The sequence below is a fragment of the Musca vetustissima genome, unplaced genomic scaffold (genome assembly GCF_032173495.1).
Source record: "Musca vetustissima isolate MV318-11 ecotype Yass unplaced genomic scaffold, APGP_CSIRO_Mvet_v1 utg71614, whole genome shotgun sequence".
Lineage (NCBI taxonomy): Eukaryota > Metazoa > Arthropoda > Insecta > Diptera > Muscidae > Musca > Musca vetustissima.
This window is the reverse complement of record NW_026885428.1, coordinates 1-63,781: the sequence shown is the minus strand read 5'-3', so window position 1 is coordinate 63,781 and position 63,781 is coordinate 1. Positions and strand designations below refer to the sequence as shown.

Below are 63,781 nucleotides of genomic sequence, written 5' to 3'. Positions count from 1 at the left end.
ATTATTGTCTTAGCAGCAGATGTAAACCAAAGGGTTTTTGGAAATTTGAACTACAACTATCCAAATGTAGACCAAAATATACTAAATTTGGTACAATTTGTAGCATGAGACGGATAGAGCTAAAAACTCTAAATTTGGAATGCGAATTAGGGTTGGGGAAGAGGGTCGATATAAGGAGATGGTTTTGAAACCGTGTACTCATGTGTACGAAAAGTACTATATGGTACTGTGTTTGGTACAAATTTGATTTGGAGGTACAAATGGAGCAAGAATCCTGAAAATTGATATTAACATTACCATCGGAGTATAGGATTGGGGTATGTACGTAGTTTTGGAAATTTGTTACTTATGAGTACGAAAAGTACTAAATCGTACTATAATTGGTACAATTTGGATTTGGGTGAACCGATAGAGCGGGAACAATAAAATTTGGAGTCAGGATCACTGTAGGGATGTAGGATTAGGGTCAGGATTCAGTTTAAGAAAATAATAAATTTGGGTACAATTTGAATTTTAGGTGAACCAATAGAGCTAGAATCATGAAATTTGGAGTCAGGATCACTGTTGAGATTGAAATATGTAGGAAGTTTTAGAAATTTGTACTAAATGTGTACTAAATTTGGTACAATTTAAATTGTGGGTGAAGCGATAAAGTTTGAATGCTGAATTTTGATTCAGGATCACTGTGGAGGTGTAGGATTGGAGTATGCAGGTATATTTGGAAATTGGTAAACTATGTGTACTAAATTTGGTACAATTTGAATTGTGGGTGAACCGATAGAGTTGGAATCCTGAAATTTTGATTTAGGATCACCTTGGAGGTGTAGAATTCGTTTTGGAAATTGGTATATGTACTAAATTTAGTACAATTTGAAGTTTTGGTTTCAAATTGGTATGATACTATGTACTTGTGTAAAATTTAGTACAATTTGAATTGTGGGTGAACCGATAGAGGTGGGTCCTGAAACTTGGATTTAGTATCACTCTGGGGGTGTTGGTTTGGGTTAAGAGGGAGTTTTGGAAATTCGTACTACTGTGTACTAAATTTGGTACAATTTGAATTGTGGGTCAACCGATAAAGTTGGAATCCTGAAACTTGGATTTAGGAACACTGTGGGGGTGTTGGTTTGGGCTAAGAAGGAGGTTTTGGAAAATCGTACTACTGTGTACTAAATTTGGTACAATTTAAACTATGGGTGAAGCGTTAGAGTTGGAATCCTGAATCTTGGATTTAGTATCACTGTAGGAGTGTAGGTTTGGGGTAAGAAGAAGGTTTTGGAAATTCGATCTATTGTGTACTAAATTTGGTACAATTTGAATTGTGGGTGAACCTATAGAGTTGGAATCCTAAAACTTGTATTTACGATCACTGTAGGGATGTAGGATTGAGGTAGGTAGGAAGTTTTGGAAAGTGGTACTACTGTGTACTAACTTTGGTACAATTTGAATTGTAGGTCAACCGATAAAGTTGGAATCCTGAAACTTGGATTTAGGATGACTGTGGGGGTGTAAGAAGTTTTGGACATTGGTACAACTATGTACTAAATTTGGTACAATTTGAATTGTGGGTGAACCAATAAAGTTGGAATCCTGAAACTTGAATTTAGGATGACTTTGCGGGTGTAGGATTGAGGTATGTAGGAAGTTTTGGACATTGGTACAACTATGTACTAAATTTGGTACAATTTGAATTGTGGGTGAACCAATAGAGTTGGAATCCTGAAACTTGGATTTAGGATCACTGTGGGAGTGTAGGCTTGGGGTATGTAGTAAGTTTTGGAAATTGGTACTACTGTGTACTAAATTTGGTACAATTTGGATTATAATTAATTTTTGGTTGACTACAAATAAAAAATTACATGATTTCAATTTGGATTGCATGTGATGTAAGAGATATATTTTGAGTAATGAAAAATGGTTCTAAAATTTCAATGAAAAAAAAATCCACAATGGGTTAGGAAGTGTTTTGGAAATGTACAAAATTATATAGGAGCCGATAGAATGTAAATTTGGAAAAGAGATAAAATTATATGAAATTTGATTATAATAATTTATCAATTCAATAAAATTTGATTGTTAATAGTAAAATGGAACATTTCTGAACTTTTGTTTTTGGGCAGTAAGTATAACAAGATTTTTTTCCAAATTGAAAATTAACAAATTTATATCAGTATGTTCATATTGCGGTCGCAATTCTCTATATACAAAATACATTATATACTTGTATGTGGTATGCTGAGAACTTCACAAATATTTTTATTTTGCTAAAATATTTACTGTGAACTCAAATTTATAAAATTACAACTGAAAAATTTGGTGTAATTAAAAATTCATTATCATAATTGTTGTTGAATCATTTGTTTTTATTTGTGGTTAAAAAAAGTTCAATTAGCAAATTGTCAAATGTCCACTTTGTCTGCCAAAATCAGAAATTAGGTCATTTTGAAATTTGTAAAAAAAGTATGTTCTCAAATATATCTCTGTATCTCAACCCTACACACCCATTCCGACCGCAACAGAAATCTACCTCTATACTAAATTTGGTGTAATTTTTTACCATTTGTACTCTTGTTATACTTATTTTGAAAAAAAATCACCCAAATCCAAATTGAGTATCAGTTAGTCCACATTAATATAAATTTCCATAACTACCTACTTTAGCAATCATAAGTACGAATTTCCAACACTTCCCACATACCACAATCTTAATTCCAAATTTCAGGATTCTATCGGTTCACTTAAATCCAATTTGTATCACATTTAGTACCACTTAGAACACATAAGTAAAAATTTCCATTACTACCTACATCATGCAATCAAATTGAAATCATGAATTAGATAAAATTAATTATAATCCAAATAGTATCAAATTTAGTACACAGTAGTACGAATTTCCAAAACTTCCTACTTAACCCAAACATACACTCCCACAGTGATCCTAAATCCAAGTTTCAGGATTCCAACTCTATTGGTTCACCCACAATTCAAATTGTAGCAAATTTAGTACATAGTTGTACCAATGTCCAAAACTTCCTACATACCTCAATCCTACACCCGCACAGTCATCCTAAATTCAAGTTTCAGGATTCCAACTTTATTGGTTCACCCACAATTCAAATTGTACCAAATTTAGTACATAGTTGTACCAATGTCCAAAACTTCTTACACCCCCACAGTCATCCTAAATCCAAGTTTCAGGATTCCAACTTTATCAGTTGACCTACAATTCAAATTGTACCAAAGTTAGTACACAGTAGTACCACTTTCCAAAACTTCCTACCTACCTCAATCCTACATCCCTACAGTGATCGTAAATACAAGTTTTAGGATTCCAACTCTATAGGTTCACCCACAATTCAAATTGTACCAAATTTAGTACACAATAGATCGAATTTCCAAAACCTTCTTCTTACCCCAAACCTACACCCCTACAGTGATACTAAATCCAAGATTCAGGATTCCAACTCTAACGCTTCACCCATAGTTTAAATTGTACCAAATTTAGTACACAGTAGTACGATTTTCCAAAACCTCCTTCTTAGCCCAAACCAACACCCCCACAGTGTTCCTAAATCCAAGTTTCAGGATTCCAACTCTATCGGTTGACCCACAATTCAAATTGTACCAAATTTAGTACACAGTAGTACGAATTTCCAAAACTTCCTACTTAACCCAAACCTTCACCCCCAGAGTGATACTAAATCTATGTTTCAGGATTCCAACTCTATCTGTTCACCCACAATTTAAATTGTACAAAATTTAGTACACAGTTTCTAAAACATTCTACACACCCCAATCATACCCCCACACTGATCCTGAAACCAAGTTTCAGGATTCCACCTCTATCGATTCACCCACAATTCAAATTGTACTAAATTTAGTACATAGTAATACCAATTTCCAAAACTTCCTACATACCCTAATTCTACACCTCCAAGGTGATCCTAAATCAAAATTTCAGGATTCCAACTCTATCGGTTCACCCACAATTCAAATTGTACCAAATTTAGTACACATTAGTACCAATTTCCAAATCTACCTACATACTCCAATCCTACACCTCCACAGTGATCCTGAATCAAAATTCAGGATTCAAACTTTATCGCTTCACCCACAAAAACTTCTTACATATTTCAATCTTACACCTCAACAGTGATCCTGACTCCAAATTTCATGATTCTAGCTCTATTGGTTCACCTAAAATTCAAATTGTACCAAATTTAGTACCATTTAGTACCCATAAGTATTATTTTCTTAAACTGAATCCTGACCCTAATCCTACACCCCTACAGTGATCCTGACTCCAAATTTTATTGTTCCCGCTCTATCGGTTCACCCAAATCCAAATTGTACCAATTATAGTACGATTTAGTACTTTTCGTACTCATAAGTAACAAATTTCCAAAACTACGTACATACCCCAATCCTATACTCCGACGGTAATGTTAATATCAATTTTCAGGATTCTAGCTCCATTTGTACCTCCAAATCAAATTTGTACCAAATATAGTACCATATAGTACTTTTCGTACACATAAGTACATGGTTTCAAAACCATCTCCTTATATCGACCCAACCCTAATTCGCATTCCAAATTTCAAGTTTTTAGCTCTATCCGTTCTCATGCTACAGAATTGTACCAAATTTAGTACATTTTCGTACATTTCGGATAGTTGTAGTTCGAATTTCCAAAAACCCTTTGGTACATCTATCCTACACTCCATCAGTGACCCTCAATCCAAATTTCAGAGTTCTAGCTCTACTGGTTCGCCAAATACAAATGATATCATATTTAGTACTTTTTAGTACTTTTCGTACCCTTCTAGTACGAATTTCCAAAAACCCAGCCTTATCTGTCACATTTGGGCCAAGAGTGACCCTCACCCAAAATTTCAAGATTCTAGCTTCAGCCGTTTCGTCTGGACGTTGATGAATCGTTAAATCAGTCAGTCAGTCAGTCAATCAGTCAGTCAATCACTTTACTCTTTTATTAGTATAGATTTGCTCGTCCATTTTGATGTAAATGATTCAAATCGAATCGGATTTACATAAAGCTGTTGTACATAATTTTGTTCGATTTCATACAAATGGTAAAGCAACGACTTTTTTAAAGGATAGATGCAGATAAATTTTGGAAAAACGATAAAAAGGGACATACTCCACATTTTGTAGGCCTCTACTTTTAATTTACATGAAGCCGTTAAATGGGTGGCTTAGTCACAAATCGGGGAAAAATGCACAAATAACCTAGGTTTCCTTAACCTGTTTTTACCCATATTTTTACAATAATATTACACAGCTTCCACGAAAATAGACTTTCGATGTCAATATCTTGAAAAGTTTGCAACGACATATCAATAAATCCAAAACTAGTATTTTTTCTCATATACCTTTATAATTTTCGAGTTATAAAAGAGTGAACCTCGACTTCAGCTATATTGAAAAGTTGGCATAATGCCTATAAAGTCGAATTCTGTTAAACGAAAACGGATAATTTCAGAAAAAATTTTTGTCTTAAGCAGGGTTTTCAATTAAGAGAACTTCGGATAAGCGAAAGTTGTTGCGCTTAAACGAAGTTTTCAATCAATATCTGAAAAATCGTGAAATTTATAAATCATATTATAAAAGGAATTGAATAAGAACTTATTTTTTCGTAGAAATTAGCTTGGATGGTTGGGAAAATGTGCAATATAATTTTAGGGCTGCACATACAAATTTTAATGAATTTCGTCGCCCTTACAAAAATTATATTTTTCCCCTTAAACGGTGCTCGTTTCATATATATTTGTGTTTTTTCAACAAAAAAGTCTTTCTTTTATACAGATTTTCAATTAACCGGGTTTTCTTTTAAGCGGAACAAAGTGTTTGAAAATTCATCCGAAATATTAGTTTAAAAAGTTTAGTTTCAATTAACCGATTTTTTCGATAAACCAGCGTCCGCTTATCCGAATTCGGCTGTATATATTTTTGGTGTCTCCGACGAATCTTTTGTGATGCTGATGTGTGTGGTATGATTTAATATAAAAGAGATGGAGGGTATAACTAGTTAACAAAATATAATTTGATATTCCAGAAATTTCAAATTATATTTCTGAAATTTTAGGAACCATTTTTCTACTCAGTGCATAGTTTATAGAAAACCATATTATTGTATTTTTTATCTATGTATCTTAATGACCACAAAATTAAACACCATTACATCCACTTTCCTAATGGATGTAGACGAGCACATCCCATTTATCCATTTTATTTAACAACAAAATCTAAATCACTTTCTAGCAAATTTTTATGAAATATAAAATTTGTCTAAAGTTAAATTCAATGAAAGTCCGTAATGCAATTTTGATGTAAATTAGATTAGGTTTTCATTAACATTGACACCAGCCACACGATTAGACTCAGTTGAGTTCAGCCGTTTGTCGTCTTGGCAAAAAGCCTAAAACGCACGTTAATACTAGACTGCAGGAGAGTGAGAGGAGGAGGAGGCTGCATGTAGCAGACACATTAACAAGTCAGCCTGTTGCTTGCCATTTACGAATTTTACACTTGCACACACACACAGATACAACAGAACACAATATGCCCAAAAGCACCGGGAATAACAGAAGAGACAGACAAATCGATGTTGTCACAGTACCAACTTAACTGTGAATATTCTACGCTCTTAACACCCATTCTTCTTCCATCCATCCATTTTGTCATTCATTCCACCTACACAGGCACGGATACTGCTGATAGACACTCGTAAACGATGCGTAAAATATTCGTTGGACAAGTCCAAACAGTCAGATTTAATGGTGGACGGGAGAGAGTTGGGGGATGTGTTTCATATTTTAATAAATTTCGAAAATTGTTCCGTAAAAAATTCAATGTCCAGGTGACGCACGCAATATATTTTTGTATGCGTTTGCATGTTCACTGAACGTTACATGCCATTGTTAAGGACATTTTGGTTTTGTACATACATACACATGTATGTATATGTGCGTGCCTACGAATTGTTCATAGGTAGAGCAGGTCCAATTACTGACAATACTCGGCTGTGGGCAGGAAGTGTAAATAACAATTCAAGCATGTTATTGATATAATACTCAATTACATGAGAAGCAATTTACATTTGAAGTAAAGTAAAAAAGTAAAAAATAAATAAAAAATGTTTTAAATAAATAAAATACATCGATTATATATTGTGCCCACAAAATTACCAATACCACAAAATAACCAAAAGTTGTTCTATGTGGTCATAACCTTGTTATTATGTGATTTTTGTTAAACCCACAAAATTGTCACCTTTGGTATTCTGGCCTATCTTCTGACATTTGTGTAATTATCCTATAGCGTCCACTCTTATAATTTTATATATAATTTTTCTTTTATAAAAACAACTGTTTTTAGTGAGGAACGTATTGTATTGTCCACCAAGGGGTAAGGTAGTGAAGACTATAGTTTCGAATCTCGCCACTAATCCTCATCAGTCCCCTTAGTTATTCTTTTTTTTTTTGAATATTCTTCCCAGAAGCTATTAATGACTTCTTTACAAAAAACCTTATATACCCAAATGTCTTTTGTATTAAAGCAAAGTACTTAACTAACCAACGAAATAAAGTGCATGAGAATTTCGCTGGTGTCTCACTTCGACGTTAACTAGGCATTTGTAAACAAGACCATACTTTTCCCACTGCTATGTTTCGTCACATCGCAACGAATGCACACAACGATGCTGTTGGTGTTGCTACTATACAGCAACAAACCAAACTGTTTGACCGTGCCTGCGTCTACAATTTCAGTAGTGTTTGGCGGGAAATTTGTTGTTGCAAAATAGTCCGGCGTAATCCCAATTTGTTGTTTTCGTGTTTTTTTATAATTTTAAATGTATTTCGTACCAAAATTTACAGATTCTATGCATCACCAATTTATATTTTGGTACTATATATAGAACCCAACAAGGTAAAATGTCATTAAGTTCGATTGTCGAACTTTTAATCGATCGGGATTTTAATATGGAAGCCTTGCCACTGCCAAAAGGAAACGAAATACCAAACTACATACACACGGGATGGGAAAATCGGGCTAGACCTTGTGTATACTGAAAATTACAGAAATTAACCCTTGTATAGTTGTTATGTAAAAACATGGACTTGTTTAGACGAGGTCTCGTATAGCCAAATTACAGTCACTTTATAATTGAAAACTAGTGAACCGAGCAGTATGTAGTAGATGTTCGGCTTTCAATTGTGGCCCATAGATCGACTCGAAAAAACACAAAAAATTAAGTTTTCGGTCCACTTCATCTCAATATTATAATCTGATCATCACCGAAAATTATAGGCGTTGTCCTTTACAATACTTGGATCCTCATGGAAATTTTCGCCCTCTAGGGTGGTAACGGGCTACTAACTAATATATGAATACGTAAACACCTGTAAATATTTAAGTGTAACTCCCACAAACGAGTAAATACGACAATATTGGTATTAATTTAAAGGTCAGCAACTCCTCTTGGATATACTAACAACGTTTAAAGTGTTATAAAACTATCCATTTTGATACGATTTGATAAACGAAACCCGGATATAGGGTGCATGATGTTGTTTTGGCGATTCCATATAGTAAATATTCAAATAAATAGCCGCAAATGGGTATTTACCCGATATTTACGGGTTATTTACAAGGGAATACATTGCAAATTTAGTCAAATTTTTAATATTTTTCAAAAAATGTATGTAACTACTAGCCTTCGCATAAAAACTTTCAAAATTTTTTTTCATAAAACACAGTAAATTAATGTCCGTTCACATTTTTGGGCACAACTGTATGTATTTTGAAAATATGCCTAATAATTTATTCAAAACCCTAAACTACTTATAATATATACATGCATATGTATGTATTTCTACATACATAGGTGCTTGCGCCAAACGTGACCCATAAACATTATTCCTCTGCTTAATTATATTTTAATTTTATTCTGAGATTCTCTGTCTTTTAATTATAATTTCATCAAATTATCAAAATTTGTTTTTTTTTCATTTTTTAATACGACAACGCCTTAAAAATTCTGGCCCCGAGCCAAAGGTCAAATTCGGTGCACAGAGTATAAGAGAGCCGGAGAACGTGAACGTTTCGAGTATTAGCAACTAAATTTAGTTATTGCATCATTGTGCGATGTGGTCGGTTCTCGCTGACTTCTTTCTTGTTTGCAGCAATTAAAGTTTTCTGCTTCCAGCAGTTAAGTCGTTAAAAAATTGGTGGTACCCCACTAACGTCATCATCAGCGTAACTCCACATTTTGAATCTGTGAAAAAGACTACAACAAAAGAAACACGCGTAAATATTTTGCATGTTTTCCAACTTATCCGCATTGTTTTAGTTGCCTTGTTGTTGGTGTTCTTGTTCTTCTCAGTCAGTGGCCGGCCATAGCCATCATTCATCTCCAATGACCAACAACGACAGCAACAATGAAATACTATCTGTTTTTTTTTTTTTTTTTTAATATGACATAGTCATCATTGCCATGGGTGTAGTATCGCCAACGCCAACAATGATTTTCTGTCGTTGATGTAGCGGTGACGGTGGTGATGATGGCGGCGGTGGCATCACTGTAACGAATATTATGGACATTCAAGGACATCATTGCTGCTTGTGGAACGCAGTGATTTCATTTTAAGATTGTGAGAGATTGAAATGTAACATCGTTACAGGCAGCCAGCCAGTCAGTCATAAGCTAGCCAGCCAGGCAGTCAGTACAATGCCAACAATAACAATCAAATCGAAAAGTAATAATATATGCGGCATCCATCCATCCATTTATATGATTTATTCTTCTTAGCATTCATCCATGTGTACAACTACCCATCCATCCATACATCCATCAGTCTGTCTGTCTGTGTATCCACTTCGTACACCTATCATTTCCATTGATTTTCCACAATTGTTTCATTTTCATGAGTATGTTTTTCTTTTATATACATTTTTCTAGATTTGTGTTCTGGCCAGATCTCTTCCTCTGTTCATCTTTTACTTTACCATTCCACCAATGCATCTCAATTTCATCATTGGCCTTGAAAGGTCCTTTCATATAGAAAATAATAATAAAAACACTGTATAAAAGGACGCAAACACTGTGGATGATGAAAATCCTTTTAATTTAGAAAATATCCTTTCTAAGCAGAAAACTTTTTTTCTTGGTTTTTAATGAAAACGTCTGACAAACAAAATTTGGGAACGAAATAAAGTAGAGCGGCTAAATGAGGCTTATCGGTGGCGAAAGCTGATTAAGATTTTAAATGATGGCGGCTCAAGTAGGATATAACAGGAATTTCATCGTTTAGCATGAATGGTCAAATGGAGAGGACGCAAGAGGCTTTTTGATTTAGATTATGATTGTTTAAAATTATATTTTTGCTTCAAATAAAAAAAAATATAGAAAACCAGGATGACGTCTAGAAGAGCAGAAGGATATATCTCCAGAATACCAGATCTGATTATTTAAAGACATACCCTAAGAAATAGCTTAATGTTTTCTTTATACTCAATCCGAAGAAAGTCTATATAGAAAACCGGAACATAGTATTTATAGACGTCTCCAGATATAGAATAGAGCCTCGAGATGATCTTAAATTAAATTTTATTGCTGTCCAGAAAAGAAACTTTAAGGTTATGTAAGTTATTCCTTCAGGACATCTGGAAGGGATTCTTTAGATCATCATAAATAAGAATCTTTAGTCGACAAGAAAAGAGTCGTTATAGAGAATCGAGTTTTTTTTAGCAATTGAAATACATGAAAGAAAATTCATTATGTGTTGTCCGTTTCTGACTCCTCTGTGTCCAATTTCCAATTGTTGCCCAACAATTGGAAATTGGACACAGAGGAGTCAGAAACGGACAACACATAATGAATTTTCTTTCATGTATTTCAATACAAGTAAGGTATTGTGCCGTCAATTTGTGTCCAGTAGAAATTAATGCGTTGGCACCATCCTGGTCTTAGCTGTGCTAATACTACTCGTGTCTGTGTCTAAGCAGCTGCTTCCCCTCTGTTGCTATGGATGGTGGATGACCTCCAATATATCGTTCATGCGATATTGTTCTGATTTCCGGATTGTACCTTGGACCTCCCTCTCTCTATAGAGATCAGGCATATCTCTACTGACGTGCCTGGGAGGGTGAAGCCTGTCAATAAGGATATGGCAGAGGTGTTCCCGATGATAACACCCAAACAGGTACTACATCCACAACCTTTGATTGTGCCGATGAACGCGTATAATATTCGGCTCCACATTAAAATGGTTCACTGGTGACCAACTGAGTTGTCGAACGTTACACCCAAAATCTTGGAGTAGTTGGTGGTCGGAATGTGCTCTTCATCGACCACTATGTCCATGGGGATATTTATTTCAGCCGTCCAAGTGGTGAAGATTGTAGCTGTGGAGTTAATGGCGGATATTTTCACATTCGTCAGATGGAAGAAACTCCCAAGAGTAACTATCTAGGTGGTGCCCGGTGGTTGTGGAGAATCAGAAAGGTAAAGGTTGAACAGTTCCGGAGTGATTACCATACTTTGCGGAACTCCCTTCACTCTATGGATCTTTGACTTCCCGAAAATGCATAGCAGCCCTTCATATATCGAAGACCTTCGATGACCATGACTTTTCGGTTGCACGGGCTGGTAGTAGGGGAGAGGTAGTTTTTAAAAATTATGACATGCAGAGTGTCTGTATAGATGACCAGATGGAGCTTCTTATATACAACCTAAGAACATTTTTATAGAGGATATTAATGTTTTCTTTACAATCGACTGGAATCCAGTCTGCAGAATATCATATAGACTTAATTAGAAAACGAAGGAGGTTATTGGTAGACTTTTAAAATTATCAGAATATGGATTAAAAAAATATCAGATAACAAAGAGATGAAGAATGTCTCTTCAGACTATAGGAAGGGAACCTGAAAGGAACTGGTTTTCCTTTTCTTTGCAACTTTGATCTTGTAGCTCATCTCGAAAGAGAAATAAACAGAAACATTTACACAAATGATTTTTCTGGGATTTGCCATATGTTTTGATATAAATTTCCATTGAAATGTTGGTAGCACTGCTGATTTTTACCTAAAATATGGCAAGTCAATTTAGAGCATGTAAGAAAATTTGAGTATGACGCTGAGCAAAAATAAATAAAATCTATTCTAGCGTCAAGTCGCTAGACTCGAACTCAGTCGTCGGGATTTCCCGTCGTCAATAAGAAACACACGGTAAACGACGGTCGCTGACTCTGACTCTCTGGTTGTGTTTAGAGTCTAAGATTGCACACATGATGCAATAATAACGGTATGTATCAAAACAAAAACATTTGTTTTTGTCTCGACCATCTGTCAAAATTTTCCATATAATATTTCACATGGTTGGCAACATTCCACATTGAATTCAAGTAGAAATTACGCACTTTGACAGTTAATCAAGTCATCAGATGCGCTAAATGGACTACCTATTTATTGTGCCATGGTTGCACAGTATGTTGTTGTATACCATGTAGGTTGTATGAAAAAAAAAGTCCCGTACATTCTGGCGTAATGACAAATGTTCGAACTTTGAGATGTTTGAATTAAATTCGTAGATACAATTTCGCAATAATTTGCCTGATGAATCACATAACCCACGGCGAAACGCGTCGCATATTGGTGGGGATGTAGCACCTCTCTGGCTTTCCTTTTCATTGCATCTTCGATCATGTAGCTTATCTCGAAAGAGAATTAAATAAAAATAATTATTTTTATACACCAAGAGTATTTTTGACAACGAGACATGAATCTTTTTTTCGCCTCTAAAGAACAGAGGGTAATATATATGGAAGGAGTCTTTATTGACGACCCGAGTGTGTCCTTATTATAAGCCTTACGGTAATATTCATAGTTGACTAGGCTCGATTTTTCCGATGATCCGAAATGGAGTAGTTATTTTGGGTATTCTTTATATTCGGCCAACATGCCATGAAGTGAAATATTTGTGAGTTAATTTAAGTAAACTCCTCCTTTGGAGTTTTAAATTCTAGTTTCATAATATATAAAAAATAGTTTATCTGGTTATGTAATTAATTTTTATGTTTTACTCTTTAATTTTAGAAATGGAAATCATTCCTGAAGGCAGACACTTCCGTTTGGTGCAAGAATCAGAGCTTCCCGAAATATTGAAGTATTTAGAACGCTTTCTGCCGGAATCACTAAAGGTAAATTGTTTTGCTTTCACTTTTTTCTTTTTTTGTTTATTTCTGATGCTATGGGTAAAGTTTTTCCAAAAGTTGGTAACTATTTTGATTTGTTGCCACGCACAGACTAGATTAATATTGCACTGTGTATAATCGTGGCTATAATACACTAATTAACATTAGGGGGCTTCACCTATTAAAAGTTGTATTAAAGTTTCAATAGTCTACTAGGACATGTAATTCTATACCAGTTTAATTTAATATATTTCCTGAATTTAAAATAAAAATGTAAAAATTTCTCACATGTTTTGCTTCTTCAATTTTTAAAACGTGAATACCCCTAATATAAACATCCATCATATACGATTATACATACACTTTATATACTTGTTGAAGTCTTCGATGGTAAATTCATTTCAACGATAAAGTGAACACACAATGTGTGCCAGAATATGATTAATTCGAATACTTTTTTTGGCTTTTGATATTTGCAGCAAAAAGAAAAACAGAAAAAAGTTCTATGATTATACTTTTATATTATTTTTGTTTTCGTATTTGACTTTGTGCGTTGATATTTGTAACAACAACAAAAATAAAATGAAGGTGGAAGAAAGTTAAGCTCGAAATAGAATTCAAATAAAATGTGGAAAAAATTAATGATGACAGAGAACAAATGGCCCCATGATATTTAGCTACATTATGCTGACAAAAATCAATATTACATGTGATGAACATTGAACTTGAGAATATAATATGATTTTTGATTGGAAAATAATTTTATAGTATTAAAGCAGGTTAGTTGGCTCAAAACTAATTTGAGGTAGAATATCAGATTTATTCAGAAGCTGATATGATGCAGATCTAAAAACAAATTAAAAGCGAGAGAATAAATTTACTCAGTTTAAACACTCCGTTATAGCACGAATGGTCCTAATGTGATCTGGTAGGCGAAGAAAAATTTAAGTTCTGGTTCTTGAATAAAAAGTCTTAATCCCATCCTCCTTGCTATCAGAGAGCTATCTGCGTAAGAACAGTTACCAAAGGGCATTTGTGCTAGTGTTCCGCCAGCTCAATCTGATATCAGATTATCACATGATGTAATTATTTCTATTTAAGGTATTTGGCCTGACCTAAAAGCGCCTGTTTAAAATCCAATTATAGTCGGTACTATATTCTTGAGTCGTATATTGTGTCCGGCATATAACTAGGCAGCATGTTCTCTGGAATTTCTGTACATTATAGAACATTTTTTATTGCGACGCGTATGAAACCGCGGGCTTACGGGTCTTAAGTTTCCTGTAAAAAATTGTTAGCTTTTCATACTGTTATATTTTTTGTCTTTCTGGTGAAAAGACATGCATATAATCTACCAGTCCAGAATTACATTAAGGCCCCTTTATAGGCGATGTTTGTCTGTTTATGATTGGAATTTCGGTTTTTGCACTTTAGAAGTATTATATCGTCGTAGATAGACTGGATGTCAAACCCAGATGTCTCTTGCCCTACTTTGTCCCCGATAGTTAACACTAGATATACGGATGTTTAGTATATATCTACTTTTGCGGAAGTGAACCAATTTGACTAATACCAGAAAATTTAAGATTTTTGTGGAGAAACCCCCTGCAGACAATAGTAATACGTAACCCGATGGAGAATCATAGGGAGAAAACAAGAGAAGAGAAACGTATATTCAGAAAAAATAGAAAGAAGAAGAAAAACGTGAGCGTGAGCAAATCGAGATGTACAGGAGTCAGAATGAAGTCCGGAAATTTTACCAACGAGTAAAACACCAAATCGAAGGCCTTGGTGCAGGCACATAGATATGAAGATTGAAACCTGGTGACAGATACAGATAGCGTATTGAGGATCTGGAAGGAGCATTTGAAAAGATTCTGGTATCAGATAGTAGCGGTGAAGAGGATACCCCATAACCAATAATAGATGACGGTATAGAGTGTATACCACCTAGCCAAGATGAAGTCAGAATAGCAATCAATCGGCTGAAAAATAATAAAGCAGCAGGTGCCGGTGGGTTACCAGCCGAACTATTCAAGACGGGTAGTCAGGTGCTGGTAAGGGGCATGCACCAGCTGAGTGGTATGCCCAATGATTGGAACCTCAGCATCCTGTGTCCCGTGCACAAAAAAGGAGACAGGACGATATGTGCCAACTATAGAGGAATAAGGTTCCTTCCCATCGCATATAAAGTGCTATCCAGGGTGCTGTGTGAACGACTGAAGCCAATGGACCATACCAATGCGGCTTTAGACCTGCAAATCCACCATTGACCAGATTTTCACTCTGCGCAAGATCCTGGAAAAGACCCATGATTCAGCGACTATAAAGCCGCATTCGATAGCCCTATCCGTTCAGAGTTATTTAAAGCCATGTTTGCGTTCGACATTCATGCAAAAATATTACGGCTATGCAAGGTAACTTTGAGTGGCACAAGGTCAGCGGTTAAAGTCGGAAAGCACTTCTCGGAGCCCTTTAATACCGAACAAGGATTCAGACAAGGTATCATCCTGCTGGAAATGGCCATACGAGGTGCAAATGTGAACAGTACACCAAAAAGCTTATGTTACTCGCCTACTCCGACGACATAGACGTAATGGGTCGAACATGGCGAGTGGTAACAGCCACCTTTGAACGAATTGAGAAGAAGTCTGCCAAAGTGGGATTCGTAGAAAAATGGCGAGAAGACCAAGCTGATGGTATCAACGCTCAAGACGTGTAGTAGACTTGGATCAACTGTGGAACTTGAAAACTACAGCTTCGATGTAGTGAACGATTTTATATACCTCGGTACCAGGGATGGTCCGTGTGACGAATTTTTAGGTTTTCGACTGTCAAAAAGGTGTAAACGTCAAAAACTTGTATAAAATGTAATAAATGTAGTAAAGGTCATTTATTTCAATATTATCAGCATATAAAGGTATTTTCAAGAATATATATTATTTTTACATATAACTGACTATTCGTTGGTAGAACTGATAAAAATTTCTAAATTTCTTTGAGAAGAAATTTTTCAATTTTTTTTTATGGATTTGAGTAAAGCATGCGTAATTTTCAAATTGATTAATGGAAATAGCTATTTTGTCAAAAACCTAATGGATTTGGCTAGGTTTCCGACGTTTCTGACGTATGTATTATACGTCGGAAATGTATGTCATTTACGTCACTGTTTCTGACAGGCCATCTCTGCTCGGTACCGCCATAAAGAAAACTAATAACATGAGCTTTGAAATCCGGATGAGAATAGTGTCGACCAACAGATGGTACTACAGTCTGAGTAAGCAAGGCCAGACCAAACTCGACGCTGATATTATCCGTGCTGTTATATGGATCTGAAGCATGGGTACTTGCGGAAGGTGAATATCATCGTCGAACGAACCATGAGGAAGGCCACGAATCCGATGTAAAGATCAAGTACAAGACAACATCTCGGAACATTGTCTTTCAAATTGGATTAAATGCGCACAAGACCGACGCGCTTGGAAATCTTTTTTAAGCTCAGCTTATGGAACAATCGTTCTGTCACAAGCCAGTTAAGTAAGTACTCTTAGGGCTGAAAAAGGCATGTAAAGGCCTTTGGAGATTGTTGGTTCGAAAGGAGTTGCCTATTTAACCCAAACTTTGGATATCGTCATATTTTATTCAACCCTAAATCAATTTCGAAGTTCGAGAATATCACCCAGTCCTTCTAATACTTCCTATACAAATCGTCAAATTTATGATGAATATAAATGTATAATATCCTGGGACAGGAAAATTCGTTGCATGATTTTTAAAATTAATTTTATTTTTAAAATTAATTTTAAAAGTTTTAAATATATAGTTATCAAATTTGAAATGAATCAAATTCAGTCTGAAAATCCAGTTTTAATTTAGTTTTTACTCGATCAAGCACCATTCTCAAAAAAAACACGTTTCACACTTTACGAAAATTAGCGTTAAATCATTACCACCACCATCGCTGTCACAACTACCGTTTATTATGACAGATGGGCCTCTCTCTCTAATTCAGGTTTAACATTATCATGTTTATAAAACGACAAACAGACAACCAGTCATAACGTGGCGTTATTAAATTTTCATTACGTCTATTTGGTCATTGTTTTGTGGATTATGATTCGTGAAAAATGTCCTTCAAACAAAACGATTTTTGAACTTGTACGAGAGTGTGAATGAGTGAGCGAGTGTGTGTGTCAGAGTATTCCCCTTGACAAAATGAAAATGTCGCAGGTCAATTTGTTGCATTGTAAGTGGCATGTTTAACATGACATCGAACAAAATTGGCATACATACCAGAAAGTGAAAGTTGCCAACAATCCATTGCGGACAAGTCATACTGATTATTAGGCATTGGAGTCGTGACCCATGCGTTATCAACAAATTAAAAAGATCGAGTATATTTTGAAGAATATTTGTTTACCGTTCTTCCTATGAGAGGGATATTAAATTAATGTAAAAAAATGTCTGGTTTAATTATTTTATAATTTTATTCATGTTAGGGCGAATATCATTGTATGATTTTATTTAGTTTTTCTATTTCGAATAGAGTTATCGTTTTTGGTTTGTTTCGTTTCGTTTTCCCATTGGACCCACTTTTGTGTTGTCATGTGTAGTGTTTTAGAATTCAATTCCCCCGAACCTAATTCCCCTATTTTAATTAACTACGCCTCTGCCGCCGTGATTGCTGTTTAATTTCACGACTAACACAAGTGTCCAAGAAAAAAAGGAAAAAATAAACGCTGACAACAATCTGCACATTTTAATTATTCCGTTATTTTTTCTATTTTTTTGGGTGAGGTATATTTTTATTATTAATTGCTCAAACGTGACAATAACACGTTTCAGACAACTATTTACCAATGAGATTGAACGGAAAGGACAAGTGGTTATGCGCCGCATCACATCACAGCATTGCCACATGTCCACGCCATAGAAATCGTTCGATGTTCAACAATTAAGGACTGTTTCGAACGCCGAGAAAATACATTATTTGGCATACTAATAATATAGTTTCCCTTAGCAACAAGAATTATAAAAAATATGAAATGCATTTTATGTGCAAAAAATTGGAGGTCAGTAGTAATCGAATAATAAATTGTTCTTAGAGTATAAGAAACCGGAAGCCCCGATAGAGCATTTGGGCCAATTTGGGAACCAATTTTTCTTCATCTATGCTGAGCTATAAGCGTAGATATAGAAAAATTAGTTCTTCCGTGGACTATGTATCATTTCTATTTTTCAGAAAAAAAACAATCCTCTTAAAAACGCCCTTTATATTTTTTGACGCCATAGATATCTGTGGCATATTAATTTCCCATACAGTCCTTACTGTCAACTATGTGTACTACTACTAACCACGTATATTATACAAACTTGTACTTGAATTGAATCAGGAAATATTAACACAACACCAATATATTTCATTTTATGAATATACACTACACATAAGGCATTGTATTTCTATAGAACGATATATTAGGGGGGTTATAACAAATTTGTTTCAATTCGAAAAGTCAACGAAACTAAAAATTGTAAATGAACTTCAAATTGTTCAGAATTTTCCTTTTTATGAAAAAACATGTATGGATGGACATGTATTTGGTTAGACGGCTCCAAATATCAATCCTTGTTTATTAATTATATTTGTATACCCTACACAATTATGTTGGTCATATCCCGACTAGCTGAGTCGATCTATACATTTGTGTCCGTTCGGCCATGTTTACAAATTATAATGGACAGACGCACCCATTATAATTTGTAAACACGATACTGGCCACAGGAAGGGAATCTGACCTAAGAATAAACATGACTGATTTTATGAAGATCGGTCAATACCTAGACTTTTGTGTGAAAAATTACAAAATTTGTATTCTGTGGTGTATATATTTAATCCTGAATGACATATACCCCAGAATTCGATAATATATAAATTAATACCAATTATATATTTGTATGTACTCGGATGTGGGAGTTATACATAAATATTTAAATGTGCCTATGTGTTATAGTGTTGTTTAGTCGTCTCGTTGATTGCTTTGAAATATTAAATGAAGTTCCGGTTATGGTCAAGGACGAAGCCTATAATTTTCGGAGATTTTCAAATTATATTTAGGGGGTGTAACGAACCGAAACTTTATTTTTGTCAGATTTTCTAGTAGCTCTTTAGGCCATTATTATATGCAGGACATCACATATTTTCCAAGGTGAAGGGGATCCAAATACTTAGGATGACTTTTTAAATGATAATCGGTCAATATTCCGAGAGTCAGATCAACCAAAACCTAAAGTGACTAAATTTTTATTTTATGGCGTAAATATTCACCTCGGTAATATCGGGTGCATATATCGCGAAATATTGCCCAGGCTCAGAATATAAAACCGTAGAAAGTTAGATTTTCGTGGTAGTGGTGTAGGGTATCATGTGGTAGGCCACCTTCGACTATACAGCTCCCCTACTGGTTTGAACATATACTGGTCTATTTCATTTAGTCAGCTGTCAAACGTTAGATGTTAATAACAGTAGATTTAAATAAATATCATCCCTGAAATTGATCGTGTACCTCAGGAACCCAGAAGGACAAATTCGCTTTTGAGTCCGTATTTTCTTCAACTTAAATTACCACAAATATTCTACTAAAATGTCGTTCATTACATTTTAGATAGTGTTCTCAAAGATATGAAATCGATATTCGTATCTTTTCCTTGTTCCTTTACACTTCTGCCTAATCCTTGGTCAGAAGAACTGATATCTGCGAAACACAAATTAATTCCGTATAAGTAATGGGTTAGTTAAGCTTAAAGACGAAAGTAGTGAATGGCATCCATAAGACCATTGTGCCGCAATAAATTAGATATTGGCTCTATAAAATTGATGTTCCATTTAAGACAAGTACAATGTAGCCTGATTAATATACTGAACTTGTTTTAAGGGGACACCCCCTGATTTAATTCCAATCTACTCTAATTCTAGAATGCCCCTAAAAATTTCCAAATCTCAAGACCTCTTGATGATATAGCCGATTTATAGTGTCAGCATCAAGTGACGGCAAGAGTGATTCTCAAACTTAAAATTTCGGATTCCGATGGTCCAGTGAGGAGTTATCATGCCCGCCATCAAAAAATAAGGACTTTTCTTTGATCACAAAAACAACAACAACAAAATTTTTGTAAATTATTTTTCTTCCTTTTTATATTTTTAAATATATATGTGCAAAGTTAGAAACCCTAACAAGCATTGGTATTCATTTACCAGCCCATTTAAAATCTTAAAAATTAAAAATCGAGCCAGGGGGGGGGTTCCCTTAAATGAAATATTGAAGTTTGTTCATAAGAAATACACGTTACAGGAGGTGAATTATGGATCTATTCAGTATCGACCAAAACCTAATTATTTATATTTTTATTTATATTTCTATTATTTAAAAATACAAACATAAACAATTCAGAATTAAAAGCAAGATTTTTAAAATGCAATTTAAAGTACAGAAAAAACTAATAAAATCAATATTTCGTTTCATATCCTTTATTCTGGAGGGCACTTGCATACCCTCAGGGATATAGAACAAACAAATATTAATTATTTCAGGCGATATTGCTTCTCAGGCTATCAACCGGTTTCAAATAAATTTTTTGGGTTCACAATTTTCTCACTAACGACTTAAAAGTTTTCTGAATTTTAAATGAATTCAGATTTTTTTTATTATTTTCATATCATAAAGTAATCTTACACTTACACCAGGTTTTTTTCAATCTTCGAAAATCTTCTGAAACGCTCTTTTTGGTATAGACAACAGCTTCTATTTTCATAGTAGAATGATTTTCTTGGCGTGGTTTTTCGGTCATCTTTTCGTCCTTATTTAAGCCAGTTATACCACAAAACGTCATTTCAAATATCCCTGTGCATTTAATTTCCTTTTTATTTATTTTCGAGTAGTTAAAAAATTTTTGAAATATAAATTTATAGCTTTAGCACACATTTTCCCAAAGAAACATTTCTTTGTTTTCTAAACTGAAAATTATTTTTTTTATCGTACCACCTTAATGTACATACCAATATTATTCATTGATTTACCTGCTGTATCACATCTGTCAAAAACATACGATTGGTGTTATTGTTGAACAAATATTTGCAATGGCTTGCCTAGGGGAGCGAACAAGGGCGGTCATAAATCGTATAAGAATAATAAAACATATGGGTGTTCAATATAAACCAAAAAACAAGAACAACAACGACAACAAAACGAAATAATAATTATTAACAGATGATGTTGACATTCTTCATTTTTATTAAAAGGGCTAAAAATGTAATGAAAACGACGACGATGATGGCGATGTTGATGAGTTTGAGTTCGAAACCACCTATCAATTGACATAAATGCAATTGTGGTTGTGACTGTTTGTGCAGTTTAATTAGTGTAGGAGTGTGCAGACACACTTACATACTATTACAAACGTAATAGACTGAGTACTATTCTGTTTGTAATGGCATAAGAATTTATTGACCACATATGTCAAAAAAATGTAAATCAAATAAGGTACTACACCAAATTATTACTTGGTGGCGTATAAGTTATAAAAAGGTTTTTGTGCGTAAATTATACGTCCCCAGGTACAAATCGTCATTAATTGATTCTAAAATTTTTTAATATGTTGAAAGTAGACTCACAACAAAAAAAATAATTATAAGGATGAAGGAATTTTTGAAAATACACAACTTTAAGGTAAAATCATTATGATTTTTGAGAAATATTTTAGGAGCCTTCACCATTCTTGGTTTTAAATTTCAAAGCACAATAACCCCCATACATTATACTGCCGTACTGCTAATCCCAATGAACCACTATGTAGTGGAGACAGAGGCAGCTTCGGCACTTTTTGTTTAGAGCTGTAGATCTCTGTACTTATTGAACAGATATACAACATCTATGGCTGCTTATTGTCCTCTGATACATAATTATAAAAACTAGTACCAAAAACATAAATTAATATTGGTTAAATTTTTTTACAGTTTTGTCAAAAATTCAAATTCGCCGAAGGTGACCCTACCCGGGTTAGTTTTGGCATTTTAATGGGGCACATTCGACACCGATAGGCATAGCCTGGTAATTATCATTGAAAAAGTTAATAGTAGGTTGTACTTTCCATTATAAGGGTGGTTTGAATTTTTGCAACCATATGGCAACACCTCGAAATGATCGGAATAATATTCTATGTCGGTTTAGCTATGCTCATCTCTCCGTCTGTTGAAGTCACGATAGAGCTCACAATATTTAAGACAGGGCTTTATTATTTTTTATATTTTTTTCCTAGAATATTTGGCATTGAATGTGGGATATAGCGGGCCTCCTTTTGATATACCTACATATATTTTCGGTATTTTGGGCAAATTTTTCAACCGAAGTGATAATTTTCTTCCCAAACACTTTGGACATGTTTATATCCTCCGCCTTATGGCTAATGAGGGTACGACCAAAATGTGCCTCACCGATATATTGGTTTTAGACCCTATGTTTCTTTAGACCAAATCCGTTTCAATCTGGTGTCGATTTACAAATGTTCATCGTCCGTCCGTCTGTCTGACCGGCTGGTGCGCACGATAACTCTCATCCTTCCAAACATAGTTCAAATTCGCTCCACTCCACTCAGTGACTTGACTTGAACCTTTATATAGAGTATATTCATGGTTCTATATTAGGTAAAACTGTGTTCTATATTATTTTATGCCGAGGCTTTTATCACCCTCCAAGAACCCAAAATGACACATTATAGGCCCTTTGGTTAGGAAATGCGACTAATATACCGTCAACTGTTCGGTACGGCATTATGTGGGTATAGTAATAATATATGTGCGAAAATTAAAAGCTCTAGCATAAATATTGAGATCTTTATCGTGTTTGATCATATAGTCTGTCGTACGTACACGCAGACAGACGTACATGAGTAAATCGACAGTTTCAACCAAATCTCCAATCGCTCTATTTAAGGTATATCTATTTATGAAATTGTTAAATATTTATTTATGCACAAGAATAAGGTACCCGAAAATGTGGACAATCTTTGGACTTGGTATAGATTTCATTTTCCAACTTATTTAACAGTTTCCAAAACTTATACGAAGTGTAAAGATTGGATTTAATATTACTTGGTCTTCAAAATGTTGACCGATTTGTAGGAGAGCTACCAAAAAGCTCTAGCATAAATATTGAGATCTTTATCGTGTTTGATCATATAGTCTGTCGTACGTACACGCAGACAGACGTACATGAGTAAATCGACAGTTTCAACCAAATCTCCAATCGCTCTATTTGAGGTATATCTATTTATGAAATTGTTAAATACATATTTATGCATAAGAATAAGGTACCCGAAAATGTGGACAATCTTTGGACTTGATATAGATTTCATTTTCCAAATTATTTAACAGTTTTACAAAAATTATACGAAATGTAATGTTTGGATTTAATATTACTTGGTCTTCAAAATGTTGACCATTCTGTAGGAGAGCTACCAAAGACTGTTTATCCAAAGTACACAAACACTTACTCCATCTATGTTTGGAAGGTATTTTGGAACATTTTTCATTCTGTCCGAATCGAGTTTGGTCCAAAAAGGCTCAAACAAATATTTCTATGAGAAATATATTTATAGTATCAAATTGTATGTGTTCGTACCCTCATTAACCTTGATATAACAATACATACTAATAAATAATGTAAAATATATGATCTATTTACACAACACAACAATTGTTGCAAAAGTCAAATGCAGTTGAAGGCTTAATTATAAATTCAATTACAATTTGATTTTTTTCTTTTTCTTAAATTCATTGCCGTCCAAATGTTTATACGCTTCAACAAATAACTGATATTTAAATATCCACGTCTTCGTCTTGGTCGTATGTAAATAAATGCAGTTAAGTTTATGCAAATGAAAGAGAAATTAGAAAATGTATGCAAATACTATTTTATATAAATAATTCCGCTTAGTCATTCATGGCACAAGCAACACATATCGTCGCCGATTACCCCCGCGACCGCACACATTCCGTGGCATACCTTGTCACATTGCCAACGCTATGGAAATGGCCAAAGCCCAAAAGCAACAATCGACTCTTCTTGTGCAATGGTGTGCCGTGTGCCTTTTTTATCCTTTAAACCTCTATTGATTTCTTTGTGGATTACGAAATGGTTCCGGCATTTCAAAATTGACACAAACAAAAGTGGCTCAGACACACACACACATGCTATGCACAACTCACAAGTCCATGTGATTGATTTATGTTTGTGTGGGATAAATGGATACATACACATACACTCATTCATATATTCCGGGGAGTATCAGCAAACACGTTGAGTTGTTACTGTTACTTTTCAAAAAAAAATTTCCTATTTGAAAAGTTTGTATGAAAAAAATTACATTTATTCCATTTTTGAATTATTAGATGGAAGGACTTCTTGACGCTGAAAATCTGTTGATTCTCGGAATTAAGGCATATATGATATTTTTATTTCAGGATCATTGTTACCACAGAGAGTAACTATCACAATAGATTAACAGAATGGATTATCAATATTTCTGGTTTATTGAAAGTTCATCGTCATCGTCGTTGGTCTACAACACACTGCGGTACTGGTTATTACGAACGAATACAATGTACAACAGGATATAGAGGTGTGGAAAATAACCAAAAATCACGTTATGACTTGAATGTTTTTAATGCTGGTGACTCTAATGTGCATGAAGAAGAATTCTACATATATTTATTTGCGGCTATTGTATCTTATTTTTGAGATCATTCAAATCGAATGTGGAATATTTCTGTAAGCTATCTGCAGGCCTTTTCTAGAAACGTAATTTAAATACCATAAGACGGAATTTTTTACTTCGAAAACTCTATAAAAATGTCACTCATAGAAATCCATATTCGCACGTTTTAATCTTCTTTGATTTAAACCCGATCTTTACTCAGAAAATACGGTTTTTTATCGGTTCTTGGGAAATGATACTATCCTCGAACTAACCAAACTAAGGGGTGTGAATGAAAAAGTCTGGAAGTCCAAAGTATAAGAAGTCCAATATTGTTGCTTTTAGAATTGGGTAGTTCTGTAACGAACTGGTTCATTGGAACTATAACGATATAGGAACGATATGATCTAGATCCAGTTCTTTAGTTCCTGAGCTCTTGATGCTTTTCTTCCAGCTCTCTTTCCTTTCTAGATCGCACAACAGGTCTTTCACTGACTTAAGGGGACCCCCCCCATTCTCGGGTCAAATTTGTTTGAAATAATTCGAAACTACACTAATTCAAGAATGTCCCTACAAAATTTCAAGTGAAAATCTCAAGAACTCTTGAAGATATAGCCGATTTATTGTGTCAGCATTAAGTGACGGCTAAAGGGCTTCTCAAACTTTAAACGCGTTTTTCTCTTTTGTGAATGGCGGACACGATAACTCAAAAAGTAATAACCCAATCGATTCCAAATTTTTACACGTTTCTCTGTGAGAGTATAGCTATCGTATGAACTAGGTTAAAGCCAATCGGTGAAGATCTTCCTTATTTTTTTAACTTGGTTTCTTTTCAACCTAATATAGGAGACCATCTAAGTTATTTTGGCAACATTGGTACGAAGAAAAGTTAATCTTGGACTCGGGAAGGTAGATCGATAAAACCCTTGTGACATTCAACGACGTAACAGTGAAATATCCCCTGAAATGCCTGTGTTATTCCAAACGACCTCGTAGAGCAAGAAGATGAGTCTGTGAGAACCCTCCCGGCATTGGATATATCACACCGCACGTAATGGCTCGAGTAACGTTTACGTAACTGGATTAAACTGAGCATTCGAAGCCAATACCCAAAATTTCTTTAGCCATCTCCACCGAAATATTCGTCGGAGATCCCATAAAGCAGCTCAGGCAGAAAGCCGTGATGGTTTGTCTGATGCTTTCATAATTTCAAATTTCCTACCGGAATAAAATTCCATGTCTATTTAGCCATGTTCATCTCTATCACGAAACGTATATCCCTTAGGTGGATGGTATAGCAAATTGCATATATAAGACCATGCTCGGTATAGGTACAACGATATCGTTCCATTTTCTAAATTTTAAAGGTTTTAACAGCATTTTGCCACCAAAATTTCTATAATTTCCGGGTTCCTTGTGGTTGAAGAGTATCTTCACAGAAAAATTTCGACATCGGACAATTGCCAATAAAAGGTACCCCTTTCGTAATCTTTTTCAGATCTTTTTCCCTCGAAATTTATTTATTTATTTTTTTACATATTTGGCATAATTATATATCTTTTAGGAATTAATTCGGACGAATCCGACAGTTCTACATAATAAGGAATGTAGGGGAGACTGGGGCACCTTCGGCAATCGCGTTTTCGATATAAAGCTCTCACCGTACATCACTAGTTTCGATACATAGGTATCGAATATCGAAATAAATAACTGTCACAAAGTTTGAAATTTCTAGCTAATAGATTTTTAAATGCACGATTTTTTGTAAGCATTTTGTGTAAAAAACTTTTCAAATTTTAAGACAATATTATTAACAAGTGGTTAATTACGATGTGTATTATTATAGAAATATTTAAATACATGAAAAAAACTATAAAAAGTACATTCGGGGTATATTCGGCATTTTAAAGTGGGGCACATTCGGCCATATACAGATAGTGCAATATTAATTCCTTAAAATGTTTTTGAGTTTGTCTTTAAAAATAATCCTTTAATATGGTTCGAAATTACATATATAAGACTAAACGTGCTTATATTGACGAAAATGCGATAGAAAAAAAACCAATTTCTGATGGTGTGTGCGATCTTGAGATTTCAACGTCCGCCGTTAGAAAATATAGCCCTAAAATTCAAACATTGTGTCGCGTATTAAAACCAAATAGAGCCTTTAGAGGATCTGAATTTCAACCAGACAGATAGCGATGATAATTACCGGGTTATGACTATGGTGCCGAATGTGTCCCATTAAAAATGCAGAAGCTACCCCGGGTTGGGGTACATTCGGCAAATTTGACTTTTTTTTTAAAAACTGTAAAAATTTTAAACTAATACTAATTTTTTATATCTTTTTGGTACTAGTTTTTATAATTAAGTGTCAGAGGACAGTAACCATAAAGTTTTTATATATGTTGAATAAGTACCTGTCTCCCCTACACTGAATTGAAATACATGCATATAGGGTTTTAGTGAAAAAAACGGGTAAAGTTGAGAATTGACCATTTAAATGTTAAAAATTCGGTTTCTTGTATTTCATGAACCCACTCCAAATTTTATTAGCTACATTTTTCTAGAATATTGTGAGGATGAAACATAATATTATCTAAAAAAGAAATATTACCTAAAAAACGACCACTCCCATATTTTTGCTTCTAATATATAGTGTGATTAGAAAAACAGACAAATATTAAGCTACCATAACTATTATCCGATCATCATCGTTGTACTTTATTTTAAACTTGCAACATTTCTTTGCATGGTCCATTTTACCAGTTAAATATTGACCTATCATCAACAAAACATACATAACTATTCCTGGGACCTTCCCCATGATGAAATTCGTGACCTTCCCCATGATGAAATTCGTGGGTACATAACTGTGATCTCCACTCGTTTAAAAATTATAATGGACAGACGGACACATGTCTGGATGCGATTCTGCTAGCAAAGATATAATAAAATGTGAGTCAAGAACCAATATTTCTTGGCTTTACAATCTTTTCGGGCCACATAAAATTAAAATACCTTTACAACATAGTTATGTAGGCGATAAAAATGCTACTACGACAATAGATGTTCGAATTATTGAAATCAATATAAATTTTGTAAAAGATTCTAAATTGCAAAATGTCCTATTCTATAAAATATTTGAATTCATTGAAGATTTATTTATTTCGCGTTTAGTATCTCAGCAAATATAAACACGCTCTTCGTTATTACCATACATAAATAAACATTTAAACTGAAATCCCTAAAATCTATAACAAGCCATAGCTATGGCTTCCTATGCATAGGAACGAACATCCGTTCCTATTTAACGAAGAGTTTGTTGTTGCCCTTTTGACGATGTTTTTTTTCATAAGGAAAACATTTGAAAGATTTATTTGGATTGGGCGCTTGAAAGGTGTGTTTTCATATGAGAAATTGCATAGATTTGTTTGAGGCCACAAGCAGAGGCATTCACGCACACATACACACAAATGATAGAGAATAGCACCAACAAAACGTAAATAGTCAAACATAGCAATTTGATGGTGCATTGGATGTGAGTTCCCTCGCTCCCTTGGGTGTTGTGGATTCCTAAAGTGAAAAACAATCATTACCGAAGTAGGAGACAACCAAAATGCTAACCAAGAATTGAAGAAAAAACAAATCCTCTATATACCTGTAATTACGATTCAAAAATGATTGTTTTCAAGTACCATGTTGGTTTTTTTTGGTAACGACAAGGTCGAATGTTTTTGATTCCTTTTTTCTTTACTTCGAAACAAGATATGTGTACATGTGTGTTTTGTCCTAACATGTTCGTGAAGTAGTCCTTTTAGCATACATTATGCGTCATTTTTTTTGTACGTGCAGATGACATATAGTACACAGCTATAGCTATATGTTATAAGGCTTCTTAGGAAAATGTATTGCAAATTGGTAGTGAATGTCAAATTCTGTTGTTACTGCAGTAATGGCCGTTGTTATTGTTGTTGTGTGTGTGTTTTTCTTCTATTTCATGGACACAATAAAGTTTTGAACAAAGCCATTATTTGTGTTTTTTTTAAAGGTCTTCTTTTTCGAACAATTCGTATACATACATTATAGACAAATTCATTTAATGTTAGATTTCCTTGAACTTTGTTATATAATAAATTTTATTTGTTTGATATTGTCTGAAGTAGTGGTTATTTGCTTTCTTGCCATAATGGCGCTGAAGGGCAGGTATGTAGTTATTGAAAGTAATTGGAACTTGACAAAAAAGCAGTGGAGTTGGATATTCTTAATAAGAAGGTAACAAATACAAAAGCTAGATGTTTGAAATGCAGAAAATTACTGAATGGCTTACGATAGCTTTGTCTACTACTGATTAAGAAACCATCGTAAAAGTTTTGGGAGACGATAGTCTTTGAACTGAACTTCGTCTTATGTTTGTTGTATTGAGTAACATCATGAAACGATCCCTGAAATCACAATTCGCCTTGTCCATATAGCGGTAATTTTTGTTTTGAAATGGGGGGTTCGATTTTTGGTTTCGGGATTGTCGTAGTACTACTTTTTACTACGACAACAAACGTTCTTTATTATATCGAAAAAATGTTAAAATCTAGTGGAAAATCTAATTCAATATTGATAAATTAAAGATTCTAGTAGATTCTGGAACAGAGCATAATTAAATGTATAGGGAATTTTTTGGGGATTATAAATTATGTATGGGGATTTTTGGGGATAACATATCTTCATTTGGGGATTTAATTTAGAAAAAAACTGGCAACGCTGCATTCACCAAACGAATGTTCGCACGCACATAACAAACGAGTGAGAGTACACAACAACGATCGTTCTTTTCGTCTGGTGGTTGAAATTCTTTCTGACATTCGCTCACGAATAACAACAAACATTCACGAATGCTCGCGAATTCTTGCGAATGCTCAATACAACAACGATAATAACAACAAACGTTTGTCAACTCAATAGTTGTTGGGCATGTGTGTTGTTATTCCACACGTGCTCAACACTTTATGCTACACACACATTCATTCGCTGTGCGTGTTACTTTTTTTATGATATTTTTGTTTGTTGTTGTTTTTATCAGCGCTCGATAGCATTCGCGAAAATTTGTTTTTTGAGTTTTTCAAATGAATGTTCTTCAGCAAACAATGCTCGTTCGTGAATTTTTCGTACAATGCGAACATTCGCGAGAGATGACCAATGCTTGTTCATTCATTGTAACTTTATCATTCGCGATAAGTTGAAAACATTCGAATTATCGCCGTGAGAAAAATAGTAGTTTAATCATTCTCCGAATCCTGGTCCAGAACTTTATTTTTCCCTCAACCGAACACAATTATGATTTGAAATATTACACTAGAAAGAGGATTAGGACATACCTGTTTATAAACAGTTCACAAAATGTTTAGCAGTTGAAATGGATGAAAACCATGAATATAAAACAAGTTACGATTCACATTGGAATAATAGGAAACGTGATAGCAAATATACTCACCAGAAATGCAACCGACCACCTATAATAGATGTAAATAACGCCTTTTAATGCAACGCGTGCAAAACTGAGGTCATGGGTAACGGAAACCCACAAAACTCTTTGGAATAGCGTGGGGACTGAGAAAACACAAAAATTTTATGGATAGACCCAAATGAGGATATGATAAAACAAATCTTAAAGCTAAACAAAACGGAAATCAGTAGACTGACCGGTATTCTCACAGATGATTGAATGCGAGGGAAGCAACTGGTGTAGAGCGTGTGGATAAGAGAAATTACACCTTTCGTGAAATAACCAATAAAAAACTGAAGGATTTCACAAAAAAAACAGAATTCCTAGAAGTTTAGGACAATCAAATCCAAAGATGACTTCTAAATTTATTCCTTCTCTAATATTCTAATTTGTACATGTGGTAGTGTAAAACACAAAACAAAACAACAGGTGGTGTGCATTCCAAAGTTCTTAAATCGATCGGGGCCCTGATATGTAGATTATTTTATTGCATTATGTGGTAGTAGGTTGTTCATGCTCTGAAAAAAACAATGTTTCAAGTTACAGACACTCAGGTTGAAAAACTGAAGAAGGAACTTCAACATACCGGATATTATAGAGGGCATTTGTTTGAGAGCTTTTTAAGAGTTTGGTAGGGAGATTTTCTACTCATTGAGAATTTAAAATACAAAATTACAGCCTATTTAATTTAATTTTTATAATATTATAGCTTCATTTAGATCTTGTAGATCGTTCATACCCTGACTTCCTGTAAGAGATATCCGGTATGGCTTCAGTTGGATATTAATCCTACAATATGTTGCGTACATTCTGTGTGTATATCGAATGGGATATATTGGTCTACGTTTTGATATGTGGGCATTGCGCCCACACAATGGTCCGCCACATTAATGATATTTTTTGATAGTCCTTGCCACATTCAATTTTTACACCCTTTACTATATTGTGAGGGTATTATATGTTTGTGTAGCTGTAACGCCGCAAAATATTGGTCATATCTCGACTCGCTGAGTCGACTTCGATAGATGGCCGCTGAAAATCCTGATTTTTTGTTAAATTTATTCATAGGATTAGAATTCTATTCTTTAACATTTCCAGCAAAGTTTTACAATTTCTTTCTCTTTTTCTTTTTTCTCTTTTTCAGTTTCATCAAACAATACGAACGTACCTGAATGATCGTGTTTGGGATTTTAAATTTTATGTATCGAAAGATTGGCCAGAGAAACCCATTATCTTACATTTTCCAGGATGCACGCTAACGGTAATATATTCGCATTTCATACCATCCCTTTTTCCAATTTAACATTTTGCCGCATTTTTCTGTTCCTCCCACACACAGCCCGAAAACAATATTTATCGCAGCTTTGGCATATTCTGCCCCTCAGAACAGATCGAACATGTCGATCTAATGGAAACCGAAGACATTCTAATCGATTGGTCACTACCACTGTACCTGAATTTTACGCACATTGCTATTATGAATCGCCTGGATGATTTCTATAAGAAAAAGGGAATCATGGAGCGGCTGGAAGGTGACATTTATGTGTGCAATAAACTCAATACGGACTTGCAATTGGAAGAGCTGCCCGACGATGCTGAAATGCGTCCACTGAAAGTGGAGGATGTCGAGCACATACACGATCTCTATCCGGCCAATGAAATTGAATGTGTCGATGTTTTTAATATTTTGGTACGAGTACTGCCCGGTTTGGGTGTCTTTCGTAAGGATACGAATGAATTGGCCGCATGGATGGTACATTCATATTATGGTGCTATGTTTTCCATGCAAACACGTCCAAACTATAGAAGATTGGGGTAAGTTGTGAAGAAAAAACTGAAGACCCTATACCAATATTAGGAACCAAAGAAGATGGTCAATGGATTACAAGAAGTGGATTAAAAAAGAGATTTAAAAATATTTCAAAACATAATTGATAATTGAGATAAAAGCAAATGTTTTCCAAAAAAAAAATCCTTTGTAACGAAAAAGTTTTTAACTAAGTGTCGTGTAAACGGCGATATCAAAAAGTACAAAAAAATATCCTGCCTTTTATTTGATATCACTTATCCCAACCAATTTTGTTGGTCCCTTGACCATCGTTATAAACGTAGCATACTTTTAGGCTGACGATTTTTCTAAAAATTTAAATTTTTCTTTAGTATTTAGTTTTCATTTATTTTATCATAGAACCTGTTTTAAATATTTTACTTGTTTTCCACCCTTACAGTTATGGCATTCGTTTGGCTACAGCTTTAACCAAAAAAGTTATTGAACGAGGCTATAAACCATTCGTTGTGATACGTCCACAAAACGATGCTTCTCGTAATCTGTATACTAAGTTAGGTTTTGAAAAAGTTTATGAAACGTGCCGAGTCAAAATGACACCGAATCCTATACATACAAACGGTGGTCCTGAGCCCTCGGCTCCCGAACTAGAAGCCGAGTCGGAGAATAAACCAATAGATGAAGGCATTGAAGATATGCTGGCTGAAAAGTGTGATATTAAAGCTGCTGATGAAGCTTCGGGCGATGATAAAAAGCCTACAGCAGCCGATGAGGGTATCGGTGAAGATAAGTAAATCTATAGTTAGGTATTATATAACAAAAGAAACAAAATGCAAAACAAACAAAAAAATCACCAAAACACACACACTGACAAACACATAGGCCAGTTACACGCTACAAACACACACAAATAACAACAATTTTTTGAATACTTTAACTAAAAGAAAAAAACAAACAAACACACATATACACTCACACACAAACAGGAAGTAATTTTTAAAATAAGGCCGTACATTTCTAATGCAGAAATATACCGGGAAAATAAGCATGTAGTGATGAATAGAAAAACCAAAACAAAAAACAGAAATAAATTATTATTATGATATAATTATATATATGAAATGAAAAGAAATGATGAAAACAGAGGCAACAGGAAAACTATATACAAAAATTAAAAAAAAAAATAATAATAAGAAAACAACAAAAATAATAATAAAATGCAAAAAATGCTCTATTAAGTTTATTATTAAAAAAATGAAGTATTTAACAAACAAATCTTTCCCCCTATATACAAAACAACAAAAAAAAAAGAAGAAGAAAAAAATCAGAAAACATGCATAAAACAAAACAAAACAAAAAAAAAAAAACTTTATTATTAATTACAAAATAATATTGAAATTAAGTAAAAAAAGAAAATGAAGAAAAAAACGAAACCACTTACACCCTCAAATTATCTCCCACAAATTTAAAGCGAAGTAAAAACCAAGAAACTAAAACTTAACGAGGAAACCTCAACAATATATCTTTTATGAATATTTTTCGCTTTGAAAACTTTACTCCTACAAAGTAAAAAACACAAAACAATGAACAAAAAAAACCAAGAAAAATATGAAATTGTTTTATTTTGTTTCTAATTCCATTTAATGATAAGTTTTCTATGAAAATTTAGCAAGCAAAAATAAAATTGATCTAAATCCTAACAATGTTTAATTACGAATTCGAATACTGTGTCAAAAACAGCATGTATGTAAATTACAATGTCCAAAAAATCGTGATAAAGTTGTAAATAGCGCATATGTAAACGTACTTTATTCTATAAACTAAGTTTGTCATCATAATATCAAACCAAATAATGGGTTTGATATTATGATGAAATAAAACTGCTAAAAATATTATTTACTTATAGACGTAATTATAGGTATTATAAAACTCTATAAGTTTTAAACTTGTGCCGAAGTAGTAATCTTCTTATCTTCTTACATACAAAAGGGAACACTGTTAGCCTAGCCCATCAGCCTTATAAATATCACCCTTATTGCTATTGTGGCTGTTCGAAATCAAATGTCATAAAATAAGAAATCCATAATCAATTTTTGACTATAAATTGAATTTGAATTAATGCACATGTCATCATCATGCTTCCATCCTCCCCACCCACTGTTGAACCAATATTAGCTCTTCTGTGTAAAAATCAATTTACATTATTAAAAACTTTTCTACATCTTGGCAACACTCTTTCTAGTCTGAGTTGCGCCTCAAATGTCTTAGCTACTGGCGACAGATATTTGATCGGCCTGTACACTTCACCATTCTTCAGTAGTGGGAATATCCTGTCTACTTTCCAGGCTTCAGGAAATATACAAATTGAGGGCTGATATTAAGTACTCGACTCCATGTTATTCTAGTTGCTTAAGTATTACCATGGAAATTTAATGACATCCCTCTTCCACCAAGACCGCACGACATGTTGCACTTATTCAAGTACCGAACTGAGCATACTCACCCATCTCTGAATTTCCTATGGACGCATCCTAAAAGGTTGTAACCTTCCTAAATTTGGGCACATAGTAGCCCTTCTGGTATTTCAGCTGCTACAACAACAACACTTTCACAATACCTTTAGATTTTTACATTACACGTAGCCTCTGCTCAGATCATCAAAATATCGATGTCAATCGTTAGATCGTAATATAGACCATCCTTTAATGCTAAATTCACTGTGCGCAACTTCTTAACACATGTGCACTTTTTCACATGACAGTGATCAATTGATTACTAGAGGTCACCTTTGACCCGTTGGAAAAACCAATCCTTTACATTTGCCTTACTCTCGACTTCCTGAGAGGCTTTGTCATTTAGCTAGCTTATTCCGGCTACAATATCCTCCCCAACAAGTGTTCGTTCTTTGGTAGATACACTCTGTTTAAAATTCCCAGAACTTCAAATTCGAATCACTATTTACAAATTTAAAGAGTTGTCAAATGCCGTAGTTGTAAAATGTACAATTTCTTAGTTTTGGGGAATCAACTTTACAACATCGTCATCAGTCAACGTGCCTGAGATGTCGGTTAGAGTTAATTGACTCAGAGTTTTTAATTTGGATAAAGATACCCAATCAAACATCCTATATAAGGTTCAATTTACCCGTACTATTCGCTTCGAAATCGTAGTTGGTTATTACTACCGAATAGTGATGATAGTCAGCACTTTTTTGGCAACCCGTGGCCACCCCCACGTTTACCACCTGTGCTTAGATCAATCGATTATTACGCTTCCAATTTCGAATTGATTTTCGTTCTACTTAAATAATCACGCCCATTTCGAAAAACAGAAAATAATTAAACATTGTTATATATGCGTTTTTTCACATATTCGAATTCGTCAGCAACAATTTGAGTTAACAAACTTTAAAAGTAAATTTATGATTAAATAATAAAAAATATATATTGGAAACTAAACAAGACCACAATTCTCTCTACTATATGCAAATGTATTGGTTTAGCGAAAATACCTATTTTTATATTAGTCACATTTCCAAAACAAACCAAAAAAAAAAAAACATGTATACTTATTTCAATATTTTTTCAATGAAAAAGAAAAAAAAACACCTCCTTAACAAAAAAAAAAATTGAATACACTTAACTATAGTTTTCCTTAAGATACCAAAAAGAAAAAGTCGTGCAAAACAAAAGAAAAAACAAGCCAACGACACTAAAAAAATTTCAAATTTATTTATTTATTATTATATAATCCTTTTTAACTACATTTATACAACAACAACAAAAAACAAGACATTTTAAATGTCTTAGGGTTCAAATATATATGTTTTTTTAATTTTTATGTTTTTTATTTATTTCCAATTTTTTTATATAAAAATTTGAAGCTTTTTGCCCAAATATTTACTATTTATTATGACAATTTACGTACATCTATATACTATATTTAAATATAAAAAACAACAACAACACACAACTATTAAAAACAAATATTTTTTTAAAAATTAAAAATGTCTTCTTCTGCTTTAAGTTAAAAGCGATAAACAATTTAAACATTTTTATTAAAACAAAAATAACAACAATAATTCCAATAAATCAGAAAAGCAACAACTGAAAAGATGTTTTATGAAATTATAAAAAAAATAAATAAATAAAAAGGTCACTTAAAAAAAATAAATAATGCAACGCAAGACGTATAAAAAATCAAAATACAACTCCAAAGCTGAATACAATTAATTTAAATAATGAAATGAAATAATAGACCAGCAAATGAAAGTAAACCAAACACAAAAAAGAAGAAAACTATGTACTCTCGATTGAGAAACACACAAAAGTGAAATGAAAAACCTTAAAGAGAAATGGTAATAAACAGAACATTGGTAAAACAAAACATCAATTGTGTTTTATTTTCGTAATTTTCATATTAGTCAAGATTGACAAATGGAAAAGGTAGATTCAAAATTTTTTTTACATATTGTAATGAAAATTAAACAATTTTCTGGGATTCAACTTTATTTTTCAGAACAATAGTAATATAGTAACACATATATTTACTATTTTTATTTAATTTACATGCAAACATATTTTTTTTTTTAAATAAGGTTGAATCCAAATACATTTCCAAAATCTGGCCTAGATATCCACAATTTGTAAAGATATAAGAAAATTGTGGAGGAATTTTGGCAAGTAGTCGATCAATCCCTATTCAAACCTTGATTTGTTTTAAAATGTGCACAGTTGTATCATATACAATACTCAATTGTTATAAAAGTTGACCCATTTTTTGGTAAGATATCAGGAAGAGTCGCTCGATAGACGGCAATTTTCGGAGTTGATTTGTAGTTGTTGAAAATATTAAAAATTGCGATTTGGTCCATCGTATGTCTCTGACCAACAGTGTTGCCAATTTAGCAATTTTAGTGCTAGATTTAGCACTTTTTAACTCGTTTAGCACCAAAAAAAATTGATCTAGCAAATATCATCTTTTTTAGCATTTTTTTCTGGATATTTTCAAAATTGTCCGCCTATTTGGTTTTATGCTAAAAAATTTTCCGTTTTTCGATTCCACATAGACCTATTGATTTTTTTTATGTTTCACGCTATGACCTTTATTTTTAATACTAAAGAAGTGTCAGTATATCTTTTAACAAGTAAAAACCCGACCCGGTCGAACTTGTTATAAACACCATGTTTAACACCACCCTGCACCACGTGGTGTTTATTAAAATTTTCTTAAAACATCTTATGGCTAATGAGTGTATATACACCTTGATACGGTGAAAATGTGCCTCATCAAAATATTGGTTCTAGACCCAATGTTTCTTTGCACCAAATCCGTTTCAGAAAATTTTAAGTCGATTTACAAATGTCCGTCTGTCTGGCTGGTGTGCACAATAACTCTCGAAGGGAATAATCGAATTCATCCAAACCTAATATTTCTTCCAAACTTAGTTTAAGTTCGCAGATGGTGAATATCGAAGTCTAGTTTAAGTCCGAAGATGGGACCATTCTGGTACCTCCTCAGGTGAATTATTATTGCATTGGTATATTATCTATACCAACCCTATATCAATTCCTAAGGTTGCACCCAGTAATTTACAAATATATTATATATTTCTTATATTTAATGAAATCTGTGTGTACTTCCGAAGACCTCCGCAAACCATAGGCTGGGGTATATATCTGTCAGCAACACGGACTGACCCTTTTTTACTTGTTTCCAAATTCAAATTATAGCTAATTCGGTTGGGGCTTCCCCAAAAAGGCAAATTTTAAGAAATATAGATTTCATTATTAGCTATAAGTGCACTTTTTAATTTTTTTAGCACTTTCTAGCATTTTTTAAAATAAAATCTAGCATTTTTTATGGACAAAGTTTTGGCAACACTGATGACCAATTTGTATGTCTATGACCATAAGGTCAGTTTGAAGTGTTCTGCAATTGAGGACATCATTAGATTTGATCAGTTTATTAATAGGTTCTAACGTCTTCTTTATCACAACGATTTCTACTATAAATATTGTTGATTTTTTTAAAGAATCAGTTTAAATTATTTACAATAGCTGGGCATTTTTCCATTTTGTATCCATTAGGCAGACCTATAATAGGATGATTTCAACGAGATTTATATTCCAACCGCCAGTGGTGAGAAACGATGCTATTCGCTGCAAATTGAAATTACTGATATAATTTTGGATTTAGCACATTCAACCGTCCAAAGGTCTACACAACAACTTTATATATTTAGTGTATGGTTGCTTCACTAAAAATTGTGCATTGTATTTACCAAGAACTCACCAACAGCTTAGTAAATGCAAATTGTTTAATAAAATGATAACAATTGTTTGTGATATGTGAGCATAAGATAACATCATTTTGCAATAATTTCTTATCGTATATCTTTCTAAAACATTTCTAACAAACTTTTGATATTTTATTTACATATAAGGAAAATATCATAAATTACCAAACAATATGTTCAAGATTTGACAGATTAAGAAATGAATAACCCTGTGTAATACAATTCAATGTTATACCCTACCTATCTCCACATCTGGAATTTGTTTTCTAGATAACACTATTTTTGTTGACATTTTAGTATTCACGTTCACAGCATACGCAACTATATCGTTGCAGATAACAAATCCCTCTGTTTATAGAACATACATACCTGACTAGACAACAGCTACTGTTAAAATATTCATAAATAACAACAAAAACAGTATTTATTATGTAAATAGTGATTTCCTTTTTTATTAAAAATAGACAATGAAATTAAAACACAAACATTAAAAAAACATCTGACTTTTATGCAATCCTGGAAAGTGAATAATGTTGGTGGCAACCTAAACCTAGAGTTAACTTCTTTTTGCAGTCCCATGAAACGTGCTGTTTTTGGCACTTTTCGATGCTAGACATTTACAATTGTTTCGAATCGAGTTTAGATTTCAACTGATCCGCAACATATTGCCAGTATTTGCGACGTATTATATCGTGTTTCTTGGACATATCATCGCACAGTGTATATACTTTACGGGCCAATGTTTCGCGTTCACCACCATCAGACAATTCTAAACACTGTTCACTGTAGACATCAATCAGGAATGCTATTAGGTACGGTGATCTAGAGTTATTATTGTACAGCTCTTCACAAAATGCTATGACATGGGGAAATTGAGAAAGTGAACCATTTTCACTTTGTCGCAGAATACCTTTAAGGTAATTCCAGGAACTTTCGTTGTTCTTAATAATGCGTATACGATCCATGGTATATTGCAGTTCACGTTGTATTGTTTCTGGTGTGAAACCGAAATGTTTAAGTACAAAGAAACGTTGATTCCAAGCGGAATTGTTACGCATATCCTCGGATATTAAACGATCTGTAAAAGCCAATTCGTTATCGTAGAGACTGAAAAATAAAAACATCAATATTGTATAGTCCTTTTATAGAATTAATTATGTTGTAAGGAATGTTTTAAGTACACTAATTCTACTGTGGATGAGGTCTCAAACAGTATTAAGGATCACGACATTAAAAAAAAACTATTAAATCCTGAATGTAAAGAAGGAAACGTAAATTTTAATTGCTTACTTAAAAACTCATTCAAAATGCTCATACAGCAAAAATTAAAAAAAAAAATATAACATTCGATAACTGTGACAACATGGGTATTATTTTGAAGCGATTGAGATCCTGATTACGAAGAAGTAGAAGTAAATAGATTTCCAAAGTTCGGTAGACTTGAATTTAAATGGAAATTCTGGATTGTAGCTATTCCCTAGTAGAAAGACTTTAATCCCAGATCGAAGGTCGTCCACCCAAGACTACCATTTTATTTAAATGCTCAGGTTTGGAAAAACATTTTATAATCATGACATCAATTTGTTGAAAATGATTTAAATAAGCCCCGTAGAGCCACATGTGCTAACAACATTGGAGGCGCATATTTCCGGAAATACCGATTTCCGCAAGAAAAGAAGTATACCATTGTAATCAGGGCCAAAAGGACTACATGTGGCAAAAATTTCAAAAAGCTCCGCGAGGGGGCCTAAACTAGACTTTTTCCTCTTTGCTGCGTGAATAACTGCATCACATTCAATGCAAGACTTACTTGTATGTTCTAATGGCCCATTGTCTATGTTGCCAGGCATGGTAATTTTTCGCATCAGTTCGTAAAGCCATTTCCGTCAACTCCAACTCCTTGGATGGATCATTCAACATTTCCACAATGACACGGCGATGGTGCCAGACCTGATAGTTTTTAGCATTCTCGGTAATAACTTCCTCGATGTAGTTCAACTCCACGTTCAGGTCGCTACCCAATTCACGCAAAATATCACGTCTATACTGCCACACCGTGTAATTAGCCGGATTAAGGCGCAAAGCATCTGTTGTCAACTCCAAGGCTCTAGCCGATTTCTCTTTGCGAGCTAATATAGCGCGGAAATAATCAAAGATTTCGCGAACTACAAAGTCAAGATAAACATAAATTATATACTCCATAACATATCACCATCAATAGCTTACATTTTGCACTGTAGGCAATTGCGACAACTGGATTCTCGCCATCATCCTGTGGCAATGGTGTTACATCTTTCCATTCGTTACGTTGACTGTATGGTAAAAAGGACTCGCTCCACTCTTCATCTGAACTATCGCTCATTTTGATTTGTTAAAATGCCAAACAACTATATACACAAAAATATATCCAACTACTTCAGGGTCCGTCTCCTTAACCAATGACTAAGACGAATTGTTCGAAATGCGAAGAAGTTTCAGTTTCCAGAATTCAAAGCTAACGCGTTAGAAATGACGGCGTAGAAAAAATAGAAAGAAAGAAATAAGAGGTATAACGAAATGATGGATAAATATCCGGAATCAAAACAAAATTAATGACCGACAAAACCAGGGTTCTACAGATCAATCACACACTTGTAAAAGGGTTATATAAGTCGACAATGGCAACAAAAACAACAGTCGCATTCCCACGGCGGCCGGTTCTATGCACCGGATTGACTCGGAGGAATTCTTCGACCAAGGGCTGCCACCTCAACTACTACATGTTTGTGCCGTATTTTTTCATCATGGGAGAGGCGTTATATCCCGGGATGCCTGCTCCGAACTCTTCTGGTCCGCGCCGGGATAGAAAGAAACCCCGGACCTTGGTTCTGTTCCGTTTGTCGGAACCGCATCCACCACAGATCAACGTCGGTGAGATGCAATAGATGTATGGAATGGGTGCATTTCCGCGGCTGTTCGGGTCTTAGTCGTCTCCAGGACTACTGTGACAGGAGTTATTTTGCTGCATGCTGCGTCAGCGTATCTCCCAGCGTGTCCTCATCATCTTCGCCGTCTTCGTCTTCGACGACATCGTCGCCAACGCCTGCGTCGCCAACGTTATCGTCGTCAACGTCTTCGTCGTCGTCGGATTATGAGACACCCCCACAGTCTCCTCTGCAGCAAACGCAGAGTCTAACACCACATGTTGCTGTAGTACGCCCCGGAAATGCATCGTTTTTGCAGTTTAACTGCGATGGACTGCGAAATAAAATCAGCGAAATCGTAGACTTTATGAATCGGAATAACATCATGGTCGCCGCGATCCAGGAAACCAAGCTGTCTGATACCTGTAGCTTGCACCGTTGCGATGGTTACAACGTGTTACGAAAGGATCGCACTAGAAGCGGAGGTGGGGGACTTGCTTTCTTGTTACACCACTCTGTACAATACAGACCTATCTCGCTTGAGCTAGACTCTAGTGACCCATATATGGAGTGTATGGGGGTAGCAGTCAAGTGTGGTACTGCCGAGATAGAGGTGCTTAACGTGTACATCCCGCCGTTAAATAGCTGTACCCCGCGTTATTTACCCGACATTAGTATACTTTTGGAGGGTAATAACCGTCTGGTACTAGGGGATTTCAATGCCCATCATGAACTCTGGCATTCCGTCCTAGGTAATGACCAGAGGGGTACAGCGCTGGCAGAGCAAATTGACAGCTCCACGTTTTGCACGGTGAATGAGGATGCCCCCACGAGAATTAGAGGAGATTGCCACAGCTCGCCGGACATCACCATTGTGGCACCAGGTCTGATTAATGACGTAATCTGGCAACCCGTCATTTCTCTTGGTTCAGACCACCTCCCCATCATCGTCTCCGTAAATAGACCACCCGATTTCATAACCTCTGAACGCCGAACTTTCCTGAACCATGGTAAAGCTAATTGGCAAGGTTTCAGAGATTTAACCAATCGCCGCTTCAGAGAGCTGCCCATTCCCTCAGATCCTCGGGTAGCTGAGAAGAAATTCCGAGACATCATCACTGCTGCAGCCGCCCGCCATATACCTGCTGGTCGAATACCCGAAGTGAGACCAAACTTCCCAGCAGAAGCGACGGTGCTTGCGAATGAGCGTGATGAGCTTCGCCGTACAACACCTGAAGACCCAAGAGTGAAGGAACTCACCCTTGAAGTCAACAGGTTAGTATGCGAACACAAGCGGAAAAAGTGGCTAGACCACCTGAAGCTCTGCAACATTGGAGCCGCAACAAGTAAATTGTGGGCAACGGTTAAGTCACTCTCGAATCCTGGAAGGAAGGATGATAGAACGGCTGTCACGTTTAACGACGTAACGTTGACTGATCCGAAGAGGTGCGCGAGTTTTTTTAACCGGCAGTTTATTGAGCACCCCGAGAGTGACATGGCGAAAAGGAGTGTGCTTCGTCGCATTAGAGCCCTCCGAGCCGAGGAGGTACCACCACAATTTTCGAAGGATGATGTTGCAGATGCCATTCGAAACGCTAAATCATCCAAAGCGTTGGGCCCGGATGGAATCTCAATGATAATGCTGAAGCAACTGGATGAACCTGGAGTGGAGTATTTAACTGCTGTTCTCAACCTGTCGGTAGCCACCCACATTGTTCCTGAAGCCTGGAAAATAGGCAGGGTGGTCCCGCTACTGAAGCCAGGCAAGGATGCCAGCAGAGGTGAATCGTACAGGCCGATTTCCCTTCTGTCTCCAGTAGCAAAGACGCTTGAGTCACTACTCCTCCCTCTGATGAGAAGTAGGTTTCCAGTCCCTCAACATCAACATGGATTCCGAAGAATGCATAGTACGACCACAGCATTACACGCCATAACCACACATGTAAGTAGAGGACTTAACCAGAACAGGCCGTGTGACAGAACAGTCTTGGTGGCTCTTGACTTATCGAAAGCCTTCGATACTGTCAATCACGCCAAGCTGTTCGAGGACATAGAGAAGACCAACCTCCGGCCTAGTTTGAAACGTTGGATAATCAATTACATGTGTGGTCGCCAGTCATATGTGGAATTCAGAAACAAGAAGTCTAAACCCCGTAGAGTGAAACAGGGAGTTCCCCAAGGTGGGGTCATATCTCCGGAACTGTTTAACCTCTACCTTTCTGAAATTCCACAACCACCGGACGGCATTGAGATCGTAATGTACGCGGATGATTGTACGATCATGGCGTCGGGGCCTATTATCGATGACATTTGTGAAAGGTTAAATGTCTACATAGCTGATTTAGTACAGTTCTTCCATCTGAGGAATATGAAGATATCCGCCGCCAAATCCACAGCCACACTGTTCACCACATGGACGGCTGAAATGAAGCTCCCTCTGAACGTCATGGTCGATGGTGTAATAATTCCGACCACTAATTACCCAAAAATTTTGGGAGTAACGTTCGATAGCTTATTTAAGTCGTCCGCGCAAGCCACCGCTATTTGCGATAAGATGAGAAGTAGGAACAAGGTCCTCAAGTCGCTTGCCGGCAGCTCTTGGGGTGCTGATAAAGAGACCTTGTTGACCTCTTACAAAGCAATAGGTCGGTCGGTGGTAAGCTATGCGGCGCCAGTGTGGTATGCGAATGTAAGCGATACGCAGTGGAAGAACATACAAACCTGCCAGAATGCCGCCCTGAGAACTGCGACAGGGTGCCTCCTTATGACGCCAGTGGACCATTTACATGAGGAGGCAATGGTCTTACCCGTACATCGGCACAACAGGATGTTGTCGATGCAGTACCTGCTTGGGTGTTATCGCAGGAATCATCCATGCCATAATCTTATGGATAGAATTCCCCCACCCAGGCACGTAAGGAGAGACCTACAGGATCTAGAGAGAGAGGTCCAACGGTATAAGAGAGAACCCCTAGATCTTGAGGCTTATCGAGCAGGAATTACCAACATTCACACGGAAGCAGTGACCCAGGCAATGGACCAATACCGTGTGAATGCTGTACTTGGAGTCCACCCACCACCTATAGCAGCAGAAGAACGTGAGCTGCCTAGACAAACGAGAGTGGTTTTAGCCCAACTAAGATCAGGATGGTGCAGCCGCCTCAATTCGTATTGGGCCCGAATTGACAGCGCGGTTCCAAACACATGCCCTGCATGTGGATTTGGACCCCATGATACGCTGCATCTCTTTAACTGCCCTGCTAAACCCACTCATCTGTCTCCGGAATCTCTTTGGACGCAGCCGTTACAGGTTGCAACCTTCCTGAACCTGGAAACAGAGGAGTCAGAACCAGATTAATACAACAAACATGAAGATAGTTGCTACAACAACAACAACAACAACAACAGTCGCATTCGTTAATAAAACAAGACTTACCATATCAGTTGAAAACCTGAAGGAGTACACTTTTACACTCTTGTTGTTTTATTAATAGCGCATTTACGCACTTTTTATGATGTTGATTTACGAAATCCTGAAAATAAATTAAGGTTTTTACACTGGTTTTGAGATCATTTCAAATGACTGTCAGCTGGTATTTGTTTACATATACATATACACACTCACACTTATTTACAAAAAGAAAAAAAAATACCATCAATTTTAAATAAAAAAATACGATTTAAAGTCAAATTTTTATTAGAATTTGATATTTGAATTTTCTCTTAAATGAAAATCATCTGCAAATATGGGTTATCTCCTTAAAATGAAATGTAGAGAAATCCGATGATATATGTTGTTTCTAAAATTGCTTTAATGAAATGAATTCTGAACTGAATTCATGTGTGACGTTTCAAAGAAACATTCGCGGTGCATGGTGACTCGATATTTGGTAACAATTGTTACCAAATGTTGCTAAATATTATCTGTTTATTCACAAATTTAGTAAAAGAGAGAGCTAGTTTGATAGTTCTACGCTGAGAACTTACTGAATGTTACTGGATAAATTTGTTCCAGTAAGATTTATCCAGCACAATTCGATCAGCCATTGATTTTAAATTTTGACCAAGTCAAAACCAAAACATTTTAAATTAAATTACGATATATTTTTCAAAATCTTACTTTTCTCTGAACGAATTCGAGTGGCGTACGACCAAACTCATTGGTTTTAAAATATGCCAATTATTTTCGGTGTAAATCAAAAAACCTTTTTTTAATATGATTTTTGAATTTTACAAAAACAGGGTGCTAGTCTCTGAGGGTCGTACCTAAATTCATTCGTATTCGTACGATGTTATTTTTACGATGGTGGTTTAATAAATATTTTTCAGGTAATTAAGAAAATGTTTTCTTCCATTTTCGCCGTTTTCAATTGGCACACAAGTAAATAAGGTTCTTGCGTATTTGGGTAATACGGACGTTCAACAACCCTATAAAGGTGGGTGGGTATTTTGGTACACAACACACAGAATATAGGTACGGGCCTGAAATTGAACTTAATGGTAAATGCATGGCATATTATTTTATCTCTCCATATTATTTTATGATATGCTCCATCTCCTTTATTTTGTCCTACAAAACGTATTCAGCGCTCGCCAGGCAAATTAGGCAATGTGCTTTTTCCATAATTTTTATTATTATTATTATTTTTTTTTTTTTTTTTGAAGGGACAGATTCTTGCCCAAAATGTCTTTATTTCGCATCCAAAATGCATCAAACTCGGCTTAAATATTCCTTATTACCTTTATACATTCCATGTCAATGTTTGGTTGAGTTGTTTTCGAGTTTCAAATTATAGAATATGTATTGTGTAGATATTTTTCATAAAAATGTGTATTACTTATGTTTTTATTAGCGAAAAATTTCGTAAAAAATGTCGTCCCATTCTTCCACTACCTGTAATCCAGAATAATTAATTTTTTCCCAAAGCGGATTTTTTCGCTTTCGAACTTCATTCAGAATGAAGTAAACGCGAGAATTCTAAAAATTCCCTATGAAATGTTGTTCAGAATAAGTCGTAGTTCAGAATAAGGCTGATTGTAGATCCGTTCCAGGCCCCAAAAGAATCTACTAATTTTGCAACTTTTTACTCTAAACCCGTTACTGAACCCTCTAAACCCGTTACTGAACACTGAAAATGTCATCCCATTCTCCCACTACCTGTAATCCAGAATAACTAATCTACTAATTTTACAAGTTTTGCAACTTTGTACTCGAAAACCGTTGCTGAACCCACAAAACTGGTAAAATATTGAACAAAAATAAATAACGTTCTCTTTGTAAACTTTTTGCTCGAAAAATTTGTCCGAGTAAAAATGGTAAACGGTAGTGTAGATATTTTTTATAAAAATATGTATTACTTTATTAGTGAAAAATTTCGCAAAAAATGTCATCCCATTCTCCCACTTCCTGTAATCCAGAATAATTAATTTTTCCCCATAGCGGATTTTTTCGCTTTCGAACTTCATTCAGAATGAGGCAAAAGCGAGAATGCTAAAAAAAATCACTATGAAATGTTGTTCAGAATAAGTCATAGTTCAGAATAAGGCTGATTATTTTGTTATATTTTTTCAAAACATTACACATACTCACACATTTTGTATATGGATTTGGCATAACAAACCACAGTACCATGAGTATATCCACTCCATACATACCGCATGATAAAATACATAATGATTCTAAAAAAATGAAACTTTAAACGGTGCAATTTATTAAAAGCAACGTCAAATGTGCACGATTATCAATATAAACAATAAACACTCAAAATGGTATAATTTTTGTTAGAATGTCATTTTACACATTTAGAATCTAGGTTTAAAATTATGGGGATATTGATTAAAACGGGGACGCAAAGCGGCATTTGCCTTTTCATATTCCTTGCCGGTTTGACCCAGTATAATGCCTTCGGCTAATTTCACATCTTTTCCAGGTGGTGTCGATGCCGCCTCAGCAACATCAATAATACGGGGATTTTTACGATACTTGTACCACCAGTATTCAAAGACCAGTGTAATACAAGCCATTCCAATGCCAACGAAAATCACAATAAATACACCACCAATATTCTCAATTGAAATACCATCGGATTGGTCTTCCGGTTTGTCACACTTGGCTTGAGCTTCATCATTTTTCCACCATTTCTCTTTGAGCTTTTCCAATTGTCGTTTGTTGAGTAGAGTCAAAATTCTGAAAATTAAACATTTTATGAGTCTATATATGTTAGAATAGGAGTGAAATTGAAATACTTACGCATTATTAAACTGATCCTTTAGATGGGAACCCTGCTGCACTGCTATGGCATAGGGCTTACGTGAAAATTCTTCTCCCACCACTTGAAGGTCACAGTTAGTCATTACAAGATAACGTATGTCTGTAGCATCTCCCAAGAATGCAAATCCAGTTGCTGTGGTTGAATTACGAACTCTTCGAACCGCCTCATCTAGTGTGGCCGGTAATTGTGCCTCTTGCATGGCTTGCCACATTTTCGTATATTTGTCACTAACCGGATAATCCCATACAGCTAGGCGTGATCTTTCCAAGGGCGATAGCGAATCATTGAGTGACAGATCTTTCCAAATTTCATAGAACATTTGTTCAATATTTGCCATTCGCTCAAAATAGACCATTGCCGATGAACCATTTAGTGGGGCATACAATATTTTATATTGTTTGGCAAGATCATCCAATGATTCCACGGGTGTATCCAAACGTGACACTGTCAGAAAAGCAGCCAAATTGGCAGTGTATGAAGCAATGATAATGAAGCTGCAGGAACAATGAAACAATGTCAGTTATTACGTTTGATAATTATAGCATTGGCAACTTACCCAAACAACCACCATGTGGCGGCCACTAAACGTCCAGAAAGATTTTTCGGTGCTTCGCCACCACCTTGAGGTGTCAAAGAAGTCATACAGAACCACAGGCATTCCTTCAGATTAAATTCCCTTTTTTCATCGTCGTCTTTGTATTTCTCTCGATTATTCTGATAGCTGTACGGGCTCCAGCGATCAAAGACCCACATAAGAAAACTGGTAAAGAAGTATGCGGCCAGGATACATAGCCAGACATTTGTCTCCAACACAGTTAAGAATTTGAACAACGAGCTAGGTGTACTTGGTCTCTGCATCATAATAGTGATACCAACTAAATCATAATAGGGTACCGTAAAATCGATGACTATTTCACGTTCAGCCATCACAGACATTGATCCCAGACCAATATCGGCTTTTTTGTCTATCAGTTTCTTTACGATGCCATTCCATTCACCTTTTTCATCCATGTTGCCGAATTTGCCATCTTCTACCTCTTCGATGGTATAATCGAAATGTACAATATCGGCAATTTCATTGATAAGATCAATACAATAGCCCTTGTATCCCTTGGGCGCCGTTTCATCTCTCATAATAAATGGTGCTTGCTGAAAGAAGGGAGTTTATGAGAATGTAAAAATATATAATAATGGAAATTTGTGAGCTTTATTATACATATTATACTTACCACAACCGTAAAGATTCGATATACAGTATCAGCAGTTAGGTTCTTCATAGCTTCCTCATCATTAGCAACAAGTGGGGAATCTAAACCAGCTGTCCAACTGCCAATTGATTTACTATTGACGGAATTACCACCTCGAATTTGTACAACATTTACATCCATTTCAAATTTGAAATAACTGTAACCATTGAATGGTTTTCCTGGTTGCGTGACCAATTCAAAATCACCGTATGATGTCGGTTCGGTAACCTAAAATCAAAATGAAAATCTTTGATTTATTCACAAACGATAATAACGACAATCGATTAACACCCGAATGTGTTAACACGATGTTAAATGTTATTAACAAGTTGTGATTTCGATAATACAAGAATTTATAATTAATTGAAATAAAATGACAATGCAAATGTATCAATAAAATGATTTAGATAATAATTTAATTTGATGATAGAGTATGTTTTGGATTAAGTTTATGCGGTAAGCTCTTGCCCACGGCATAATTATACAAGGTAGTCTCATGCAGTCATATGTTTCCAATTTTTTCATAAATTTGCCTTTGACAGTATTCAGCTTTCAAAATTTAAATAAAAATATCTTCCTTCGAAATGTAACGCATATTATGTGTTCAGTGACAACAATTGATAAATAAGGTATATTTATAAATATTTTGAAGATCCCTGCCTCTAAAACAATTCAATTTATTGAAAAGATGCCAATCGACATTTATAAAATTTTATGGAATTTATTTTTCATATTATATAAAATTGATAGATGAGTTCCAAATTAAAAAGGGTTGCCATCATCACGTTCTCAAATGAGACTACCTCCTGTAATTATGCCATGCTCTTGACATTACTCCCACAAATATTTATGACTCCGATAGTAGGAATTGCAATGTATCTTGGGTAGGTCCCTTTTCGGATCACAAGGTGATATTATACCAAAATCCCTAGTAATAACATCGGCAAGGCGATCTGCTAAATTTTTGCCCAATTTATGGAGCAAAAAAATGCGACCTTAATTCCCAAAGCTGAGAGTCATGAGTATCGAAGCCGATGCCATTGTTACCATCGAATGAACACATTTATACCTTTAGGTTTGAGTGGTTCAACGATGCCCATTCGAACATAAAAATCGATATGTCTAATTACGATTTCCGTTAACCGTGTTCTTACCTGAACAAATGCCTGCCTCAAATCAATATTTCTTTCTGGAGTATTACCACCTTGAAAATCGTCACAACCCAAATATTCCATATTAGCAGGCCAAGCACCTGATTGCAGCATATCTCTGAATTAAATAGTTAATAATTTAAAATATATTTTACAAATATCAATAATCACAACTCACTTTACTGCCAAGAAAGTCCTTAGAGCTAAATCGAAATAGAACACCGACATTATTTGTGGTTCTTCATTTAGATTATATGTGGTTCTTAATTGTCCCAAACGTTCACGATTTTGGGAATATACAATAGGTTTCAGGAACATAATGGTAGCATTGTCACGTTTACTGCTTACCTCGCCCTCATTTTGTGTAATCGCATGCCAGGCAAAATTACGCTCAAAAAATGCCGGCTTAACCGACTCTATAAAAGGGAAATAAAACATCATTGAAGAGTTGCAAACATGTCAAATTCTTCATAATTTCCAAAAACCCACCAAGTACTTGTCCAATTGTCTTCAAACTACCCAATATAAAAAAGTTATTTATATCCAAATTACGCAAACGTTCAATTTGATCTGCTCTGGCACTTTCACCCTCCGCCACAGCCGTTATAACATGACGTGTTTGAATATTTTGCAGAAGCGATTTGTATTTGTGATCCATGACAAAGGTGTTATCGTACAGGATGGCAGCATTGGTTATATTCATCTTTCGGACAATACTGCGTACAACTTCTGGTATTATATCAGCTGGTGGCATTACTTGCAGCAAATATTTTTGTTTACTTTCCTCCATGTCTCGCCATTGTCGCAGATCACCTTCCTGGCCATAGGATGCGCTTACTGTGGGCAATCCCAAAGCCTGTGTAAAAGATTTAACCGTTTCGGATGCTATACCAGACTTTGTTGTGTCGAATACCACATGTGGTGGCTGTTTGTTATCAACACTTTCAGCATATTTTACACAAACTAAACAAAAATAAATTACATAAATAGTTTTTAATAGTTGCTTAGGCGTTTAAGTTGTTTGCATCTTACTTGATTCCAACAAAGCTTTAGCATCCGTTTTATTCGCTTCAATTTTATCGATTTGCACCGACAAACCATAATTTGCATTTTTCTTTAAATACGTCTGAACGATATCGATAGCTTTCGATGCAGGGTCATTGTCAAGTTCATTGATGAACACTAAAATTGGCGGGGAAAAGTAAGGTTAATAATATAAAAGGTTATCCATTTCGTGGTTTCAAAAGTATGGGGCAGTAATTCTTTTCAGTTCAAAGTTTGACATTGACATTAGTGGATCGTTTAACTATCTCACAACACATTGGTTCGTTCGTTTACTTTCCCAGTAATATTTACTCAGTGAGAATTTGCAGAGAGTAAATACGATTTTTTCCTTCTCAAGAGAGAAAACTGCAAAAAGTAAACGAACAACATCCAGTAAAAAGATTGTTTCGACACAGCTGATTAAAACAATAAACAAATTGGCGCAAACTAAAAAACAACATTTTTATTAGAAAAATGGATAACAAGCGGAAAATTGATGTTGTTTGTTCCCCACAAACACCTTATTTTTAAATACTTGCGTTTTCTACATCCATTTTGGTATTTAATGATACAAAATCAAAATAAAATTCACAAAACAATCAATTTTCTTGAGAACAATTTTTTGTTTTTTTACAAAACATAACAAAACAGCTGATTAAATATCAGCTGATGGTACAAGAAAATTCTTACTGAGTAAATTTTCCTTGTAAGAATTAGCAAATACTCAGTAACACAACTGTCAAATCTGCTCTCTCAATTCACTCTCTTTTACTGGACTTTTGGGTAAACGAACAACATTTTGTAATAATTTGTACAAATTCGTACAAATTATTGAGTAAACGAACGAACCTATTAAAATGTTGAGAATTCTCAAATGATAAATCCAGAAAAAGTCACAGTTTTGTGCGCTCTTGAGATTCTGATTGAACTTTACTTCTTTGAAAACGACTATGGAAGGACATTTACCAATGCGCAGCGTTATGCTCATATGATAACTGACTTTTTTGCTTGCTGTTGAATAATACGACTTGGAGAATATGTGGTATACTAACAATAATCAAAGTCCGATAGAAACTGGGGTTTTGGAAGTGTATACTAGAAGGATACGAAAAGTATTGAAATGCTGACTTCTAAATTGGCCGTAAAAATTACTCAGTAACTGATGACCAACAAATGCTTTATTCCAGAACCAGCCAAAATCTTCTTCATTATTTTTTATTTTCTTTTTAATTGAGTTATTTATACTCTTTCGAGTCGAACTTAATGATCAAAGTTTTGCAATGAAAACGAAAGCCAGGAGAAGGACCTACCCACCATTATGCGACACGTTTCGCCGTTGGTTAAGCGGTTGTTCAGGCATATTGGACTATGTGGCTTTACAAAGGTCGTTGATATGTTGATAACATGTATTTATTTCGCACTGATGCGAACTTGCATATGCGAATTAAATTCAAATTTGTCAAGGTTCGACATTTGCCTTCATACTAGAAACAGTCCTTTTCAAAGCAGATTTTTGTTGTAGCGATGGATAAACATTTTTTATTTTCTTTTTATAAATTAAAAAATATAATAAAAATAATTTTAGTTTTTATTAATGGCAATAGCTTTTATCGTGATAATCGTCATTATATCGATTTAAGGCGCGTTTAGATTACGCATTCTAAATAGCAATAGCTTTTATCGTGATAATGTGCATTATATTAATTTAAGGTGTGTTTAGACCAGGCACGGGCAGAGCATGCAAAATTCTGTTCTCACGCACTTGTCTTTGTGTGTGTGTCAATGGTTTTTCAATTGGTTCAGTTGAATGTGTGTGAGAGAATAGCGATACTTACTCTCGCGAGAGAGCACGCGTGCGGTGCTTCGCCCGACTGTGGTTTAGACTATACATTCTAAATCCATTCGATTTGCAAATCGAGATAAAAAATCCTAGCTGTTTAGACTAGTATTAAAATGAAATGATGTGGATTTGTCAGCTGTTATATGTCCTTCAAAACTGCTTTTGCACAAAAAAAGATAAACATTTATCCTAAAAGTATGCTTCAAAATACGTCAATATCATTGTATTGCATTTGTATTTATGCAGTATCTACATTTATAGTCATTATATTAGAATTGATGCATTCTTCAACTTTGACCGGAAATACATTTCAGTGGTTCTCATAATACTAAAAAGAATTTATCTATTCCTCTTTTTAAATTATTGTATTCTTCTATTTAAATGTTATCTCAATTTAAAATAGGATTTCGAACAAATCGAGATAATTAGTGGAATTAATTTTGCACAGTAAATTGAAGTAAATTTAGCTCGATTTAGCAACTAAATCGAGATACAAATTATAGTTTTAACGTGCCTTAAACCATAAAGATTTCCTTAACTTCAGCAAATTAAAATACATACATACAAATACATACAAACCAAGAAATGCATCATTTATGGCAAAAATTTAAAATATAACAAACCACAGAGATTGTTGGTATTGCATAATGCAGAAAAAGATGTACATGTTTTGTTTTAATGTTATAAGGTATTGAATCCAAAAAAAAACTTCAAAATATCAAAAGAATTATGTTGAAAATACTAAATTATATAATAATAGCTCTTATATCCAAGTCCTGCACCCTATGAAATATTGTAGATTTTACTCAAAGACGCAATTAAACTGCGCAATTGTAAAAACTTGATACATGTGTTTACATATTAATAAATAATGTTATAAATTTAGCTTTAAAAAATCGATAATCTATACATTAAAATAAGTATACAGTATATATTTGCATTATTTCAAACAAATTGTATAATATATAGCTGAATCTATTAGATATACATATTACATAATACTTACAAACATTAATATTTTGACTTGTTTGTGATGAAACCAGCAAATATCTCCGTGATAGTATTTTTAAAAATAATAGAAGTATATGAATGAATTTCAAGCGTGGAACAATCATTTCAAATAGTTATCCTTGAACATATAAAATACAATATGTATCCTTGACTTAAATTTTCAAATAAAAACGAACGACTTATTAACTTTCCGGAAATGGTTATTACTCCGACAAATTCCAAAATATAACTAACTTCAATTCGAAAATGGCAATAACCACGAAAACAGATATTGTTAATGAGTATGTGTTGACTGTTTCCCTTTTAGATAGTTGCACTGATAGATAGACTGACTGACCACCAAGCTGATGTGGCTAATGAAAGGATAATTGTGTTTACACGTGGGTGGTTAGCCACAACTCACACGCACGCCAATGCACAGTGTTTTGAAATGTTATATGTATGTATATATATGAATAACAACTACATCGTATATGAATTACAACTACATCGTTTTTAAAATATAAAAAGTCCACTAAATCTGTATTAAAATATTACCTACCAAGTTAGAACATGTTAAATTATAGTCAATTCAGTTAAAAATACAGCTAAGAATTTAAAAATACGTTAAACGAGGCGTGAATCTTTTTAGTCATTTGAAATAATCGATTTTTATAAAAAATGTCAAAAGTACGTTTTAAAAAATATTGTGCATTTTTTTTATTTCCCAATCACTCTCATTATAAATATTTTTAGATTTGGAAAATGTAAATTCAATTTAATTAAATTACTTGTACATTAGAACCTTTTACAGGAGTTATAGTACGTTTACATTATACCGGTTTTCGTTAACCCAGTGGGTTTCAATTGTCAATTCCATTGTATACATGCCAAATAAATCCACATAGAGTAGGTTAACCCGGTAAAAAGTTCTAATGTAAATGCCGTATTAACCTTCTATATGAGGGTTTATTTCACAAATATGTAATGGAATTGACAATTAATCCGGTACAATATAAATTTACTATTATTTTTGGATGAGGGAATTCAAATTTCCAAATTCCCAACATTTTTATAATAGTGCTGAATATTTGTATTCCTTCAAAATACTGTAACTTTTAGATTGCATTTCACGACTTTAATTGTGTTTACATTGTGTCACATATGTACAGGAGTTGGGGATTACAACAATTTCGCCTTCTCTCGTCCACCATTGAATTATAGTGTTATTTTTTTGTTCGATTCGATTCAGTTCCATTCTAGACATGTTAGTAATTACAACGAACAACACATTTGGCCTGTTTCAATGCATTTGATTTTATTAGTCGCGAGGGGAGCAATATGTTGCCGGTGTATGGGCATCGTAACCTTGGTGATTATTGTCTAATCACTTATTGGAAGTTTTACACCTCAGCACAAAATTCACTTTTGTCCAACCCACTTGATGTGTCCCATCATCAGTATTCCACCTGACAATGGGGGTTGAAATTGAATGGTAAACGACAAATATGTAATATGGTGTAAACAAATCGTATCTCAATTAAAACTTTAATAATTAATTACATGCTTACATACAATCGTACAATTACATTCATATATACAGTAGTTATGAATTAGCTGTGTAAAAAACGTATTATTTTGAATTTTCTTTTTAATACAGCAAATAAGGTATTCCTTATTTAATTTTTATTATATTTGCGGTAATTTACGCTAAAATTATATTAGCTTGCTCCTAATATTCCCTATCACTTAACAATATTTTTGAAACAAATCAAACACAAATACTTGCATATCTCAATATAAGACATAATGCACTTAAACCACTTTCAAAATAAACGACTCATATACGTATTTAACATAAAATTGCGTCACACAATTTTGGTAACATGTGTATATATTTAGAAATGTTATTTCCCGTTTTACTGGAAAATAACATCTAGAAATCCAGGGAATTTACATGAGAAGTAATCTAGAAATAAAAACGTATACATTTTAAAAAGTCACAAACAAAATTAATACCACTTAACAATATTTTTGAAACAAATCAAACACAAAGCCTTAAATATCGCAATATATGAAAAAAATGGCTTAAACGACTTCCTGTTTTTTATTATTTTTTTTTTAATTAATTGTCAGAATATATTAGAGCCTTAACTTCAAATAATATTCTAAATGTGATCATTCTGAATTGGTCCCAAAACATACCAGAAAAAGTAAGAGATGAATTTTATAGTGTGCTATTTTAGTGCGTTAATACAACAATATTTTTATTTAGGGAATTAATGATTTATATATATAGGGGAGAGTGGGGCACCTTTGAACGTGGGGCATCTTTGAACAGCGCCCATAAAATCTTGGTTTAATATTTTTCCGACCCCCAACCACATTTTTGTATATGACAATCTTGTTCTCTATATGCGTAAACCAATTTGGCTTGCTTTTTCAGTTGTCGAAAAATTGTGCATGGGTGACCATGTTTTCTCAGTGTCATTGTAAACTTTTATTCATTTGGAAGAAGAATTCTGTTATAGTTTTCTTTCGTCAAACAAATTTTTTGCATTCCAACAATCATTTCAAACATAACTAATGTAATTTCTTTCATATATATTTATTACAAAAAAAGTTATTTTAAATTTCCGTAAAATGCCATGGATGGGGCACCTTTGAACATGCCCATTAAACTCGAGTAAAAAAGGGAGTTTTTAACTTTTGGCTTCGATTTCTCAAAATTTCAAATGGGCTAATAAGGTTACGAAATTAACTGTATTTTTCACCATATTAATTTTTGTTTTTAAGTCATTTTATGTTTTAATGACTTTTGATCTAAATTTTTGAACATTTTTTATATATTTTTTAATGAATTCATGCATTTCATGAATAAAATGCATACATATTTGAACATAAACACTGTAAAAAACCATGTCGTTCAAAAATGCCATCCCCTGTTCAAAGCTGCCCCCCTGGGGGGCAGTAATAATATATATTTATAAAGCTTATAGTATGTCATATGTATATTCATTTTTAAATGTTACATATGTACCTATTAGTTAAAATTTTTAAGAAACCAAAAATTATAAAATAAAAAATTTTATAAGGCTTGAAAGCAAAGAGTGTTCAAAGGTGCCCACCTCTCCCCTATATATAGAAATATATTCCGAAAAAGTTCTATGACCAACCCTAATATTCAATTTTAGGCATTGAGAATTTATTTTCTATAACAATAATGTTGTTTTTGTATTACAATTAGTCCTGATTTATATTAGTCGAGTATACTTGCGGCAATTCTTATCGTTCTCTTTTGAACTTGCTTCATGCGTCTATACAAGGCAATTCGGTTGCAAACATATATTTTCTGAATTGAATTATTTTTTCTGAAATGACAGTACAAACCAAATACACAAAACGAATTGCCAGAAAATTGTCGGTACGAGCAATTTTTTTCCATTTATATTCCCCTTGCCCCTCTCTCCAGCAAACAAAGACTTGCGGCAAGTAAACTCGCCTAATCTAAATTAGGACTTAGTTATTTTAATTCATGCTTCCACATAAATATAATGTGTTCAGCCATTAATCGAGTAAAACAAGATAAGATTAACAATTTTTTTACATTATATAACCCCATTTAAAAAAAATCCATTTTATTTACAACTGTACAATTGGGATGACATTTAATGATTTCAGGCCCCAACAAACACAAAATATAAGTAGACCTCGGATTTTGCATATTTGCATATTTTTTAATAAAGAAGATATCGAAATTCTGATTGGACACAAATTCGTTTCAAAGGATTTAGAATTATTTGAAGGGTTCATATTTTTTAATTTTTTGCATATTTTGCATATGCACGAGATATGCAAAATATGCAAAATATGCTAGGTCGATATGCAATAAATATGCAAAATATATGCATAAAATATGCAAAATATATGCAAACATATGCAAAATATGGAAAATATATGCAAAATATGCAAACATATGCAAAATCTGCAAAAATATGCAAACTGTGCAAAATATGCAAAAATATGCAAAATATGCAAAAATATGCAAAATATATGCAAAATATGCAATAATATGCAAAATATATGCAAAATATATGCAAACATATGCAAAATATGCAAAAATATGCAAAATATGCAAAATATATGCAAAATATATGCAAAATATATGCAAACATATGCAAACATATGCAAAAATATGCAAATATATGCAAAAATATACAAAATATGCAAAATATATGCAAAATATAAAAATATGCAAAATATGCAAAATATGCAAAAATAAGCAAAAATATGCAAAATATGCAAAATATATGCAAAATATATCCAAACATATGCAAAATATGCAAACATATTCAAAATATGCAAAAATATGCAAAATATATGCAAACTATGCAAAATATGCAAAAATATGCAAAATATATGCAAAATATGCAAAAATATGCAAAATATATGCAAAATATATGCAAACATATGCAAACATATGCAAAATATGCAAAAATATGCAAAAATATGCAAAATATGCAAAAATATGCAATATATGCAAAAATATGCAAAATATGCAAAAATATGCAAACATATGCAAAATATGCAAACATATTCAAAATATGCAAAATATATGCAAAATATGCAAAAATATGCAAAATATATGCAAAATATGCAAAAATATATGCAAACATATGCAAAATATGCAAAATATGCAAAATATGCAAATATACAAAAAATATGCACGGTATGCTAGGTCGATATGCGAGAAATATGCAAAAAATATGAAAAATATGCAATATATGTGCAAATATGAGCAACATATTTCACATATGCAATCATTTTAATCAACAAAAAAAACAAAAAAAAATTCAGGGTAGTTTTCGAATTTGTGTGCTTTCTTTATTTTTAACCTATAGAAATCTAATTGTGCATGTATGCGTTTCATGGTTCAACTGTTAGATTTTTGGGGCATTATGAAAAATTTGCTAAATATATGTATAAAACATGCAAACATATATAACCGTTATATGGCGATATACTAAAACGTGGACCGATATATCCCATTTCCAATACCAAACATCCTAGGAGTAATAATAATATATGTGCAAAATTTCAAAGTTCTATCTTTAATATTGCGACCTATCTTTAATATTGCGACCTTTTGCATATTTTTGCATATTTTGCATATTTTTGAATATTTTGCATATGTTTGCATATTTTGCATATATTTTGCATATTTTGCATATTTTTGCATATTTTGGATATTTTTGCATATTTTGCATATTTTGCATATTTTGCATATTTTTGCATATTTTGCATATTTTTGCATATTTTGCATATTTTTGCATATTTTGGCATATTTTGCATATCGACAATGCATATTTTCTATATTTTTTGCATATATTTATCGCATATCGACCTAGCATACCGTGCATATTTTTTGCATATTTTGCATATTTTTTGCATATTTTTTGCATATTTTGCATATTTTTTGCATATATTTTGCATATTTTTTGCATATTTTTGACATGACCCCAAATATCAATCAATTAAAGCATGAAACGCCTAAATGCAAAATTTGAGTCCAATCGGATAAAGCATAAAAAATATGCAAAAATCCGAGGTCTAAATATAAGAAAATTCAATGCTACACCTTTGGTTTGTTACCGTAATGCAAGAATCTACTAAATTTTACTATTTTCTTCGATATCACAAAGGAAAATTCGTTATCGTAGCAAAAAGTAGTAGAACATACCAATTATCTCGTTGCCTTCCATTTCGAAAATTGGATATAATCCATGAAAATTAGTTGATTGCATCGTATACAAAATTCGTATTTAATTTCGACTAAAAGTACGTTTAGATTTACGAAATCCACTCGGTCAATTCCATAGCGGATACGTCAAAAATAATCCACTGCATTTGTGAACCGGATTAACGTGACGTATACGCTATGGAATTGCAATTTGAAGAATGAAAGACTTCAATGCGCTCTATTCATATCCTATATATGGGAAATTACAAAATTCTTTTAAAATTCCATAAAAAAATTAATTTTTTTTTTTGCGTACATAGGTTAAGGAAAATGTGCTGATTCAAAATCTGTTAGTATTAAAAAATTCGGATGCTGCGCACAAAAGTTATGTCGGTTTTAAATTTTGTATTTCAAATATAAATTAAATTAATTCCTATTTCTTGTAATTCGCGAATTTCTTCACAAATGGTTAAACACATTTTTGCTTTGCTTACTAGTCATATCACATTGAAATACGGTTTAATAGTCGCAAAAGACAAATAAAAGCATGAAAATGTCTGAAAATAAAATAAATTAATTTTTGAATTCCCACAAAATATTTTTTTTTTAATTTTTGATTCTTTAGTATGGTTAAGGGAATACAGTTTTTGTCTACACCTTTTTCACATGTTATTCAAAACATTTCAAATGTAATTCGAGAATTCCATTTGTTATTCATAACATACAATTTGCAATTCGAGAATTCCATTTGCAATTCATAACATTTCAGTTGTAATTCGAGAATTTCATTTGTAATTCATAGAACACCTTTCGAAATTCGCAGAATTCCATTTGAAATTCACAGAATTCCATTTGAAATTCGTAAAATTCCTTTGAAAATTACTAAAATTCCATTTGAAATTCATAAAATTCCATCCAACTTATATATAAGTTAATAAAAAGACTTGTGTGCCTTTTGGTGAGTTAGAATGAACTAACTTCTTTATTCAAATCAAAAACTTATTCTACTTAAACTAAACAAATCAAAATTGCTGACAATACGCTGACACTACACTTCCCATGGTCACGCCACCAGACGTAACACGACTCCATGCTAAGCACACAACAGTCAACCAAGCAAAGCTCACAAAGGCAACATTGTTGCCTGTTAGTTTGGCAGGGATGTGCTAACTACCCCCTCACTTAAGTGAAGGCCGTCCTCGGTCTTCTTTATAGCCATTGCTACGGCAGATTTAAAATCTCGCTGTTCTCTCTTCTTCACCCTACGCTTAATGAGGCACAATATGGAATAGAGTAATCCGATACTCATAAAAACAACACAACCAACTAATATTGGCCGCACTTTTGCATCTCTTTCAAGTTCGCCAATATATTGTAAGTTTTGCAAGTTCATCTCATGGACAGATGATAAACTTAAAATTTCGCTGTGGTTGTTTATAATAATTGAGGGAAATGATGGTGTTCCTGGTTTCCGCATATCAATGTTGTTTTTATTTACGAACAGCGTACCATTGACAGTCACATTTTTTTCAAAAGTTATTAGGAATGTGCCGTTTATGTTTCTTACATTTTCGGTTGCTTCTTTCACTTCTGCAATAGCGTCATTCACAATGACAATTCCATCATCGATTTCTGCCACTTTTTCAAGATTATTGCTTTGCGTATTACAGTGTGCTGATTTACCCGATATGAGTTGTTGAGCGCAGGTTGACTCTGGCATCAGTTGACAATAGGTTGAAGATATTGCGTGCTTGCAATCTGTTGCTGAATAAGTCTTTCCTTCACAGTCTACTACAGTGTTGGTGTCAGCGAATTGAATAATTTTATTGAAGTGGGGAACTGGGAATAAAGAAATTTTCTGACATGTTCGTATTGGAATGGGATATCTAATGATAAAATGCAAACAAAATTCATTTGATATTACTTTTACTTTAGACAAATACATTAGTTCTGATATGGTAAAATCTGTGTATTGCTCATTGATCTGATTTTTTATAAAAAATTTTAAATCATCCTGGTCCAAAACTGTGGGATTTATAATATTGATTTTAGCCAAAGTTACAGATAAAATTATATTTTGTAATTCCATAAGCAGCATTCTGTTTCTAGCCATTAAAATTTCAAAAAGTTTAACAGTATCAATTTGTTCCTTTCGTTCGGTATTTAAGATTGTGTTTACTGCATTGGTCAACTTTTCTATTTGGATCTGTATTTTCGTATTTATTTCTATTTGTCTGTTGTTGGAATCTACGAGTTGTTTCTCGACAAATTTGACATCCTCCCAGTCATCGGCATCTGGTGTACCGGCAATAACCTTCAGTGCTGTGCCTATAAGATTGATGCTTCTCGCATGCCGATGATGTACGGTGAGTGTTGTTAAAAGAGTATCAATATGCAATACATCGGCCTCCAATATCTTTTTAACATGCGTCTGAGGGAAGATCTGTATTGCGTTTTTTGTATCGTCTAATATCTCGGAATACGTTGTAAGGTTTGTCGTATGGTAGACGAAGAAACATTTAGACATCTTATTGAAAGGATTATCTTAGGTTGTCCTTATGGACCACCCTCCCCTTTATTAGGACAGTTGTCCCCATGTCTGCTTCAACAGTAGCTTCTTCATAAAGTGGGGTCATTTTATTTCCAAGTCTACGATTATTCTTAACAAAGACTTTGTCTCCCACGTTATAAACTTTGTCATAACGACTTTTGTTGAAGTATTGTAACTGCCTGTTTTGCGCGTTACAGATTCGCTCTTTAATCTTTTCTCTTACTTCAGAAGGTGTAGAATGTATCGTATCAATAGGTCTCTCATTCGTGACAGAATGAATTGTCCGGTTATATTCTATGGTCGATTGTAAGATGAGTTCGACAGTGTCATCGATCTTCCTTTCTATTTTTAGGCATCTTGCGATTTCGGCAAGAGTGCTGTGAAATCTCTCTACCTGCCCGTTTGATGTGCTGTGTAGAGGAGGTGAATTGACAATTTCGACATTAAACCTGTTTTTCAGAATTGATCTGATAGTCTCGGAGTTGAAAGACCTCTCATTGTCACAATAGACAATTTTGGTGTTTGGAAAAATATTCATTAATTGGAGAATCGGTTCTCTTATGTCCAGAATTGTTCTGGTGGCTATTGGCTGTACCACTGCGAATTTTGAGAATTTATCCACGCAAGTTAAGAAATGTTTTTTATCAGTTGAATAAATGTCAATATGTAGAATTTCACCGGCATATGAAGGAACTATTGTCTCTCCTATAACATGTTTATCTGGGTGTCGATTGTATTTAGCTTTTGAACAGGTTTTGCAGTTTGCAACAACCTCATTCGCTATTTTTACCATTTTGGGGAAATAGTATTCCGAAAGGATTTGTTTTACGTTCTCTTGAGCTGCCCGATGAGCTCTATTGTGTTCACTTACAACAATTTCTCTCTGATCGCATTGATTGAAGATGTCAGCGACAAATTTACTACAAAATCTGAACTTTGTTGAAGGAAACATTTTAATCAAATCATGTTGAATGTGAGCCAACACAGGTAGGTCGCAATGAATGGCATTTACTACTTCAGTATTGACTGCATCAACAAGTTTAGCCAGTATTTCGTTTTTATCCCCGAATTCTATGATATGTCTCGTTTTGTTTCCGAAAAGTATAAAATTTCGAGTGGCGGGAAATTCTGCCTCTTCCAGAATGATTTGGTTGCGGAAACAATTGACCGGTTTGTCTGAGCTTTCCATAGTGTAGGTGTATGACTCCTCACTATGAGCTGTTGCCATGTCTGACGAATTTTCGTTCTCTAATGCATAGACGACTTGCCTTGATAGCGCATCTGCAACTTGATTTTCTTTTCCTGGTTTATAATATAAGTTTGCATTATGTTCATCTATAAAAGCTTTCCAGCGCTTAATTTGTGCATTAGGATTACGGTCCGAAACTGAATATGTTAACGGTTGGTGGTCAGTGAAGATGTTAAGAGTCTTCACACCATAAAGGTAATGCCTTAGAGTTTTTAGAGCCCAGACTATTCCTAGAAGTTCCCTTTCGT

The 63,781-nt window shown here is 34.2% G+C and overlaps 3 protein-coding genes across 3 annotated transcripts; 1 reads left to right on the top strand and 2 right to left on the bottom strand.

The window, feature by feature from the left end:
- The first annotated feature begins 13,115 nt into the window (after nucleotides 1–13,115).
- LOC133332705 (uncharacterized) lies at nucleotides 13,116–33,064 on the top strand. The gene is made up of 4 exons (XM_061541083.1): nucleotides 13,116–13,220; nucleotides 31,607–31,723; nucleotides 31,802–32,277; nucleotides 32,691–33,064. The coding sequence occupies exons 1-4, from the start codon at nucleotides 13,119–13,121 to the stop codon at nucleotides 33,040–33,042; spliced, it is 1,047 nt and encodes a 348-aa protein (XP_061397067.1). The 5' UTR covers nucleotides 13,116–13,118; the 3' UTR covers nucleotides 33,043–33,064.
- Nucleotides 33,065–39,140: 6,076 nt separating this feature from the next.
- Nucleotides 39,141–40,918, bottom strand: LOC133332702 (protein farnesyltransferase/geranylgeranyltransferase type-1 subunit alpha-like). The gene is made up of 3 exons (XM_061541081.1): nucleotides 40,773–40,918; nucleotides 40,357–40,711; nucleotides 39,141–39,653 (listed from the first exon to the last, which is right to left on the bottom strand). Exons 1-3 carry the CDS (start codon nucleotides 40,906–40,908, stop codon nucleotides 39,164–39,166), a joined length of 981 nt encoding a protein of 326 aa, XP_061397065.1. The 5' UTR covers nucleotides 40,909–40,918; the 3' UTR covers nucleotides 39,141–39,163.
- A 6,314-nt stretch (nucleotides 40,919–47,232) lies between these two features.
- On the bottom strand, nucleotides 47,233–54,118 carry LOC133332704 (ionotropic receptor 25a). The gene is made up of 9 exons (XM_061541082.1): nucleotides 54,010–54,118; nucleotides 51,152–51,301; nucleotides 50,609–51,082; nucleotides 50,298–50,535; nucleotides 50,123–50,237; nucleotides 48,951–49,196; nucleotides 48,278–48,870; nucleotides 47,700–48,215; nucleotides 47,233–47,636 (listed from the first exon to the last, which is right to left on the bottom strand). The coding sequence occupies exons 1-9, from the start codon at nucleotides 54,116–54,118 to the stop codon at nucleotides 47,252–47,254; spliced, it is 2,826 nt and encodes a 941-aa protein (XP_061397066.1). The 3' UTR covers nucleotides 47,233–47,251.
- Between the last annotated feature and the right edge of the window lie 9,663 nt (nucleotides 54,119–63,781).

Excerpts from the sequence above, each read along its gene's own strand:
- LOC133332705 (XM_061541083.1), top strand. The coding sequence starts at position 13,119 with ATGGAAATCATTCCTGAAGGCAGACACTTCCGTTTGGTGCAAGAATCA. Across the intron at positions 31,724-31,801 it reads TTCCAGGATGCACGCTAACG|CCCGAAAACAATATTTATCG; the intron begins GTAATATATTCG and ends TCCCACACACAG. Across the intron at positions 32,278-32,690 it reads CCAAACTATAGAAGATTGGG|TTATGGCATTCGTTTGGCTA; the intron begins GTAAGTTGTGAA and ends CCACCCTTACAG.
- LOC133332702 (XM_061541081.1), bottom strand. The coding sequence starts at position 40,908 with ATGAGCGATAGTTCAGATGAAGAGTGGAGCGAGTCCTTTTTACCATAC. Across the intron at positions 40,712-40,772 it reads AATTGCCTACAGTGCAAAAT|TTCGCGAAATCTTTGATTAT; the intron begins GTAAGCTATTGA and ends TTGACTTTGTAG. Across the intron at positions 39,654-40,356 it reads TGGGCCATTAGAACATACAA|TCTCTACGATAACGAATTGG; the intron begins GTAAGTCTTGCA and ends TTTATTTTTCAG.
- LOC133332704 (XM_061541082.1), bottom strand. The coding sequence starts at position 54,118 with ATGATTGTTCCACGCTTGAAATTCATTCATATACTTCTATTATTTTTA. Across the intron at positions 50,238-50,297 it reads AGGACTTTCTTGGCAGTAAA|AGATATGCTGCAATCAGGTG; the intron begins GTGAGTTGTGAT and ends TATTTAATTCAG. Across the intron at positions 48,871-48,950 it reads ATCGAATCTTTACGGTTGTG|CAAGCACCATTTATTATGAG; the intron begins GTAAGTATAATA and ends CCCTTCTTTCAG.